Raw genomic sequence first — 67,417 nt, 5'->3', positions numbered from 1 at the left:
GATCATATGAATATAAATTCGCAATGTGACTGAATGAAAGATATGGTTTGAACGAACTTGCATTTTTCTCTCTTAATGTACAGACTTATTAAACGATTTTCTTTTGAAGAAATGTCAATGGTTTTAAATATAACACACTAATTGCAAACGTTTTAGTTAGAACACCCGTATGCAAACCGACAGCTTCCCCAGGAAGCCAAGGGAAAATGTGTCGAGCAGGATTTGTGCAGCTCTTGATCGCAAACGTTTTAGATAGAACACTCGTATGCAAAGTGAGAGCTATGGTCTGCCCCCTTAAGTCAAGGGAAAATTCACAGCGCGGGATTTGTGCATCTCTTCAACGCAAATGGTTCAGATTGAATACGTTATGCAAAGCCAGACTTCAGCGCTAAGCCAAGAGAAAATGTGCTGAGCAGGATTTGTGCATCCCTTCAACGCAAATGGTTGTTTTGGATGACCCGTGTGCAACCACGTACAACCAATTTGGTAAGATTTGCATCTGTCATATTGGGTATGTTGCCATTTGTCAAACTAGAAAGATTGACATTTGTTGATCTAGTAACATTGCCATTTGTCAACTTTGTAACATTGTGATTTTCAAAATATGCAGCTAAAAATCACTAGCACTATCTAAATTTTGCAACTAAAATTCAGTAATTAAGCATATATTTCATTCATAGATTAAGCAGTCATTCTTTATCCTGTTGGAAAAGGCAGTGCCAAGGAGGCGCTTAGGCACGCCTAGGCGCTAGGCAATGGACAAACGCCTCGCCTAGGGCATAAATGGAGGTCTAGGCGGGGCAAGCAAGGAATTGCCTACCCAAGCAATAAATCATGCCACGTACTGCACTGATATGTTAAACGGGTTATATTCCAATGGCAGTAGATGATTATTAACTTATTTATATGCCCTAAACGAATATCAACACCCATATAATAATCGCAAATACACTGCGAGCAGAACTATATTACCGCCGAGGCTGCGCCTACGGCGCTTAGGCACCGCCTATGCACTAGGCGAAGGCCAACCGCCTCGCTTACGCCTACCGCTTTTTCCAACCTATTACAAACAGTTCAACTCAATAGCTGAACTGACCAAACTTTTCCCCAATTGTTGCCAACCACGTACTGAAATAGCTAGTTCAACTATATATACTAGCTAAATTTAAGTACGTTGTATAGTTCCACCACATCTATAGTCAGATGAACTAAACAAAATAGCCCCTAAATACTACTACTACTACGGAGGGGCTATATACTACTTACAGAATCCTCTCCTCTGCCGAGCGCGCTCAGTAAGAGGCAGAGGAGGAGGAGCCTACCGACGAGCTGGACAACTGCAATACAGTGCATGCCCCGCTGCACCTTCAGCGACACTCACCTTGAACGTCCTCTGCCGCTCCAGACGACCCCTCTCAAAGCGATGGTTTGATACGTCTCCAACGTATCTATAATTTATGAAGTATTCATGTTATGTTTACAACAATTCCATATGATTTTGGTATGATTTGATTAGAACTAACCCGGACTAACGTTGTTTTCAGCAGAACTACCGTGATGTTGTTTTTTGTGCAGAAATAAAAGTTCTCGGAACGAGCTGAAAATTTACGGAGAATATTTTTGGAAAATATAAAAAAATACTGGAATGAAAAGATACCGGAGAGGAGTCCCGAGGCAACCACAAGGGTGGGGGGCGCCCCCTAGGGCGCACCCCCTTCCTTGTCATCGCCTTGTGGGCCCCTTGACTTGTCCCCGATGCCAACACCTCCTATAAATCCCAAAACCTCCAGAAATAAACCTGGATTGGGAGTTCAACCGTCGCTAGCCTCTGTAGCCAAACCAATCGGGAGCCGGTTCCGGCACCCTGCCGGAGGGGGAAAACATCACCGGTGGCCATCTTCACCATCTCGGCGGTCTCCATGACGAGGAGGGAGTAGTTCACCCTCGGGGTTGAGGGTATGTACTAGTAGCTATGTGTTTGATCTCTCTCTCTCTCTCTCTCTCTCTTTCTCTCGTGTTCTTGATTTGGCATGATCTTGATGTACCGCAAGCTTTGTTACTATAGTCAAATCATATGGTGTTTCTCCCTCTCTACATTGTGATGAATTGAGTCTTTTCCTTTGAGGTTTTGTTATGTCGGATTGAATCTTTGGATGTGAGAGCACTTGATGTATGTCTTGCGATGGGATATCCATGGTGACAATGGGATTTTCTGTTGATCCACTTGATGTATGTTTTGGTTATCAACTTGCGGATTCCCGTGGTGACATTGGGGTAATCTATGCACAGGGGTTGATGCATGTTTTCATATTCCTTTCTCCGGTAGAAATCTCAGGATGCTCATGAAGTTCTTTGTGTTGGATTGAATATTATGAATCTGAAGTTGTTTGATGCATATCGTATAATTGACCCACGGATACTTGTGGTGACACTAGAGTATCTAGGTGACATTAAGGTTGATTGATGTGTGTCATATGGTGTTATTTTACTACGAACTCCAGGGCTGTTTGTGACACATATAGGAATAGATCAATGGATTGATCGGAAATAATAACTTTGAGGTGGTTTCGTACCCTACAAGCAATTTCATCTTATGTTCTCTGCGACAGGAACTTGGGAGTGACTTTTGTCGCACATTGAGGGATTGCCATATGATTCAATTATGTTATCATTGTTGAGAGAACTTGCACCAGTGAAAGTATGAACCCTAGGCCTTGTTTCCAAGCATTGCAACACCATTTTCTACTCACTTTTGTTACTTGCTACCTTGCTGTTTTTATATTTTCAGATTACAAAACCTATATCTACCATCCATATTACACTTGTATCACCATCTCTTCGCCGAACTAGTGCACCTATACAATTTACCATTGTATTGGGTGTGTTGGGGACACAGGAGACTCTTTGTTATTTAGTTGCAAGGTTGTTTGAGAGAGACCATCTTCATCCTACGCCTCCCACCGATTGATAAACCTTAGGTCATCCACTTGAGGGAAATTTGCTACTGTCCTACAAAACTTTGCACTTGGAGGTCCAATAATGTCTACAATAAGAAAGGTTGCATAGTAGACATCATGGTTCTCCTCGTAGATCTCCCGATTCCTCATCTTTGAGGCGGCGTGTGCCGCGGCCACAACGGCGGTAAGGCTCTTTTCATGCTCGACGAGGCGCTCCTCCTCCTCCTGCAGGAACTCGGTGTAGCGCGCAAGGTCGTTGACGCACGTGCGGGCATCCACCTCCGCCTCCCGCCTTCAGGCGGTGGTGGTGGAGTGGGTGATGACCCCATCGATCAACGGTGGGCTGGCGGCCACGACGGCTGACGATGGGGTGGCGGCCATGACCACCACCTCCTGCCTTCGGACTGCGGTGGCAGAGCGGGTGATGGCCATGGTGGCCAGCAGTTGGGTGGCGGCCACCTCCTGCCTTTAGGACGCGGCGGTGGAGCGGGCGATGGCACTGGCTTTCGACGGTGGTGTGGCGGCAATGGCGGCGAAGCGTGTGGTGGGTGTTCCGCGCACACCCAACAGGGACGCCGTGCACACTACACTACGTCATGGACTGCGCCGCCGCCGCGGTTTAGCCTCCCAGTTGGAGTTGTCCTCTGATGATGGCAGAGTGGTTGAGCGACGATGACGGACCGATGCCATTGGCGATTGTGGGAGAAGCAGATGAGATAAGCTACAAGGAGGGAAGGGAAAATGTGACACAAGACTTGCGGGCTGTGAGGGTTTATATAGCAGGCCAGTAAGCATTGGGATTTTGGGGGGATTTCACCGAGTCAGGCGGGAAGCTTGCGCGGGAACCTGCAAGGTTGCGCGGGAACGGGCTCACCAACGATTCATTGGCGCCACTTCGAGCCACCATTTGTCCAAAAGAATGCCCCCGCGCGCTGCGCAAGCTTTCGTTGTAAGCCGTCCGCGCAGCGGGGTGACAAGACGTGCGAGAGGAGGACGAAAGGCCACGTACACATATGGTTAATAAAAAGCGTTTGCGATTTAATTATCTACTATACCCCGTCCTGGTTTATAAGTTCGATTTAATTAATAAAATAAGAATGTATGTCGCCAAAGATTATATAGTTGGATTTGTATTTGAACATAGTTTCCAATTATATAATTTTTATAACATGCATTAACATTTTGTTGGTTAAATTTAAGGGCAAAGCATGGCACAAAATATAAAGGGGACTATAGACCAAGACGAAGGTAGTAGCACACGTCCGCTCTCTGCGTAGCGACGCAACTGTCAGCCGGCTTGTAGGCGACCATTTCCTACGTGTTCAACTGCTCTATGTGTGTGGTTTCTTGCGGTTGAGGCGGCCGCGGCGTGCTCTGCTCGCGTCCCGCCGCGCGCGCTCTGCTCTCACGTCCCTTTGGGTGCTCTGCCCTTGTCCCTCCATGCGTGATGCCAGTGTTTGGGGCCGGCGCACGATCACGCACGTTCGTGTGCATGCGGTTGCACCGGGCGCGACGCGATGATGCAGACCCGCTGCAAAAACTGCCATGCAGACGCGCCGAGAATCCAGGCCGCCAGGCCCCCATTTATTCCTGCGGCCATTTACCTTCATCTCTCACATCACACGACACAATAAGCACACCCATGGCGGCACATACAGAGAGGACATCCAACGGTTTCAATGGCGTTCCCTGTGGCTCCAATGGCTCTCCCAGCAGCCAACAATGACAACGGCATGCAGTTCACCACGCATCACGTAGTGGACACCCACGTGAGGGGGAAGACCCTCTCGGTGGTGTACATGAATGATCCGGTCTCAGTAGAGAGCTCCATTCAAACTATGGAGCAGTTCCTTGCCGAGGACAAGTACCAAGTGGTCGGCTTCGACCTCGAGTACACCATCGGTCGTGTCGGGCATGATCAGAAGGTTGACGTCGCCCAGTTGTGCGTGCGACATGATGTGCTCATCTACCACTACCACCTGGCCACAAAATCCTTGCAAGCGTTTCTCCAGGTTTATCAACAGCTCTGAATACAGTTTCGCTACGGTGTACACCACCAACGATCTAAAAGCGCTCAAGGTTTCGGGCTTGAAATGCCAGAATCTTGTCAACATCCACGATCACTACAAGGTCTGGGGTAGCGACAACAACAAACTGAACTCCCTGGTTGACCTCGCCTCGTCCATTATCGACCCCTAGTACATGAAGATGAAGGATGAGAGCAAGAAGGACAAAAACGCCTGACACAGTGTTTGGCATGAGAGACTGGATGAACAACACGTCAAGTACGCGGCCAAGGACGCGTACACAAGCTACGAGATGTACAGGTGGATCGTTGACATGAGGAAGTGTCTTCTTCCTGCCCCAGACAAGGGATAGAGCCATCAGAGCAGTGGAGGGAGCATCACAAGAAGTAGATGACTAGACGATCATTTCTCCTAATTTAGAATGCATGCAATTGTTTATTGAGGTGTGTGCGAATGATCTGTATAGTCACCTTTTGTAATTGGATGTTTATTTCAGTTATATATATATATATATATATATATATATATATACACATGTTATTCTTCTGTAGACAGAGCAAATCACATGGCTTATTAGCAGCAATCGTCTGTGTTATTATTGGTCTTCGCACACATTTCTGATTACAGACATGTTTGCCGCTTATCACACACATCTTGTTCAGTTGAACCGTTTCCATAGTGTTGCCTAATCACACACAGTTCATCCTAGTGAACTGTATGTCATATATCACACACACCCTCATCTGGATGCCCATTTCTATTGTTCTTCATCATCACAAACAGTTCTTCTGGATTAACCGTTTGCCACTCATCGCACACGCAAATCTAATATGAACCTTGTTTGATGTCACCGCCATCGCAAATGTTTTGCATCTTTTTGACGATTTTAGTACATAATCGTTTGTGATTGATGTATCGCACACAGTTTCGTCGAAGGGTCTCTGATTCGACTATCGCGTTTGGAGCATCCTGCAATAGTGTGTACTTGGATCGTCACCGAACGTTAAGTGTGTAGACCCTGCGGGTTCAAGAACTATGCAGACATGACCGAGACACCTCTATGGTTAATAACCGATAGCGGGACCTGGATATCCATATTGGTTCCTACATATTCTACGAAGATCTTTATCGGTCGAACCTCGATCTAAGGATTCATCTAATCCCGTATGCAGTTCCCTTTGTCCATCGGTATGTTACTTGCCCGAGATTCGATCATCGGTATCTCCATACCTAGTTCAATCTCGTTACTAGCAAGTCTCTTTACTCGTTTCGTAATACAAGATCCCGTGACTAACTCATTAGTCACATTGCTTTCAAGCTCATTGTGATGATGTATTACCAAGTGGGCCCCAAGATACCTCTCCGTCATACGGAGTGACAAATCCCAGTCTTGATCCATGCGAACTCAACAGGCATCCTCGGAGATACCTGTAGAGCATCTTTATAGTCACCTAGTTATGTTGCAATGTTTGATAAACACAAGGCACTCCTCCAGTGTCAGTGAGTTGCATGATCTCATGGTCATAGGAACATATATTTGACATGCAGAAAACGATAGCAATAAACTTGATACGATCATATGCTACGCTTATAGTTTGGGCTTGTCCATCATATCATTCTCCTAATGATGTGATCCTGTTATCAAATGACAACTCATGTCTATGGCTAGGAAACCATAGCCATCTTTGATCAATGAGCTAGTCCGGTAGAGGCTCACTAGGGACATGTTATTATCTATGTATCCACACATGCATTTGAGTTTCCAGTCAATACAATTATAGCATGGATAATAACAATTATCATGAACAAGGAAGTATAATAATAGCCACTTTATTATTGCCTCTAGGGCATATTTCCAACACTTCCTTGTTGCACCACCAAAACTCTCTGGTCAACAAGTTAATATGTTCAAGAGGTCGTGGGGAAGCTCGCAACATGACATGGAGTAAACAGGAACTGTCCGTGCAATAGATTTAATCAAAACTTCCTTACCACCCGCTGACAGCATCTTCTCCATCCACCCCTTTACCTTGTTCCACACTCTATCCTTCAAGAATTTGAAAGCTCCATTCTTATGGTTTCCCGCATCAGATGGCATTCCTAGATACCTAACTGAAAGCGATTCATTTGTACTGTTCAATGCATTCTTTACCTTGGTTCTGAGAGAAGTTGGACATCCTTTACTGAAGAACACGGAGGATTTTGATAAGTTTATTCTTTGACCAGAAGCATTGCAATAATTATCCATCAGGGAAGACAACTCATTTGCTCCAAAAGAACTGGCTTTGACAAACAAAGAGATATCATCTGCAAAAAGCAAGTGGCTTATCGGCGGTGCCGACGGAGGTACTCGAATTCCACAGAGGTGCGGTGATTCATCTTGGGTTTTTAAGAGACACAAAAGGCCCTCCGCTGCAAGCAAAAATAGGTATGGAGAAATTGGGTCCTTCTGTCGAATCCCCCTGGAAGATGTGAATTCCTCCGAAAACTTCACCGAGGTTACCATCCTCATAATTGAAGCAACTCACGATGGTGCAAAGCCCATCTTAGTTATGATAGCTTTAAGATAATTCCACTCAACTCGACCATACGCTTTCATCATGTCCAATTTGATGGCACAAAATATGTTCCTTTGTGTTTTTTTTCTCTTCATAAAATGCAAGCACTCATAAGCGGTTATAATGTTATCCGTGATTAAGTGCCCAGTAATGAAAGCAGGTTGCTCTTCAGAGATTATAGCAGGCAAAATATGTTTAAGTCTGTTTGACAAAACTTTGGAAACAATCTTATATAGCACATTGCACAGGCTAATAGGCCTGAACTGGGATAAATTAGTGGGGTCCTTCACCTTCGGTATTAAGACAAGAATTGTTTCATTAATTACCTCAGGACTCTCCTCTCTGTGAAGAATGCGCAACACAACTTGAATACTTTTATATGAGTTGGGACATATTTCAATAGGAAAACTTACAATAGATTTGCTTTATGTGGTTAAACAAGTCTTATAAGTTGAATAAACCTTTTATTTGACATGAACTTTTGTTAGAAATGGTGAAAACTATTTCTTATATATTTTATATATAGTTTTTTCTTCAAAATAATCTTATTACTTAATAGGTTATATTTATTTCAAAAGTTATAAATTATTATTTGTTGGTTTCTAAATTTGTTTTTTTTAATACTAACAAACCGGCCCATTTGCCCACACCACCTCGCATGAGGTCGACAGACCGGGGTGAGCTCGTCTAGCAAAACGGTCTCAGAGGCGGCAGGAGCTAGGTAAAGCCCAGCTATATCAGCACAGGTGGGCCTAAAACTAAAGCATCTGGCCCATATGTAGCGCAGGCACGGAAGAGCCCGTGAGAAATCAAAACCAGCAAAAGAGCACACCCAGATCTCGTGCACCTCCTCCTCATCCCCTTCCTTCCACTTGACAGGTCTCTCCACACCCGCGGCTGCAGTCCACACCCAAACCCTAGCCGTCGCGTCGGCAGCTTCCACCGCCATGGACGACCCCGCCGCCGCAGCCACCGCCGCCGCCACGGAGGTTGGTGCGCCCGCATCCCCGCCCCCGCCGGCCGCCGAGGAGGCCGATGCCTCGGCGGAGGCGGAGGCCGTCCCGGAGGCGAAGAGGTGGCCCGGGTGGCCTGGGGACAACGTGTTCCGGATGGTTGTGCCCGTGCTGAAGGTCGGGAGCATCATCGGGCGGAAGGGCGAGCTCATCAAGCGTCTCGTGGAGGAGACCAAGGCCAGGGTCCGCGTCCTCGAGGGCCCTGTCGGCGCCACCGAGCGCATTGTGAGTACCCACAAACTTTAGCTAGCGTTTGCCCTTTCCTGTCAGGAATCCGTTATTGACTAGTTGGGGATTGAAATACCTGATGGTTAGATTGATTGGCACTTTGGAATTACAATTTTTCTCTGTTCTACATGTCCAATTGGTGCTGCAAGCAATGGTTGCTGGAATCCTGGTAAATAGGTTGGTGGTTAATGTGCTTTGACATAGCTCGGAGTGTCTCAGCCTACAGTGCTATTTTGATTCGCTGATACATGAAATAGACATAAGGGTATGTGGGAGGCTGGAGGCATCGAACCAAATTGACATGCACGCAAGGTTTACGAGTCGATGAGTCGACAAGTCGTTCTGAGGTTGAGACTCATAGACTAAGCGTGACTAATCGACACTGAAGTTTCGACTCATAGACTAGTCGACACTGAAGTCTAGTCGACCCTGAAGTTGAGACTCATAGACTAGTCTACAGACTAGTCTTGACTAGTCCTTGGACTCATAATCCATGATTGCACGTCAATTTCATCTAATATACGACTGTGCCATTTATTGTGGTGAACCGTACATGTACTTGCTAGGGTGGTGTGTTATATCTTAGAGAAGGGGAGATGTGAAAAAAAGAAGTATAACCGCTGACATATTTATAGGTGGCCTTCATAACATGTTCCTGAAAAGTCAGTTTGGTTTGCTCAGTGTTGTGCACAGAGAGTTGTTTTGTATACCTATTCCATCTATCTATTACTCCATATTCCCACAAAAGATTCCTAAGTTTTGTCTTAAAAAGTTTGACCAAGTTTATAGAAAAAATATCAAACATCTATAATACCAAATAAATCTGCTATGAATAACATATTTCTTGATGAATATATTGATATTGATTTTGTATTGTAAATGTTAAAATGTTTTCTATAATCTTGGTCAAATTTAAGAAAGCTTGACTTATGACAAAACTTAGGGGATCTATTTTGTGGGAAGGAGGGAGTATTGTGTGAATTGATTGCCATTTCTTTTGGTAGGATAAAGTTAAATAGCGAACTACTCCCTCCGTCCCATATTACTTGTCGCTCAAACTGCTGGATACATCCGTTTGAGCGTCAATTAGTATGGGACGGAGGGAGTATTTATGTACTTGATGGTGTAAATCATTTGTATTATATTCTTCTGTTAGTGGGTATGTTTTATTACTCTTGCATGCCTGATGATCTCCTTTGGATTCACTGAGTAAACCATGGCTCTTGGACATTCCAGGTTTTGGTGTCTGCAAAAGAAGATCCGGGCTTGGAGCTGCCTCCAGCTGTGGACGCTCTGATTAGAGTTTTTAAACGTGTCAATGGAATAACAGATGGAGCTGCTGAAGGTACCCAGACAGCTGCTGCACCTGGTGTATGTGCTGCCCGGTTGGTGGTTCCTGGAGCTCAAGCAATTAACCTCATTGGGAAGCAAGGTGCTTCAATTAAGGCAATTCAGGAGGGCACAGGTGCTACAATAAGGGTTATATCAGTAGGTAATATGTCCTTGGCTGATGTATTTTATATTGATACACAAATACTTCCGTATATCAGTTGATTGTCTTGCCGTTGGATTTCTGCTCTAGCATTTCTATTAGGTGTTCCATGTCCCAGCACAAAAAGAAATGTTTATCATACTCCCTCTAATCCATAATGTAGTGCATATATATTTTTTGAAAAGTCAAACTTTGCAATCTCTGACCAGGTTTCTAGAGAAAACTATTTGTACCTACAGTACCAAATATATATTATATGAAAAATATGTCTTATGATGTATCTAACGAAATGTATTTGGGTTCATGATGTAGATACGTTCATCTAAACACTTGGTCAAAGTTTGCAATGAGGTTAATTTGAACTAAAACCACGACAAGAATTATGGAACAGAGGGAGTACATGTTAAGAATGAACCGTATTATACTCCCTCCGTTCCTAAATATAAGTCTTTGTAGAGATTCCACTATGAACCACATACATATGTCACAAAATGAGTGAATCTACACTCTAAAATGCATCTATATACATCCGTATGTAGTCCATAGTGGAATCTCTACAAAGACTTATATTTAGGAACGGAGGGAGTAGGTCACAGAAGATATGGAAATTGGAATGAATTTAAACTAGGAAAGAAAATCGTTGCATAGAAATGGTGAAGGTTCATATTTCTACACGTGTGAAGTGTGAACACATTATGCACTTTAAAAAGCATATGCTTATTTGTGATATTATTTAATAGCTCAAGTATCCATTATTTTTTCTGTTGTGTTGTGCAATGCTATGCATAATATATATACTATATGACTCACCGTGGGTATAAATTTGTGTAGATGATCGAGATCGGCCTTTCTATGTATCTGACGATGAGAGGATAGTTGAGATACAGGGTGAAACAGAGAAAGTTCTAAAAGCACTGCAAGCAGTTTCTAATCATCTCCGGAAGTTTTTGGTTGACCATAGTGTACTTCCATTGTTTGAAAAGACTGTAAGCACATATATTTTAACGCATGCTATGCTTCGCCATATTGTTTCTAATACATAGTATTTCCTATTCTCTTATCAGAATGCCCCAGTAAGTCAAGATCGCAGTGCTGAAACTTGGAATGATATGCCACATCATTCAATTGTTTCTACACAAGTAAATCAACAACCTGAAGTGCGTGATGAATATGTTCTTCCAATGAAAAGGGACCATTTATATCTTGAACGGGAGCCGCTGGTAGAACATAACATTCATCGCTCAGGTGTGTCATTATATGGGCGAGATCCTGCCTTGTCAGCATTACGACCTTCTGGAATGCATGGTGCTGGCCCTCTACTTACACAGGTATTTCTTTGTCTATGTTTCTGCATGTAGGGTCAGTTCTTTTGGGCGGCTTAAAAAATAAGCTGCCTCTCCCCAGCTTAAAAGTTAAGCCGCCCCTTAAATTTGTTGAGACTTTTAAATTAGTTATCTCATAACTAGTTTAGAAGCCCCAATGAATATGAAAGACGGCTTATGAAAAAAGCTGGGGAAGAGGCGGCTTATTTTTTAAGCTGCTAAAAGAACAGGCCCGTACTCTCTTTTCTTCCTATAAGACATTTGGTTTAATAATAATCCGTGGGCTTTCTTTTTTCCAAGTCACAGTGTCCATTCATGTTTAGTATGCATCCCATCCATCATTTTTTTCTGGGAAACGACATAATTAGTTGTTTGCAAATAGAGCCTAACGTTTGTTTACATTGTACTGTTGCTGATAAGAACAAATGGGTTGCAGATAACACAAACCATGCAAATCCCACTTACCTATGCAGAAGATATCATAGGAGTCAAAGGAGCGAACATTGCATACATACGGGCTAACAGTGGTGCTGTTGTCACAATTCAAGAGAGTTTGGGAAGCCCTGATGATATAACTGTTGAAATAAAGGGGACGTCGTCCCAAGTACAATCTGCCCAACAGCTTATCCAGGTAATAGACATCGTACATCTTTTTCTTGATCAAAATGCCATCTTTTAGCAAGATCAAAACTCTCATATATGTCCTCTTCATTCAGGACTCCCTGGCTGCGCACAGAGAACCTGTGAGGAGCAGTTACGCAGGATTAGATCCGTTATATAGGTCCAGCTACCCGTATGGCAGCTCGGCCTACCCGTCATCATCGCTGCCATCTTATTCTAGCATGGACGGGAGTGGATATTCATCGTCAGGTCTCGGTGGTTACGGTTCCACTTACCGCTACTAAGCTGGTAGCTGTTTGCCATCAAGCTAGCGGCCACCCTGTATCCGCTCCTGGGTCATCGTTGTGTATGTCAGCAATAGTTTGCTCTGCTGGCTTCATGTTCCTCAGGGTGGTACTGTTATAGTCGTATTGAATCAGGGTGCGTGTTTTAGTGTCTACTTGGTTTGTAGATGTTCTTATTTCGAGGAAGTCTGTTCTAGTCTTTCTGTGTGCTGACTGATTTGATGATAATCTGCCTATGCCCAAAGGAATGTAATTCAACGTGTTCATTTGTGGGTGCAATGTTTTTCAATAGCGCCAATTGGTGAAAAAGAGCAGTATAACAGCCTCGTCCTATGGCGACATTGTGGTTTGATACAAAATAATCATTTCTTTTAAATTGCCTCCAGTATTGAAAGAGCAGTATTGAAATTGCACATTGCATGGCCTTAAAGTACATTTAGTTTTGCTTGTTTTTTTTTTTTGTAAATCTGACATAATTTCCATTATGGTTTTGCTAAGACAAGGTTTTAACCAACAATTATTCTATCAAATACGTAATTTATGTGACAAATTTGATGTCACTAAGATTCACATCATATCTTGATGTAGTGTAATATGTTTGGTCAAAGCTTTGTCTCAAGGAACTACTCCCTCCGTCCTCCGTCCCATAATGTAGGACGTTTTTTGACACTAGTGTAGTGTTGAAAAACATCTTACATTATGAGACGGAGGGAGTAAATTATACTAACAACTACTTCCTCCATTTCTAAATATTAAGTCTTTTTATAGACTTTAATACGGACTACATATGTAGTAAAATGAGTGAAGCTACACTCTAAAATACGTTTATATACATTTGTATGTAGTTTATATTAAAATATCTAAAAAGACTTATATTTATGAACAGAGGGAGTAGTATCTATTTTGAAAATGGTGGCAGCACGTATGCTTAGCATGGATATGAGAATCAGCTTTTGTCTCCCACAAGCCTATTTTGCCCGTTAACTCCAAAGATAGAAAAGAGAGCTATCACTGAGAGCCTTATTTGAGAGCAGTTTTTTGCGCTATACAAACATTTTTTTGGACGGCTGCAATTTGTTAGTATATCGAACATTGGCCGCCGGTGCATATCTCGTCATGTCTTCGCTACAAGCAGTGTATTTCTATGGAGGGGAGGAAATCTGAAATTGTAAGATAGACAAATTTATTAACTGAAACACTCAAAGTGCAACCTAAACAACCAACACTCCAATTCATCCAAACACGACCATACAACATGCTCAAACATAACAATTATCAATTAGATGATTAGATCGTATGATTCTCACTTTAAATCATTGGTAGTGACACCTTGCGGTCAATATCGGTGGCAACGACGCAACATCTCACTAGGGCTGCATCTTTGCGCTAAGTTCTCACCAACCTGGCAACCTCCATGCCGAGGATACGTTTGTCCGCCTCGGGCTCCCTGCACCCGCAACCCTAATGCCTACCTTAAGCAACAGCCCCCCTCCATAGTCGCTTGGGCGCCAAGAGAACCATGTCACATGTATCTTCCTATGATGATCTACTAAATACCCCTTTCGAGATTTTGTCTAGCGACAACACTAGATAAAAGATTGATGGATGATCAATCCATTTGCTCCCACAACATCGTCGATGTTGGAAGCTCGGGGATAATGTCGATGTTGGGGAATAGGGGCAACCATTAGAGATGTGAGGGTAACTATTACTATTTTTGTGCATATGGATTGACATGGAGCATGTTAGGGGTTGTTAGAGCAGATGAGTGTGGTACATCGAGAGGTCACTTGTCTGCGCACTCGAGCAAAGGTTGGGCATAACTCTTGAACACGACCACAAACTTTGCTTTAATAGTAAAAATAAGGGAAAAGCCGCCCTTCAGCTGGAGGAAAACTCCAATGCATCATCCGCCTCCCCTAAACAACACGTGTCTCCATGGTCCACCCATATCTCTCTTCCTTGTTGAAAATATGCCCTAGATGCAATAATAAACTGGTTATTATTATATTTCCTTGTTCATGATAATCGTTTATTATCCATGCTTTAATTGTATTGACCGGAAACTCAAATACATGTGTGGATACATAGACAACAACATGTCCCTAGTAAGCCTCTAGCGGACTAGCTCGTTGATCAAAGATGGCTATGGTTTCCTAGCCATGGACATGAGTTGTCATTTGATAACGGGATCACATCATAAGGAGAATGATGTGATGGACAAGACCCAAACTATGAACGTGGCATATGATCATATCAAGTTTATTGCTATCATTTTTCCGCATGTCAAGAATATGTTCCTATGAACATGAGATCATGCAACTCACTGACACCACCGGAGGAGTGCCTTGTGTGTACCAAACATGGCCACGTAACTGGGTGACTATAAAGGTGCTCTACAGGTATCTTCGAGGGTGTCTGTTAAGTTGGCATGGATCAAGACTAGGATTTGTCACTCCGTATGACGGAGAGGTATCTCAGGGCCCACTCGGTAATACAACATCACAATAAGCTCGCAAGCAATGTGACCAATGAGTTAGTCACGGGATCTTGTATTACGGAACGAGTAAAGAGACTTGCCGGTAACGAGATTGAACTAGGTATGAAGATACCGACGATCGAATCTCGGGCAAGTAACATACCGATAGACAAAGGGAACTGCATACGGGATTAACTGAATCCTTGACATCGAGGTTCGACCGATAAGATCTTCGTAGAATATGTAGGAACCAATATGGACATCCAGGTCCCACTATTGGTTATTGACCATAGAGGTGTCTCGGTCATGTTTGCATAGTTCTCGAACCCGCAGGGTCTACACACTTAACGTTTGGTGACGGTATAAGTACAGTTGAGTCATTATGGTGGTTACCAAAGGTTGTTCGGAGTCCGGATGAGATCCCGGACGTGACGAGGAACTCCAAAATGGTCCGGAGGTGAAGATCGATATATTGGACGAAGGGTATTGGAGTCCGGAATTGTTCCGAAGGTACGGGTGATGACCAGCGTCACCGAAAGGGGTTTCGAGGGGCCTCGACAAGTGTTGGGGGGGCATGGGCCAAGGGGAGGGGGCAAACCAGCCCACTAAGGGGCTGAGCGCCCCCTCACCCCATCTCACATAACCAGGAGGGTTGGGGGCGCCCCCCTAGGGCTTCCCATCTCCCGGTTTGGGGGCAAGTCACCATAGGGGAGATCCCATCTGCCCTGCCCCCCCCCCTAGGAGAAACCCTAGGGGCGCCACCCCTCCTTCCTTCCCCTATATATAGAGAGGTAGAGAGAGGGCAGCCGCACCCCAAGAGCACATCTCCACGCCACGACGCTACCTCTCCTCTCCCTCGCATCCCTCTTCCTCTCCATAGCGCTTAGCGAAGCTCTGCTGAGATTCTTCCACCACCACCGCCACCACGCCATCATGCTGCTGGAGGACTCAAGCTACTACTTCACCATCGCTCACTGGATCGAGGAGGTGAAGGCGTCATCAAGCCGTACCTATGTTGAACACGGAGGTGCCGTCCGTTCGACACTTGGATCGGAGTTCGTGGGACGGATCATGATTGGATCGCGAAGATGTTCGACTACATCAACCGTGTTTCTTAACGCTTCCGCTTAGCAATCTACAAGGGTATGTAGATGCAATCTCTCCTCTCGTAGATGTTCATCTCCTAGATTGATCTTGGTGAGTGTAGGATTTTTTTTGTTTCCCATGCAACGTTCCCCAATAGTGGCATCATGAGCTAGGTCTATGCATAGATGACATCACAAGTAGAACACAAAGGAGTTTGTGGACGTTGATATTCAGATTGCTTCCTTGGTCTTTTCTTGATTCGGCGGTGTTGTGGGATGAAGCGGCCCAGACCAACCTTACATGTCCAGGTACATGAGACCGGTTCCATCGACAGACATGTGACTTTTTTATTGCATAAAGATGGTTGGCAGGTGTCTGTCTCTCCCACCTTAGTTGAATCGGATTCGACAAAGGCGGTCCTTGCAGAAGGTTGAATAGCAACTTGCATATCACCATTGTGGCTTTGCGTAGGTAAGAATCGTTCTTGCTAGATACCCATAGCAGCCACGTAAAACATGCAACAACAATTAGAGGACGTCTAACTTGTTTTTGTAGGGTATGTTGTGATATGATATGGCCAAAGACATGATGAGATATATTTGATGTATGAGATGATCATGTTTGTAATAGTTTATATCGACTTGCATGTAGATGCATACGGCAACCGACATGAGCCATAGGGTTGTCTTTAATTATTATATGACCTGCATGTCAATCATTAAGCGCTATGCAATGCTTTACTTTATCGCTAAGCGGTATCAATAGTAGTAGAAGCATGGTTGGCGCGACAACCCCGATGGCGGCACGATGATGGAGATCATGGTGTCATGCTGGTGACGATGGAGATCATGTCGGTGCTTTGGATATGGAGATCCAAAGCACAAGTTGATGGCCATATCATGTCACTTATGATTTGCATGTGATGTTAATCCTTTTATGCACCTTATTTTGATTAGGACAATGGTAGCATTATAAGGTGACCCGTCACTAAAATTTCAAGATAAAATTGTGTCCTCCCCAAGTGTGCACCGTTGCGAAAGTTCGTCGTTTCGAAGCACCACGTGATGATCGGGTGTGATAGACTCTATGTTCACATACAACGGGTGCAAGCCAGTGTTGCACATGCGGAACACTTGGGTTAAACTTGACGAGCCTAGCATCTACAGACATGGCCTCGGAACACAAGAGACCGAAAGGTCAAACACGAGTCATATAGCAGATATGATCAACATGGAGATGTTCACCATTGAAACCGCCTCATCTTACGTGATGATCGGACTTGGGTTGGTGAATTTGGATCGTGTTACACTCGGATAACTGGAGGGATGTTGATTTGAGTGGGAGTTCTTAGGTAATATGATTAATTGAACTCTTATCATGAACAATAGTCTAAAGTTGCCTTTGCAAATTTATGTTGTAGATCAATGGCTCGCGCAGTAGCTCCCCTAAATTTCAATGCATTCCTAGAGAAAGCTAAGCTGAAAGATGATGGAAGTAACTTTGTGGACTGGGCCCGTAATCTGAGGATTATCCTCACGGCTTCCCATAAGTCTTATGTCCTTGATGCACCGCTTGGTGCACCACCCCCTCCAGCGACTGTGGACGTTGTGAACACCTGGCAGTCGCGTGTTGATGACTACTCAATAGTTTAGTGCGCCATGCTGTATGGCTTAGAGCCGGGACTTCAAAGGCGTTTTGAATGTCATGGAGCATATGAGATGTTGCAAGAGTTGAAGTTTATCTTTGAGAAGAATGCCCAGATCGAGAGGTATGAGACCTCCGATAAGTTCTATGCTTGCAAGATGGAGGAGAACGGGTCTGTTAGTGAGCACATTCTCAGAATGTCTGGGTACTACAACCGTTTGGCTGAATTGGGAATTGAGCTCCCGCCAGAGGCTATCACTGACAGAGTTCTTCAATCGCTACCACCTAGCTACAAGAGCTTTGTGTTGAACTATAACATGCAAGGGATGAACAAGTCAGTCTCCGAGCTGTTCGCGATGCTAAAAGTTGCTGAGTCAGACATCCCGAAGGAGCATCAAGTGTTGATGGTGAATAAAACCACTAGTTTCAAGAAGAGCAAGGGAAATAAGGGAAACTTCAAGAAGGGTGGCAAAACAGTTGCTCCTCCCATGAAGAAACCCAAGGCTTGACCCAAGCCAGAAACTGAGTGATTCTATTGCAAGGGAACTGGCCACTCGAAGCGGAATTGCCCCAAGTATCTGGCCGACTAGAAGGGGGCCAACATCAACAAAGGTATATATGATATACATGTTATTGATGTGTACCTTACCAACTCTCGTTGTAGTGCTTGGGTATTTGATACCGGTTCGGTTGCTCACATTTGCAACTGAAAGCAGGAACTACGGAATAGACGGAGGCTGGCAAAGGACGAAGTGACAATGCGCGTGGGAAATGTGAAATGGTTCCAAGGTTGATGTGACACCGTCGGCACGCTCGCTCTTCGATTACCATCGGGATTAGTGATGAACCGGAATAATTGTTATTTAGTGCCTGCGTTGAGCATGAACATTATATCTGGATCTTGTTTAATGCGAGACGGTTACTCATTTAAATCAGAGAATAATGGTTGTTCTATTTATATGGGTAATATCTTTTATGGTCATGCACCCATTGTAAGGGGTTTATACTTATTGAATCTCGATAGTGATGATACACATGTTCATAACATTGATGCCAAAAGATGTAGAGTTAATAATCATGATACCACTTGTTGGGGAACGTAGCAGAAATTCAAAATTTTCCTACGAGTCACCAAGATCTATCTATGGAGAGACTAGCAACGAGGAGAAGGAGAGTGCATCTACATACCCTTGTAGATCGCTAAGCAGAAGCGTTCAAGAGAACAGGGTTGAAGGAGTCGTACTCGTCGTGATCCAAATCACCGGAGATCCTAGTGCCGAACGGACGGCACCTCCGCGTTCAACACATGTGCAGCCCGGTGACGTCTCCTAGGCCTTGATCCAGCAAGGAGAGAGGGAGAGGTTGAGGAAGACTCCATCCAGCAGCAGCACAATGGCGTGGTGGTGATGGAGGAGCGTGGTAATCCAGCAGGGCTTCGCCAAGCACCGTGAGAGACAAGGAGAAAGAGAGGTAGGGCTGCACCAGGGAGAGGTGGAAACTCTTGTGTATGGCAGCCCCAAAACCTCAAGTATATATAGGGGAGAGGGAGGGGGCTGCACCCCCTCTAGGGTTCCCTCCCCAAGGGGTGCGGCAGCCCCTAGATCCCATCTAGGGTGCGGCCAAGGGGGGAAAGAGGGGGAAACTTACCCCCCAAGAAAGGTGGGTGCGCCCCCTTCCCCAAACCCTAGGCGCCTTGGGCCCTTGTGGGGGAGGGGGGGCACACCAGCCCACATGGGGCTGGTCCCCTCCCACACTTGGCCCATGCAGCCCTCTGGGGCCGGTGGCCCCACTTGGTGGACCCCCGGGACCCTCCCGGTGGTCCCGGTACGTTACTGATAACACCCGAAACTTTTCCGGTGACCAAAACAGGACTTCCCATATATAAATCTTTACCTCCGGACCATTCTGGAACTCCTCGTGACGTTCGAGATCTCATCCAGGACTCCGAACAACATTCGGTAACCACGTATATCTATTCCCTATAACCCTAGCATCATCGAACCTTAAGTGTGTAGACCCTACGGGTTCGGGAACCATGCAGACATGACCGAGACGTTCTCCGGTCAATAACCAACAGCGGGATCTGGATACCCATGTTGGCTCCCACATGTTCCACGATGATCTCATCGGATGAACCACGATGTCAAGGACTCAATCAATCCCGTATACAATTCCCTTTGTCTAGCGGTATTGCACTTGCCCGAGATTCGATCGTCGGTATGCCGATACCTTGTTCAATCTCGTTACCGGCAAGTCTCTTTACTCGTTCTGTAACACATCATCCCGTGATCAACCCCTTGGTCACATTGTGCACATTATGATGATGTCCTACCGAGTGGGCCCAGAGATACCTCTCCATTTACACGGAGTGACAAATCCCAGTCTCGATTCGTGCCAACCCAACAGACACTTTCGGAGACACCCGTAGTGCACCTTTATAGCCACCCAGTTACGTTGTGACGTTTGGTGCACCCAGAGCATTCCTACGGTATCCGGGAGTTGCACAATCTCATGGTCTAAGGAAATGATACTTGACATTTAGAAAAGCTTTACCATACGAACTACGATCTTTGTGCTAGGCTTAGGATTGGGTCTTGTCCATCACATCATTCTCCTAATGATATGATCCCGTTATCAACGACATCCAACGTCCATGGTCAGGAAACCGTAACCATCTATTGATCAACGAGCTAGTCAACTAGAGGCTTACTAGGGACATGGTGTTGTCTATGTACTCACACATGTATCTGAGTTTCCTTTCAATACAATTATAGCATGGATAATAAACGATTATCATGAACAAGGAAATATAATAATAACTAATTTATTATTGCCTCTAGGGCATATTTCCAACAGTCTCCCACTTGCACTAGAGTCAACAATTTAGTTCACATCACCATGTGATTAACACTGATAGGTCACATCGCCATGTGACCAACATCCAAAGAGTTTACTAGTGTCACTAAACTAGTTCACATCACCATGTGATTAAGACTCAATGAGTTCTGGGGTTTGATCATGTTTTGCTTGTGAGAGAGGTTTTAGTCAACGGGTCTGCAACATTCAGATCCGTATGTATTTCGCAGATCTCTGTGTCATATTGTAAATACTGCTTCCACACTCCACTTGGAGCTATTCCAAATGGTTGCTCCACTATACGTATCCGGTTTGCTACTCAGAGTCATTCGGATAGGTGTTAAAGCTTGCATCGACGTAACCCTTTACGCCGAACTCTTTATCACCTCCATAATCGAGAAACATTTGCTTATTCCTCTAAGGATAATTTTGACCGTTGTACAATGATCGTTCCTGGATCATTCTTGTACCCCTTGACTGACTCATGGCAAGGCACACTTCCGGTGCAGTACACAACATAGCATACTATAGAGCCTACGTCTGAAGCATAGGGGACGACCTTCGTCCTTTCTCTCTCTTCTGCCGGGGTCGAGCTTTAACTCTTAACTTCATACCTTACTACTCAGGCAAGAACTCCTTCTTTGACTGATCCATCTTGAACACCTTCAAGATCATGTCAAGGTATGTGCTCATTTGAAAGTACCATTGAGCGTTTTTTGATCTATCCTCATAGATCTTGATGCTCAATGTTCAAGCAGCTTAATCCAGGTTTTCTATTGAAAAACACTTTTCAAATAACCCTATATGCTTTCTAGAAATTCTACATCATTTCTGATCAACAATATGTCAACAACATATACTCATCAGAAAATCTATAGTGCTCCCACTCACTTCTTTAGAAATACAAGTTTCTCATAAACTTTGTATAGACCCAAAATCCTTGATCATCTCATCAAAGCGTACATTCCAACTCCGAGATGCTTACTCCAGTCCTTAGAAGGATTGCTGGAGCTTTGCATACTTGTTAGCGTCTTTCAGGATTGTCAAAAACCTTTTGGTTGCATCATATACAACCTTTCCTCAAGAAACCTGTCAAGGAAACAATGTTTTGACATCCTATATGCAAGATTTCATAAATAATGTAGTAACTGCTAATCCAATTCCAACAGACTCTTAGCATCGCTACGAGTGAGAAAGCCTCACCGTAGTCAACTCCTTGAACTTGTCGGAAAACATCTTTAACGACAAGTCGAGCTTTCTTAATGGTGATACTTACCATCATTGTCTGTCTTCCTTTTAAAATCCATCTTTACCCAACAGCCTTACGACCATCAAGTATTTCTTCCAAAGTCATGGATCCTCTCTCGGATTTTATGGCCTCGAGCCATTCGTCGGAATCCGGGCCCACCATCGCTTCTCCATAGCTCGTAGGTTCATTGTTGTCTAGCAACATGACCTCTAAGACAGGATTGCATACCACTCTGAAGTAGTACGCGTCCTTGTCGACCTACGAGGTTCGGTAGTGACTTGATCCGAAGCATCATGATCACTATCATCAGCTTCCGCTTCAATTGGTGTAGGTGCCACATGAACAACTTCCTGTGCCCTGCTGCACACTGGTTGAAGTGATGGTTCAATAACCTCATCAAGTCTCCACCATCCTCCCACTCAATTCTTTCGAGAGAAACTTTTCCTCGAGAAAGGACCCGTTTCTAGAAACAATTATTTTTGCTTCCGGATCTGAGATAGGAGGTATACCCAACTATTTTGGGTGTCCTATGAAGATGCATTTTTATCCGCTTTGGGTTCGAGCTCATCAACCTGAAACTTTTTCACATAAGCATCACAACCCCAAACTTTTAAGAAATGACAACTTAGGTTTCTCCAAACCATAGTTCAAACGGTGTTGTCTTAACGGAATTACGTGGTGCCCTAATAAAGTGAGTGCGATTGTCTCTAATGCTTAACCCATGAACGATAGTGGTAATTCGATAAGAGACATCATGGTACGCACCATATCCAATAGGGTGCAACTATGATGTTCGGACACACCATCACACTATGGTGTTCCAGGCGGTATTAATTGTGAAACAATTTCCACAATGTCTTAATTGTGTGCCAAAGCTCGTAACTCAGATACTCATCTCTATGATCATATCATAGACATTTTATCCTCTTGTCACGATGATCTTTAACTTCACTCTGAAATTACTTGAACCATTCAATAATTCAGACTTGTGTTTCATCAAGTAAATATACTCAGCATCTACTCGAATCATTTGTGAAGTCAGAACATAACGATATTCACTGCATGCCTCAGCACTCATTGGACTGCACACATCAAAATGTGTTACTTCCAACAAGTTGCTATCTTGTTCCATCTTACTGAAATCGAGGCTTTTCAGTCATCTTGCCCATGTGGTATGATTTGCATATCTCAAATGATTCAAAATCAAGTGAGTCCAAACGATCCATCTGCATGGAGTTTCTTCATGCGTATACACCAATAGACATGGTTCGCATGTCTCAACCTTTTCAAAAACGAGTGAGTCCAAAGATCCATCAACATGGAGCTTCTTCATGCGTTTTACACCAATATGACTTACATGGCAGTGCCACAAGTAAGTGGTACTATCATTACTATCTTATATCTTTTGGCATGAAAATGTGTATCACTACGATCGAGATTCAATAAACCATTCCTTTTAGGTGCAATACCATTGAAGGTATTATTCAAATAAATAGAGTAACCATTATTCTCCTTAAATGAATAACCGTATTGTGATAGACATAATCCAATCATGTCTATGCTCAACGCAAACACCAAATAACAATTATTTTAACACCAATCTCGATGGTAGAGGGAGCGTGCGATGCTTGATCACATCAACCTTGGAAACACTTCCAACACATATCGTCGGCTCACCTTTAGCTAGTCTCCGTTTATTCCATAGCTTTTATTTCGAGTTACTAACACTTAGCAACCGAACCGGTATCTAATACCCTGGTGCTACTAGGAGTACTAGTAAAGTACACATTAACATAATGTATATCCAATATACTTCTATCGACCTTGCCAGCCTTCTTATCTACCAAGTATCTAGGGTAATCCTGCTCCAGTGGTTGTTCCCCTTATTACAGAAGCACTTAGTCTCGGGTTTAGGTTCAACCTTGGGTTTCTTCACTGGAGCAGCAGCTGATTTGCCGTTTCATGAAGTATCCCTTCTTGCCCTTGCCCTTCTTGAAACTAGTGGTTTCACCAACCATCAACAATTGATGCTCCTTCTTGATTTCTACTTTCGCGGTGTCAAACATCGTGAATACCTCAAGGATCATCATATCTATCCCTGATATGTTATAGTTCATCACGAAGCTCCAGCAGCTTGGTGGCAATGACTTTGGAGAAACATCACTATCTCATCTGGAAGATCAACTCCCACTCGATTCAAGTGATTGTTGCACTCAGACAATCTGAGCACAAGCTCAACGATTGAGCTTTTCTCCCTTAGTTTGCAGGCTAAGAAAATCGTCGGAGGTCTTATACCTCTTGACGTGGGCACGAGCCTGAAATCCCAATTTCAGCCCTCGAGACATCTCATATGTTCCGGGATGTTTCGAAAACGTCTTTGGTGCCTCAACTCTAAACCGTTTAACTGAACTATCACGTAGTTATCAAAACGTGTATGTTCGATGTTCGCAACATCCACAGACGACGTTTGGGGTTCTGCACACTGAGCGGTGCATTAAGGACATAAGCTTTCTACTGATCGCATAATCGCTACTGTCAACTTTCAACTATATTTTCTCTAGGAACATATCTAAAACAGTAGAACTAAAGCGCGAGCTATGACATAATTTGCAAAGGGCTTTTGACTATGTTCAGGATAATTAAGTTCATCTAATGAACTCCCACTCAGATAGACATCCCTCTAGTCATCTAAGTGATTACATGACCCGAGTCAACTAGGTCGTGTCCGATCATCATGTGAGACGGACTAGTCATCATCGGTGAACATCTTCATGTTGATCGTATCTACTATACAACTCATGCTCGACCTTTTGGTCTCTTGTGTTCCGAGGCCATGTCTGTACATGCTAGGCTCGTCAAGTCAACCTAAGTGTTTCGCGTGTGTAAATCTGGCTTGCACCCGTTGTATGTGAACGTTAGAATCTATCACACCCGATCATCACGTGGTGCTTCGAAACGACGAACTTTCGCAACGGTGCACAGTTAGGGGGAACACTTTCTTGAAATTTTAATGAGGAATCATCTTATTTACTACCGTCGTTCTAAGCAAATAAGATGCATAAACATGATAAACATCACATGCAATCAAAAAGTGACATGATATGGCCAATATCATTTTGCTCCTTTTGATCTCCATCTTCGGGGCTCCACGATCATCATCGTCACCGGCATGACACCATGATCTCCATCATCATGATCTCCATCATCGTGTCTTCATGAAGTTGTCTCCCCAACTATTACTTCTACTACCATGTCTACCGGTTAGCAATAAAGTAAAGTAATTACATGGCATTGTTCAATGACACGCATGTCATACAATAAATTAAGACAACTCCTATGGCTCCTACCGGTTGTCATACTCATCGACATGCAAGTCGTGATTCCTATTACAAGAACATGATCAATCTCATACATCACATATCATTCATCACATTCTTTTTGACCATATCACATCACATAGCATGCCCTGCAAAAACAAGTTAGACGTCCTCTAATTGTTGTTTGCATGTTTTACATGGCTGCTATGGGTTTCTAGCAAGAACGTTTCTTACCTACGCAAAAACCACAACATGATATGTCAATTGCTATTTACCCTTCATAAGGACCCTTTTCATCGAATCCGATCCGACTAAAGTGGGAGAGACTGGCACCCGCTAGCCACCTTATGCAACAAGTGCATGTCAGTTGGTGGAACCTGTCTCACGTAAGTGTACGTGTAAGGTCGGTCCGGTCCGCTTCATCCCACAATACTGTCGAAACAAGATTGGACTAGTAACGGTAAGCATATTGAACAAAATCAACGCCCACAACTACTTTGTGTTCTACTCGTGCAAATAATCTACGCAATAGACCTAGCTCATGATGCCACTATTGGGGAACGTAGCAGAAATTCAAAATTTTCCTACGAGTCACCAAGATCTATCTATGGAGAGACTAGCAACAAGGAGAAGGAGAGTGCATCTACATACCCTTGTAGATCGCTAAGCGGAAGCGTTCAAGAGAACGGGGTTGAAGGAGTCGTACTCGTCGTGATCCAAATCACCGGAGATCCTAGTGCCGAACGGACAACACCTCCGCGTTCAACACACGTGCAGCCCGGTGACGTCTCCCATGCCTTGATCCAGCAAGGAGAGAGGGAGAGGTTGAGGAAGTCTCCATCTAGCAGCAGCACAACGGCGTGGTGGTGATGGAGGAGCGTGGTAATCCAGCAGGGCTTCGCCAAGCACCGCGAGAGACAAGGAGAAAGAGAGGTAGGGCTGCGCCAGGGAGAGGTGGAAACTCTTGTGTATAGCAGCCCCAAAACCTCAAGTATATATAGGGGAGAGGGAGGGGGCTGCGCCCCCTCTAGGGTTCCCTCCCCAAGGGGTGCGGCAGCCCCTAGATCCCATCTAGGGTGCGGCCAAGGGGGGGGAAGAGGGGGAAACTTGCCCCCCAAGAAAGGTGGGTGCGCCCCCTTCCCCAAACCCTAGGCGCCTTGGGCCCTTGTGGGGGGGCGCACCAGCCCACCTGGGGCTGGTCCCCTCCCACACTTGGCCCATGCAGCCCTCTGGGGCCGGTGGCCCCACTTGGTGGACCCCCGGGACCCTCCCGGTGGTCCCGGTACGTTACCGTTAACACCCAAAACTTTTTCGGTGACGAAAACAGGACTTCCCATATATAAATATTTACCTCCGGACCATTCCGGAACCCCTCGTGACGTCCGGGATCTCATCCGGGACTCCGAACAACATTCAGTAACCATGTATATCTATTCCCTATAACCCTAGCGTCATCGAACCTTAAGTGTGTAGACCCTACGGGTTCGGGAACCATGCAGACATGACCGAGACGTTCTCCGGTCAATAACCAACAGCGGGATCTGGATACCCATGTTGGCTCCCACATGTTCCACGATGATCTCATCGGATGAACCATGATGTCAAGGACTCAATCAATCCCGTATACAATTCCCTTTGTCTAGCGGTATTGTACTTGCCCAAGATTCGATCGTCGGTATGCCGATACCTTGTTCAATCTCGTTACCGGCAAGTCTCTTTACTCCTTCCGTAACACATCATCCCGTGATCAACCCCTTGGTCACATTGTGCACATTATGATGATGTCCTACCGAGTGGGCCCAGAGATACCTCTCCGTTTACACGGAGTGACAAATCCCAGTCTCGATTCGTGCCAACCCAACAGACACTTTCGGAGACACCCGTAGTGCACCTTTATAGCCACCCAGTTACGTTGTGACGTTTGGTGCACCCAAAGCATTCCTACGATATTCGGGAGTTGCACAATCTCATGGTCTAAGGAAATGATACTTGACATTTAGAAAAGCTTTAGCATACGAACTACGATCTTTGTGCTAGGCTTAGGATTGGGTCTTGTCCATCACATCATTCTCCTAATGATGTGATCCCGTTATCAACGACATCCAATGTCCATGTTCAGGAAACCGTAACCATCTATTGATCAACGAGCTAGTCAACTAGAGGCTTACTAGGGACATGGTGTTGTCTATGTACCCACACATGTATCTGAGTTTCCTTTCAATACAATTATAGTATGGATAATAAATGATTATCATGAACAAGGAAATATAATAATAACTAATTTATTATTGCCTCTAGGGCATATTTCCAACACCACTTTCTTGTGGCACTGCTGCTTAGGTCATATTGGTGTAAAGCGCATGAAGAAACTCCATGCTGATGGACTTTTGGAGTCACTTGATTTTGAATCACTTGACACATGCAAACCATGCCTCATGGGCAATATGACTAAGACCCCGTTTTCCAAAACAATGGAACGGGTAAGCCCGTTGTTGGAAATCATACATACTGATGTGTGTGGTCCGATGAGTGTTGACGCACGAGGTGGATATCGTTACTTTCTCACCTTCACTGATGACTTGAGTAGATACGTGTATATTTACTTGATGAAGCATAAGTCTGAAACGTTTGAAAAGTTCAAGCAATTTCAGAGTGAAGTTGAGAATCATCGTAATAAGAAGATTAAATTCCTACAATCTGATTGAGGGGGAGAATATCTGAGTTATGAGTTTGGCAATCACTTAAGACAATGTGGAATTGTTTCACAGTTGATGCCACCTGGAACACCACAGTGTAATGGTGTGTCTGAACATCATAATAGTACCTTATTGGATATGGTGCGTTCTATGATGTCTCTTGCCAATCTACCACTATCATTTTGGGGTTGTAAATTAGAGATAGCTGCATTCACTTTAAATAGGGCACCATCTAAGTCCGTAGAGATGACACCGTATGAACTGTGGTTTGGCAAGAAACCTAAGTTGTCGTTCCTTTAGGTTTGGGGTTGCAATGCTTATGTCAAAAGGCTTCAGCCAGAAAAGCTCGAACCCAAAGCGGACAAATGCGTCTTCATAGTATACCCAAAGGAGATGATTGGTCATACCTTCTATCTCAGATCCGAGGGCAAAGTGTTTGTCGCTGAGAACGAATCCTTTCTTGAGAAAGAGTTTCTCTCGAAAGAACTGAGTGGGAGGAAAATATAACTTGATGAGGTTGTTGAACCTTTACTTCAACTAGTGAATAGTGCAGTGCAGAAAGATGTTTCTATGACACCTACGTCAGTTGAAGAGGAAGCTAATGATGGTGATCATGAGGTTTCAGATCAAGTTACTATTGAACCTCGTAAGTCGACAAGGATACATACTGCTCCTGAGTGGTATGGTGATCCTGTCTTGGAAGTCATGTTGTTGGACAACAACGGTAATGAACCTACGAGCTACAGAGAAGTGATGGTGGGCCCGGATTCTGACAAATGGTTAGAGGCCATGAAATCCGAGATGAGATCCATGTATGAAAACAAAGTATGGACTTTGGAAGTACTACCTGAAGGGCGAAAGGCCATTCAGAATAAATGGATCATTAAGAAGAAGACGGACGCGGACGGTAATGTCACCGTCTATAAAGCTCGACTTGTGGCAAAGGGGTTTTCACAAGTTCAAGGAGTTGACTACGAAGAGACTTTCTCACCCGTAGTGATGCTTAAGTCCGTCAGAATCATGTTGGCAATAGCTGCATTTTTCGATTATGAAATCTGGCAGATGGATGTCAAAACAGCGTTCCTTAATGGTTTCCTTAAGGAAAAATTGTATATGATGCAACAGGAAGGTTTTGTCGATCCAGAGAATGCTGACAAAGTGTGCAAGCTCCAGCGATCCATTTATGGACTGGTGCAAGCAAATCAGAGTTGTAATATTTGCTTTGATGAGGTGATCAGAGCGTTTAGGTTTATACAAGTTTATGGAGAAGCTTGTATTTACAAGAAAGTGAGTGGGAGCTCTGTAGGGTTTCTTGTGTTATATGTGGATGACATATTGCTGATTGGAAACAATATAGAACTTTTGGAAAACGTGAAGGAATATTTAAACAAGAGTTTTTCAATGAAGGACCTAAGAGAAGCTGCTTTCATATTAGGCATCAAGATTTAAAGAGATAGATCAAGATGCTTGTTAGGACTTTCACAAAGCACATACCTTGATAAGATTTTGAAGAAGTTCAAAATGGATCAGTCCAAGAAGGGGTTCTTGCCTGTTTTGCAAGGTGTGAAGTTGAGTCAGACTCAATGCCCGACGACTACATAGGATAGAGAAAAGATGAGTGTCATCCCCTTTGCCTCTGCCATAGGCTCTGATACGGGCGTGACACCGTCGATTGTTGATGCTACTAAAGCTGAGCCAGTTAAGGAGTTAGATCATGAAAAGGTTATGAAAAATAATGCCATGCATGCGGCTCAATTTCATCGAGGAAATGATGGCTAGGTGCGTCAATTATGCGGACCAAGAATCAGTTCTTTAATGGGCCGATCAAAGACCAGTTGTACGACATGCTTATTGAATTCAGGAGGTATATTTGGAAGGTCAGTGTATGGTCGTGGACACATGGAGTCTAAAACTGTACGAGCATGTTTGATAACAGAAAGGAGCAAAAGGAAAGTCGGGTACAAAGAAGATGGTAAGAAACTTTGTTCAGCCACATTGCAAGAGAATACAGGAGACTAAGATGGAACCGGTGCTAGCTTCCGTGGAGCCTAATTTTCGTACACCTCCACGTCAAGTTGTTGTGATAGGTAGAAAATCCTAATGCAAATTGGTTAGGATTCTTATTTTTTGGTTTGTGTCAGCCGGCTAGCTGGCTAGCATTGTACGTGAGTTTATTTTCTTGTTAGACTTTGTTTTTTTCTACTCATTAGTTGGAGACGTGAGAGTCTTGGAGTCCAAGTTGGTAGATTAGGGAAGTTGCACACGTTGGCATATAAAAGCCAGGCTACGGCCGATGTAAGGTAGATCAGTTTTGAGTTTTATTCCGGGTATGAGATATACAGAAAAACGACTGAGTTACCGGCGACCATATCTTGTGTATTATCTGTGATTTTTCCATCGTGAAAATTTACTTGCAGCGGAGGGTTGATCATCACATCGACGCCTACGTGCTGATCTGAGGGGGTCATTATTTTCGTTTGTGTATTTTTGTACACAGGTGAAAATTGTTCTTAGAGGTTACGAGGAGGAATAGGGAGACGAGGTGTTGATTGAGTATCACCGTGAAAGATCGGGCCATCTACACGCACGAATTAGCATCTTCGTAGTCCGTGCCTCATCAAGTGGTATTCAGAGCTAAGGTTAGTCACGGGGATTCAGTTTGCTATATCATCTACGGAGGCAAGCATCAACATGTTGAGCAGGAACATATTGATGGAGGAGGAAGGCATCGGCGAGGTTGTTCTTTTTCACACTCGTTGCGTGGTGAAGGAGCGGCGTGTCAATTTAATGATTGATGAAGGTTCTACGGTCAACATGGCGAGCATCGACGTAGTGGAAAAATTGGGGCTGAATATGGTGCCTCTTGAAAGACCGTATACACTGAAGTAGTTCAAAGGTGAAATCAAAATTATGTATACGCACCGGATTTTAGTAATTTTTGATTTGGGAAAATATTGTTGTGCGGAATTTTTTCACGTTTGTCCAGTGCCCATGGTGTCGTGTCATCTGGTACTCGGGAACCCATGGTGCACGTGCGTCGGGGCTGTTTGGAATTCAAAGGAAAATAGTTACACTATATCATGGAAGGGCCAACAAATCTGTTTTATTCCCATGCCAACAGATGTGTTCAGCGCAGACTGGAAAAACCGTTTGCTAAAAATAAGAGAGCAACAAGAAGAAAGAAAGGAAGAAGTCGATGCACCGACAGAGGGGCTGAATCTTTTGGTACAGAAGGTACAAGACGGTGATGCAAAAGGCCAACGTTGGAGTGTTTTTAAAACACAATGCATGATCAACGATCATGCATGCAAGATGATAATTGATGGCGGCAACTTTGCAAACGCCATTAGTAAAGATGTTGTGCATGCATTGGGTTTGTCCATGCGGCGGCATCCGCAACCGGACCACGTGGAGTGGCTATACAATTCCGGAAAATTAAAGATCACGCATAAGGTGCATGTGAAGTTCGTAGTTGGAGATTATATTGATATAGTGGACTGTGATGTTGTGCCCATGGATGCGTGTCAGTTGTTATTGAGAAGACCATGGCAATTTGATCATGATGCAGTTCATGCTGGAAGATCCAACACATACACGTTCCTGCATGATGGAAGGAAGCACGTACTGAAGCCAATGCCAGATTCTATAGTAAAAACAGAACTGCAAGCACTGGACGAATTGATGGCACCGAAAATAGACTCGAAACCGAGGATGGTTTCGTTTGAAGGGAGGAAGGATGATACGGGCGTGACACCGTCGATTGTTGATGCTACTAAAGCTGAGCCAGTTAAGGAGTTAGATCATGAAAAGGTTGTGAAAAATAATGCCATGCATGCGGTTCGATTTTATCGAGGAAATGATGGTCACGTGCGTCAATTATGCGGACCAAGAATCAGTTCTTTAATGGGCCGATCAAAGACCAGTTGTACGACATGCTTATTGAATTCAGGAGGTATATTTGGAAGGTCAGTGTATGGTCGTGGACACATGGAGTCTAAAACTGTACGAGCATGTTTGATAACAGAAAGGAGCAAAGGAAAGTCGGATACAGAGAAGATGGTAAGAAACTTTGTTTAGCCACATTGCAAGAGAATACAGGAGACTAAGATGGAACCGGTGCTAGCTTCCGTGGAGCCTAATTTTCGTACACCTCCACGTCAAGTTGTTGTGATAGGTAGAAAATCCTAATGCAAATTGGTTAGGATTCTTATTTTTGGTTTGTGTCAGTCGGCTAGCTGGCTAGCATTGTACGTGAGTTTATTTTCTTGTTAGACTTTGTTTTTTTTACTCATTACTTGGAGACGTGAGAGTCTTGAAGTCCAAGTTGGTAGATTAGGGAAGTTGCACACGTTGACATATAGAAGCCAGGCTACGGCCGATGTAAGGCAGATCAGTTTTGAGTTTTATTCCGGGTATGAGATATACATAAAAATGTCTGAGTTACGGGCGACCATATCTTGTGTATTATCTGTGATTTTTTCATCGTGAAAATTTACTAGCAACGGAGGGTTGATCATCACATCGACGCCTACGTGCTGATCCGAGGGGGTCATTATTTTCATTTGTGTATTTTTGTACACATGTGAAAATTGTTCTTGGAGGTTACGAGGAGGAACAGGGAGACAAGGTGTTGATCGAGTATCGCCGTGAAAGATCGGGCCATCTACACGCACGAATTAGCATCTTGGTAGTCCGTGCCTCATCAGGCTCTATCATGTATGCAATGTTGTGCACAAGACCGGATGTTAGCCTTGCCATAAGTATAGCCGGAAGGTTTCAAAGTAATCCAGGAGTGGATCACTGGACAGTGGTGAAGAATATCCTTAAGTACTTGAAAAGGACTAAGGAAATGTTTCTTGTTTATGGAGGTGATCAAGAGCTCGTCGTAGAGGGTTACGTCGATGCAAGCTTTGACATTGATCCGGATGACTCTAAGTCTCAAACAGGATACATATATATTCTAAATGGGGGAGCAGTAAGCTGGTGCAGTTCCAAACAAAGCGTGGTAGTTGATTCTACATGCGAAGCGGAGTACATAGCTGCCTCGGAGGCAACAAAGGAAGGTGTCTGGATGAAGCAGTTCATGACAGATCTTGGAGTTGTGCCCGGTGCACTGGACTTGATGACTCTATTCTGTGACAACACTGGTGCCATTGCTCTAGACAAGGAACCAAGGTTTCACAAGAAGACCAGACACATACAGCGACACTTCAATTCCATCCGCGATTACATCAAGGAGGAAGACATAAACATTTGCAAAGTGCATATGGACCTGAATGTTGCAGATAGTTGACTAAACCTCTTCCACGGGCAAAGTACAATCAACACCAGAACTCTATGGGTGTTAGATTCATTACCATGTAATGCTAGATTATTGACTCTAGTGCAAGTGGGAGACTGTTGGAAATATGCCCTAGAGGCAATAATAAAGTGGTTATTATTATATTTCCTTGTTCATGATAATTGTTTATTATCCATGTTTTAATTGTATTGACCGGAAACTCAAATACACGTGTGGATACATAGACAACAACATGTCTCTGGTAAGCCTCTACCGGACTAGCTCGTTGATCAAAGATGGCTATGGTTTCCTAGCCATGGACATGAGTTGTCATTTTATAACGAGATCACATCATTAGGAGAATGATGTGATGGACAAGACCCAAACTATGAATGTAGCATATGATCGTATCAAGTTTATTGCTATCGTTTTTCTGCATGTCAAGTATATGTTCCTATGACCATGAGATCATGCAACTCACTGACACCGGAGGAGTGCCTTGTGTGTACCAAACATGGCAACGTAACTGGGTGACTATAAATGTGCTCTATAAGTATCTCTGAGGGTGTCTGTTGAGTTGGCATGGATCAAGACTGGGATTTGTCACTCCGTATGACGGAGAAGTATCCCAAGGCCCACTCAGTAATACAACATCACAATAAGCTTGCAAGCAATATGACCAATGAGTTAGTCACGGGATCTTGTATTACGGAACGAGTAAAGAGACTAGCTGGTAACGAGATTAAACTAGGTATGGAGGTACCTACGATCGAATCTCGGGCAAGTAACATACCGATAGACAAAGGGAACTGCATACAAGATTAGCTGAATCCTTGACATCGAGGTTCGACCGATAAGATCTTCGTAGAATATGTAGGAACCAATATGGACATCCAGGTCCCGCTATTGGTTATTGACCGTAGAGGTGTCTCAGTCATGTCTGCATAGTTCTCGAACCCGCAGGGTCTACACACTTAATGTTTGGTGACAGGTTAAGTATAGTTGAGTCATTATGGTGGTTACCGAAGGTTTTTTGGAGTCCCGGATGGGATCCCGGACATGACGAGGAACTCTGGAATGGTCCGGAGGTGAAGATCGATATATTGGACGAAGGGTATTGGAGTCCGGAATTGTTCCGGAGGTACCGGGTGATGACCAGCGTCATCAAAAGGGGTTTCGAGGGGCCCCGACAAGTGTTGGAGGGGCCCATGGGCCAAGGGGAGGGGGAAAACCAACCTAGTAAGGGGCTGAGCACCCCCTCACCCCATCTCACGTAACCAGGAGGGTTGGGGGCGCCCCCCTAGGGCTTCCCACCTCCCGGCTTGGGGGGCAAGTCACCCTAGGGGAGATCCCATCGCCACCCCCTCCTCCCTTCCCCTATATATAGAGAGGTAGAGAGAGGGCAGCCGCACCCCAAGAGCACATCTCCACGCCATGACGCTGCCTCTCCTCTCCCTCGCGTCCTTCTTCCTCTCCGTAGCGCTTAGCGAAGCTCTATTGAGATTCTTCCACCACCACCGCCACCACGCCATCGTGCTTCCGGAGGACTCGAGCTACTACTTCACCATCGCTCCCTGGATCGAGGAGGTGAAGGCGTCATCAAGCCGTACGTGTGTTTACGCGGAGGTGCCGTCCGTTGGGCACTTGGCGGAGTTCGCGGGACGGATCGTCATTGGGTTGCGAAGACGTTCGACTACATCAACTGCGTTTCTTAATACTTCCGATTAGCGATCTACAAGGGTATGTAGATGCAATCTCTCCTCTCATAGATGTTCATCTCCTAGATTGATCTTGGTGAGCGTAGGAAATTTTTTGTTTCCCATGCAACGTTCCCCAACATTCCTAACCTTATCTCTTCTCCAATCTCTTCCCTCCACTCATTTCTTCCCTTTATTCTGCAACCGCTTGCATCAGTCATCTTCTACAAACCACGAACGTTGTTTGCTAGTAAGGGTGGACAACATTGAAGCTGCGAGCGGCACCACCATGCGCACCACAACTATGACTGGCGAGGAGCCTGGAACACAGGTGGCTGCCATCTGACGCGAACGGCCAGCTCGGCCATGGCGTCACCACCTTAAGCTCCTCCTGCTGCCAAAACCTTCTCCATCATGTCATGGTCTTTGTTTGCCAAATTTTTTTGCAACGTTACCCTAGTTGCAGAAACTTTTTGGAACACGAGTCATGTTGCAAAAGGATTCTATCGATCTTTACATTTTCCGCAACAAGAGCTTCGTTGCAAGAAAAAGTGCAACAAGACCTCTGTTACAAAAAAAATACATAGCAAAGGTTTCTACAACAAGACCTTTGTTACGGAAGTTTCTACAACAAGATCTTTGTTGCGAAAATTCCTGCAACAAGACCTATGTTGCAAAAAATAAAAACGTATAGGCTCGGGTGATTGCAACAAGCTTGCTGTTGCAGAGGGTCTTCTGTAACACCAATCTTATTGCAAAGAAGCGGATGCTTACGCGGATATGTCGAACGGCCATTAATGTGTCGATCGAATGGTTAGCGAGACGGCGGATATTTTCTTTTTATCCGCCGGCCGACGTGTAGCGTCGTAACGCCCGTGGGCTGGATAGCATCCCCCATATCGAAGTATCTTTGTTATTTTCCTACTTATCATCATGCTTTAATTATCCATTCTTCGTCATGCTTTAATTATCTACCACTCCCTCCGTCGCATAATATAATACGTTTTTGCAAGCTATATTATGGGACGGAGGGAGTATTTCATTTCTTGTTTGCACGAGGTGGCAGAGACTGGAGACTGTGTGAATAATGTTTCCATTTTAGAAAAGACAAAAGTCCAATTTCAAAGTTTCAGAAAATCCTTAAAAGTTTCAGGCGTGAACATATATATGGTAGTAAAGTGAATTCGCCATTGTCAGACTCCGGATCATTGGGGCCATGAAAATATAGATTGAAACAAAAATGCAGCAAGGGAGGCCGCCTAATACTGGCGCTGCCGCTGACCGGGAACCGTACAGGCATGAGAAATGCAATGCAAGCCCTCCCATCACCAGGCACAAACTGTGCAGCAAAATAATATGAACGAGCAATGGAGCGTTTCATGGAGCTCCTTATGCAAATGTTGCGGCTCCATCTAAGAATATGTGATAAGTGTTCGCTTTTACGGCTGCCACTGTTGGCACAAAGTTTCAGCAAGTAAAGATTCCATTCAACTACAACAAATGCCAGCATAAGATAAATGATAAAGTCAACCAAGGGCCAAGTGCGCATGCCACGTTGAGAACTCCAGCTGCTCCAAAGCAGGAGCTGCTTCGAACTTGTCTGCTACTTCAAAGGTCTACCAACAGGCAACAGGGAGGTGAGTTTCCACTTCTCTGGGATGCCATCAGCCGTTAAGTTGATCAATATGTTTCACTAGCCCATCCTGCAGCCAAGATACACAGTACAATCAGTCATTGTAAACCATTTTATTGAACATAATGCAACATACTCGCATGCTCAAACTATACATCACAAGAGGAAAAAGAAATAACCTGTCAAAACTCAAACTACCATGCACACATTTAAAACTGACTAACAAGCACACAGGCATAACAACACTACTGTGAAACTTGCATTTTTCATAAAATCTCGGATGATTCATGAGATGGACCAAGAAAAAAGGAACAAATAGAACAGATTCCTCCACAACTTCATTGCATGACTAATTCAGTTCTCCTAAGAAGCATCTTGAGAGCATCAATAATCTTTACTGAATCAGTGAAGAGGTACTTCATAATCTAGATTGGCAGAATGTCCATAACCCCATTCAAGTTGGATCACCCTCGAATATAACACCTATTAACTATGGCACACAGGAACTTTAAGAAAAAAAACTGTATTTACAACTAATAACTTCATAATGACACTGTATGGAGAACTAATATTAACTGCATAAGAGATGCTATTGATTGATTGCAAGATAGGGAGGTACATACTTTCTCTTTCTACCACCCATAACATTTCTCATCTCATTCTTTGGGTTGTTGGTGCCAGGAGTTCCTATAAACTGCATGGGGGGCATTGCAGAAGCACCAACAGCTGACATAGTTGGCAAAGACGATGGTGGTGCAGGAACAGGAGGAGGTGTCGGCACTGGTGCTGGTGCTGGGGCAGGTGCAGGAGTTAGTTCGGGAGGAGGACGCGGCAGGATGTGCTTCAGTCTATTGTTCCTGTAGTTTTTCCAGAAGAAATATTGCTGCCTATGAGCAACTTCCTGTCAAGAAATTTGCAGGTAAGAGTTAGTTGCATACAAATGATTCAATGTCCTAAATAAATAAACATTTCTTTTTCAAATACTAAGAAAAAATATTATGTGGATAAAACAGTGAACACTTAGAAGTGTGCATGAAGCTTAATATGCTTTCATAACATTTCACTGCTTTAACCAATTCCTCAGGAAATAAACATATTGTCGGTGTACAGAAGTAGGGGCTCTACTTCGCATCCCTTTACCTGTGCACGGGCCGTCAGAGCCGCACCTGCGGCCACACTTAGCAGGGAAGAGGAGGGAGGCCAAAGCCACAAGACGATCAAGCAACGCCAAGACAGAAACGCGAAGAGCGAGAGGGCGAGGTGGGCTCCCCTGGCAAGACCCTTGCCGGGGCGGCCTCCGCAGCCCCGGCAAGAGCCTTGCCGGGGCGGCCTCCGCAGCCCCGGCAAGAGCCTTGCCGGGGCAACCTGCCCAACACCAACGGAGCACGCCACCCTTGAGCCCGAGGTTTCCAACACCATCAACCACATTGGAACCAAGGCTCGGGAGGCACCTCCATGGTGGCATACAGATCTTTGTGAAGATCATTAACACACGCGATATCAGATGAGGACCGGAAGACGAGACCTCCGGCAACATCCTTGCCGGGGACGACCGCGGTGCCACGGCAAGACCCTTGCCGAAGACAACAGCAGAGCCGCGGCCAGGCCCGCACGCACCGAGACCCCACCGCCGTTCCCATACAGCTGCTAGCCCAGCCAGCCAGGCGAGCACCTGCATGGCGACGCGCGGTCCCAAGGCCAACTCAGGAAGCACCTGCGTGGTGGCATGCAGATCTTCGTGAAGACGCAGCCACCACGCCACCTCAGTAGCCTGTCAGCCTACATGGCGCCGCTCGCCTCGCTAGCCTGGACGCGTGTCGAAGCAAGGCAAGGTGGCAATAAAGCAAGGGGACACCTCAGGGGTGCATTTAATGCGTCTTGTCCCGTAATGACAAGTGATAAGCTTGTACACTGTACCCTTTCCACCTCCTGTGTGCCACTGTGGCGCCTCCTTCGACTATAAAAGGAGGCCCGAGGCGTACTGGAGGGGATTCGGCTCTTTGAGCAAGCCACGCTCGATAGCTAGCTCAAGAACATTCATATACACACTAAAGCAGGACTAGGGTATTACGCGATCTCCGCGGCCCGAACCTGGGTAAACGACCTTTGTGCTGGCTCTTAGACTTGCTCTTCTCACAACCCCGCGCCCGCCGACCACAGTAGGGATCCCGTTGATCCCATAGGTATCGTTTCCACCGACATCTTTGGCACGCCAGGTAGGGGGCGCAGCTGTGAAAATCTGGTCTAGCAGCCAGTTTAGCAGCTCTTTATCGCCATGGCTCCCAAGAGGAAGACGACCACGGCGATCGGTTCATCTGGGGCCGGACTACCCGTACCGGTGCGGGCGAGTAGCGGGCCGGTCACGAACAGAACCCGGGGCGCAACCCGCGAACACCCACATCGCCCTGGCAGCCCAGGCCTGGCGAGCGGCGTCGTTCGTGCGCAGGACGACGGGCCGCACGTTGCAAATTCCAAAGACGGAGCTGGGGCCCCCGCAGGCGGCGCGGGGCCCTCCCAGGGCGTCGCCATGCCGCCTAACGGTGGCGCGACGGCCTTCAAGACACCTACGCCGGCGCCCGCGGCGCACTCTTTCCAAGTTGTGCGCGATGAGCAGCGTCACCACGCTGGTGACCCTGGGCGCCGCCGTGGGAAGAGTCCCGCGCGTCCTTCGCGGGACGAGGGAGGCCAGCATGCACGCCAAGGTGCTGGCAAAAATGGCAGACAGCCGCAAGGCCGTGATAGAGCTCCTTCTAACATAGAAGTCGGAGCGCATCACGATCCACGCAACTTTCGCCGCCGCCCACACCAGCAGAAGCTCTGGCGCGCGCGCAACTGCTCCTCGACTTTTCTCCTGCTGCGGAGAGGCTCGACGAGTGGAGAGCCACCGTCCGGAGCCTCGTTGGCATCGCCAACAAAGATGAGCCGCGACCAGCGGGGCCCGTAGGCCACCGCTCCGTCGAGCTACCGCATGCCAACGGTGGAAGGGCCGGGGGTGATGCAGCCACGGTGCACTCTCCTCCCCCACGCCAGCTACCGCGGGTGTCGATCCGTCGTGACGACGTTTGTGATAATATTTCCATAGCATCGTCCGATCCATGGACCCACCGCGATCAGCGTCAAGTTCTTCGGGAGCGAGCCCTTGAAGACGCTCGAACCACCATCGAGCGCCGGCGTGATGCGCGCCACCAGTCAGATAGGCGGGCAGGGCCCACTATGGACCACCCAGCACCGGGAGGCTACGGTGGCCTACCTTACGAGGTGGGTTGCCCAGCCTTTACCCGTGAGCTGCGGCAGTTCCAGTGGCCCTCCCACCGCACATTCAAGCCCGACGTTGGCGAGAAGTACAACGGCAAGACTCACCCGTCGGAGTTCCTCAGCATCTACACCATCGCGATGCAAGCTGCTGGAGCCCGCGACGACAAGGTGCTTGCCAATTACTTCCCGTTGGCGCTTAAGCCCAATGTCATGTCATGGTTGATGCACTTGCCGGTGGATTCCATTTCTTCGTGGTCGGATTTGTGTCTTGAGTTTGTTGGCGCCTTCACGGGAGGCCATCAAGCTCATGGCCAGGCAAGCGATCTACATATCATCCCCCAGAAGGAAGGTGAAAACCTGCGCAAGTACATCCAGAGGTTCAGCCGGGTGCAGTACAACATCCCAGACATTCATCTCGCCGCTGTGATCAGCGCATTCCATCAGAATGTGCGTAACCGCAAGATGCGTGAAGAACTGGCGATGAACAAGGTCAAAGATGTGGCCGAACTTTATGTTCTGGCCGATAGGTGCGCTCTGGCTGAAGAGGGAAGGAAGTACCCCGGCGAAGATGCCGGTGCGGAAACCGACTCCACAGATGACGACACCGCCGCCCCGACGAAGAAGGGTCGGCGCCGCAACAGAAAGCGCAAGGGCAAGGTTGTGCTTGCCGTCGAGGGATCCGACGACACCGGCGCTGCCAAGAAGGTCAAGGCGAGCGACCCCGGCAAGGAAGTTGCCGGGTGTGCCACTTGCCGGGCCTTGGCGGCTGCCGACAAGCCAGGAAGCTCCGACAAGCAGTATTGCAAGATCCACCGCACCAAGGGCCACAACCTCCAAAACTGCCGACAAGTTGAGCTGCTTCCCGAGAAGCAAAAGGCTGAGTATGAGAGGCGGGACAAGGAGAAAGGCCAGGACGGTGCTGAAGGATCCGGCAAGAAGCGTGGCGGCCAAGGAGGCCGCCGCGGCAAGGATAACCAGCAAGAGAGGCCCGCCCGGGGCCGCGACAAGAAGCAAGAAGACGATGATCATGACGAGGACGACGAGTCCGGCGACCACGAGTTCCAGAAGGCTACATAGGCCATGTGCGTCGACGGTGGCGCCTCGCTGCACACCTCTCACCGCCAGCTCAAGCAGTGGGCGCGTGAGATCACAACGGTGGAGCCATCGCTCGACGTGCGGAAGCCAATGAAGTGGTCCAGCACGCCCATCATCTTTGACACCGAGGACCACCCTGATCGCACTACTGCGGTCGGGTGCTTGCCGTTGTTGGTCTCACCAACGATCCGCAACCTCAAGGTGACAAAGATGTTGGTTGATGGCGGGGCCGGTCTGAACTTGATCTCGTCTGTTGTGGTCAAAAGGCTGCAGATTCCTGATGGAGACCTTGAAGAGACGGGCACGTTTCAAGGAGTCAACCCGGGAAGGAGTGAGCCGAAGGGCAAGGTCACGCTGCCCGTAACGTTTGGAGGCGAGTTGAACTACAGGACAGAGAGGATTGTCTTCAATGTGGCCGAGATCCCCTTGCCCTACAACGGGATCCTCGGCCACCCGACACTGGCCAAGTTCATGGCGGCGTCGCATTACGCCTACAACACGCTGAAGATGCCCGGGCCGATGAACATCATCACCGTCCCCTCCGACAAGAAGGATGCGTTGATCTGCTGACCAACTCTACCGGGAAGCAGTTGCAGCAGCTGCCACCAAGGCACTTGCTCCTGCCGCTGAAGCCCTGGGAGGGAAGAAGACCGGCGACGAGACCTCTCACACCCACTCCGGCAAGCGCACCTCTCCGGAGTGTTGTGCTCCCGTCGAGGACATGCCAGAGAGCTCCACCGGCAAGAGCAAGAAATCCAGAGCTGCACCACCAGAGACCAAGGTGTCCGTCAAGGAGGACGGCACGGGAGGGGCTTTCACCATAAGCTCCACCCTCGATAGCAAATAGGAAGGCGAGCTCGTCACTTTCCTGCGGGCTAATGTCGATGTGTTTGCATGGCAGGCATCCGACATTCCCGGCGTTCCCAGGGAGGTGATTGAGCACCATCTTGATGTCTGTCCTCGTGCGCGGCCCGTCAAGCAGAAGGTTAGGAAGCAAGCTCTGGAGAGGCAGGAGTTCATCACGGAAGAAATCAGAAAGCTAGAAGCAGCAGGCTTGGTGAGAGGGGTACTCCATCCGACGTGGTTGGCCAATCCGGTGGTAGTGCGCAAGGCAAACGGGAAGTGGAGGCTGTGTATTGATTACACAGATATCAACAAGGCTTGTCCAAAAGGCCCTTTCCCGTTGCCGCACATCGACCAGATTGTTGACTCTACGACCGTGTGTGACCTGTTATCATTCCTCGACGCCTAGTCAGGATACCATCAGATTTTCATGACGAGAGAAGATGAAGAGAAGACAACATTCATCACCCCACGTGGTACGTACTGCTTTTTACGGATGCCTTTCGGGTTGAAGAGTGCTGGCTCGACCTTTGCAAGAGCAGTCCAAATTGGTTTTGAACCTCAGCTACATAGAAATATGGAAGCTTATATGGATGACATAGTTGTCAAAACCAAGGACAAGGCAACACTTGTGCAAGATCTGGAAGAAACGTTTGCAAACCTGCACAAGATCAACCTCAAGTTGAACCCTGAGAAGTGTGTCTTTGGTGTCCCGTCCGGCAAGCTTCTCGGGTTCTTTGTGTCGCAGCGTGGGATTGAGGCGAACCCGAACAAGATTAAGGCCATTGAGCAGATTGAGGCACCTAAGCGGATCAAGGATGTGCGTCAGCTCACTGGCTGCGTCGCCGCCATGAGCAGATTCATCTTCAAGTCCGCTGAGCGTGCCCTTCCCTTTTTCAAAATCTTGAAAAAGGCGGGCCCAATGGAGTGGACCCCGGAGGCCGAGGCAGCGCTGCAGGATTTAAAGAGGTACCTCTCCTCCACACCAATACTGGTTGCGCCTAAGCCACAAGAGCCGCTGCTGCTGTATCTAGCGGCGACGAATCAAGTGGTTAGCGCCGCACTGGTGGCGCAGAGGGAGGTCGACGAAGGGGCAACGACAACGGCAGAGTTGACGGATGGCGAGCCAGAACTCCCCCCGGCGGGGCCTGGTCTCGGCAAGGCTAGGGCCCCCGGCAAGGTCTAACACTAGCGCGACGGGGCCCACGCAACCAGGTGAAGTGGTGCAGAAGAAGAAGATGATGCAGCACCCAGTTTACTTCGTCAGCTCCCTCTTGCAGGGGGCTAGGTCAAGGTACTCCGGTGTGCAGAAATTGCTCTTCGGCCTCCTTATGGCCTCGAGGAAGCTGCGTCATTACTTGCAATCGCACGAGATCACCGTCGTCACCCGCCTCCTGTTGCAACAGATACTGCATAACCCAAATGCAACGGGGAGGATTGTGGAATGGGCCTTGGAGCTGTTGAGTTTTGGTTTAAAGTTCGAGAGCACCTCGACGATCCAAAGTAGAGTCTTGGCGGAAATCATTGCAGAATGGACCTCGATGCCCGACGAAGAGATCCAGGAGACCACTCTCCCCGACAAGGAAACAAGTCGCAACTGGGTTATGTACTTTGACGGGGCTTTTCCGCTACAAGGCGCCGGTGCTGGTGTGCTGCTCGTCGCACCCACCGGAGAGCACCTCAAGTACGTGATCCAGATGCACTTTCCCAGGGAGATGTCGACGAACAACACTGCTGAATACGAGGGATTGCTTGCCGGTCTCAGGATCGCGGCAGACCTCGGGGTCAAGAAGCTCATCGTCAGGGGTGATTCGCAGCTTGTCGTCAGGCAGGTCAACAAGGATTGTCAAAGCCCGTTGATGGAAGCCTACGTGGATGAGATGAGGAAACTGGACGAGCGCTTTGACAGTATACAGGCGGAGCATGTCCCCCGAGTGGAGAACGATGTCGCCGACTACCTGTCGAAGCACGCTGCCCTCAAGCTACCTGTGGAACCAGGTACTTTTGTGCTTCGGCTAACTCAACCATCCGTTGAACCATCAACAGTGCAGAACAAGCGGAGGAAATCAGGCCCCGGCAAGTACTTCCCCACCAAGCTCCCTGGGGCCGCTGGCGAAGATGTTGCCGTGGACGCCGAGCCTGCCATGGGGCAATCGACTCCGGCAGGGCACCAAGCCCTAGCCGTAGAGGCAACCGTTCCCACGGCGGAGGAGATGCCTTTGGTCCTTGCCGTCGAGCCTCAGGCTCCAGCATGGGCACAACATACCGTCTGATTCCTCCAAACAGGGGAGCTTCCTGAGGAGCAGGAAGAAGCGGAGAAAGTAGCCCGTCGATCTGCCCTGTACCAGTTCGTTGACAACGTTCTATACAAAAAAAGACCAAACGGAGTGAAATTAAAGTGCATTCCCCGGGAGGAAGGACTGGAGCTGTTGGCGGAGATACATGGAGGCATATGTGGCTCCCACATAGGGTCGAGGACCCTTGCCGGCAAGGCTTTCCGGCAAGGTTTCTTCTGGCCCACTGCCCTCCAGGATGCGACAGCACTAGTAACCAAGTGTGAAGCGTGCCAGTTCCATTCAAAGAAGTTTCAGCAGCCAGCTCAAGCCCTTCAAACAATCCCTCTTTCCTGGCCATTCTCGGTCTGGGGGCTCGACATACTGGGCCCCTTCCCCCGCGCCGTCGGGGGCTTTGAGTACTTGTACGTTGTGATCGACAAGTTCACAAAGTGGCCGGAGGTGGAAGTAGTGAAGAAGGTGACAGCGCAGTCAGCCGTCAAATTCTTCAAGGGGCTAGTTTGCCGCTTTGGTGTGCCAAACAAAGTCATCACCGACAATGACACGCAGTTCTTAAGCCACACCTTCATGCAATACATTGGGGACCTCGGCACTGTTTCGCTTCCGTGGCACACCCACGGAGCAACGGCCAAGCGGAGAGGGCGAATGATGAAGTACTGCAAGGCCTGAGGACAAAGACTTTTGACAGGCTGCACAAGAGCGGAAGGCGCTGGATTGATAAGTTGCCGGCGGTTCTTTGGTCGATCAAAACGACGCCAAATCGAGCCACCGGCCAGACGCCCTTTGCCCTGGTATACGGGGCAGAAGCAGTTTTCCCCACGGAACTCATATACGGGTCACCTCGAGTGCTCGCTTATGATGAGCTTGAGCAAGAGCGATTGCGGCAAGATGACGTGACGCTCCTCGAGGAAGATCGTCTTCGGGCGGCTGAGAGAGCAGCACGCTACCAGCAAGCCTTGCGCCGCTAACATAGCCGCAAGGTTCATGCCAGAAGTTTTGAGGAAGGCGACCTTGTTCTTCGACGCGTTCAATCGGCCAAGAATTCCAACAAGTTGACGCCGAAGTGGGAAGGCCCTTATTGGGTAATACGAGTCACCAGGCCCGACGCAGTCCGCCTGGAGACCGAAGATGCCATTCCGGTGAGCAACTCCTGGAACATCGAGCATCTTCGCAAGTTTTACCCATAAGGCGCGGTTGTCGGGCCCCCCGGCAAGCCACCTTTTGTACAAGCCTTGCCGGCAAGGCATGTAACCCTCTGTACAAAGCCAGACGCAGACCCTGAGCATAAATAAACGAAGCGATGGCGCCCTAAGTCATAGCATGCATGCTAGATTGAGTCTCTCCCTCGGTTAGGGTTGATAGTGCTTAGCGGTGACTAACCCCTAGCATAGATGTCGAGTCTGCGTCTCTCTGTTCCTTTCCGTCCTCTTTGGTTCGCAGGGCACATGGGCATTTCTGCTGAGAGCTATATGGAAGAAAGAGAACGAGCCGGCGCCCCGGCCCCGGCAAGCCAAGGTAGCCGGGGGCTGAACACAAGGGTCCACCCACGGCAAGCCAAGGTTGCCAGGGGCTGCAGATTCAGATAAGTTTCCTATCCCCTGTTATGCATTACCGTATAGAATTGGGACGTATGAAACCTCGTTTTATTCCAAGGCTGCCGTGCTCCCTTCTTCCTGCTGCCCGAGAGCTTTTTCTTGGTCCGGAATTTGGTTGTAGCCGCGGCGGCAAGGAAGCATGCGTAGGGCCTAACTCTACTTTGCCCCCGCCTCCGCCAAGAGCGTGAGTGCGGTCGAATAAAGTAAGGGAGCGGCAAGGCCTGTTGCCGGGCGACAATGTTTATGTTAAAAATAACAAGGATTCGTTCCTTGGTATGGGTTTCGCTCACACACAAAGGACCCGACAAGCACCCTTTTTCATTAATACGCCCCATACAGGTACAGTTCGTACGGAATGTAAACATGAGCAAGGGAATTACAAGTTTTAAATTTAACTAAGGCCCGTAGGCTTACAAACTAAAAAGAGATAAGGTGCCCGTAATACCTTTCTTGTCCCTCTCCTCAGGAAACGGAACAAGGCAAGAGGGCAGAAGGAGCGCCTAGGCGAGGTACGAGCAGCAGAAGGCGCCAAGAGAACATGTCGGCGGCCGCCTAGGGGAGGGCTGGTGATGATGGTGCCGGGAGAAGAGCTGGAAGATGAGGCAACGGTCCGTCAATACGCTACGAAGGCGTCGGTGCCATCGTACTTCGACTGACGGCCCGCCACCCGCCTTCTTCGCCTTCTCCGGCCTTCCCAAGCCAGTCGCCCAAGGAGGCGATCCCGAGAAGTTCAAGGAGCCGGTCCCACTGGGAGAAGGGGCCCGATGCAGATGCTGCTGCTGCCGGCACCGCCCGGGAGGGCGGGTCCGACGCCTAGTCAGACCCGTCATCCTCCCGCCTGCTACCCTCGTCGTCGCTGCCGCTGTCCTCCTCGTCACTCTCGCTCGAGGAAGAGTCTTCGTCATCAGAGGAGCTCTCCACGCAGCACTTTAGGCGAGTCCTGAAGTCTCTAAAGACCTTGACGGAGAGGAGGCTGTTTTCCATTAGTTTGAAATAGAGAACGAGCCCCGCCGTCAGACTGTGGATGCGAGCGGAAGTCTTCCATCCGCGACGAAGATGCATGACATGAGGGGTTGGGAAGTCAACGTCGGCCCATGTGCCGCTATTCCCGTAGCCCCTCATATGCAGTCTCAGAGCCTGTGGCGGATCGAGCTCCATCTCCCGAGCAAATGGAGTAGGGAGACGAAGACGATGACGCACCGCGGCGCAGCCTGATGAAGAATTCGCGAGGCTGGTCCCCGACGTGGCCCTCCATTGGGGAAGTGACTGCTGGCGAAGGCGAAGCCGATGCGCCGCCCCGTCCTCCTCTTCCCCGAGCGCCACGGCAACCTCGGCCTTGCCCCCTCCCCCTTCCCTTCGTGGCCGGCTCTGTCGCCACGAGCTCTTGGGGAGGAGGGGCGCGTTGTCGAGCGGAGACCCTCGCCGCCACCGTTGAAGCATCAGCACGCCCTCTCGCCATAACATAAGGGAGGAAGAAGCAAAGATGGGAGGAAGCGGATGGCGAAAGATTGAGGGGTGTCGTCCCTCCCATTCCCCTCCTTATAAAGGGGCGGGGTCAGGGCTCAGCCGCCTCTCTCAGCCAATCCAGCTCATTAAGGTGGCAGCAGGCGAGGCCGTCGACCGCCCTTCTCGCCCAATCAAAGGCGCGTGGGTATCGACCCACGCGCGCGCGCCTTCCCATATCCCGTGCGCCTGTCACCTGCCCCGCGCCGTGCATGCGGCGTACGTGGCGCAAGGGGCGGGCGTAGTGGGAAACATGGAACGACGGTTCCAAGGCGGAGAAAGTAAATGAGCAGCGGCCCTGCGGTCTTAAAGGGACACGCAAGCCGCCTCTTCACTATTCACCGCAGGATGACGCAAGCACGCTTCGGTCACCCCACGCACGACCCCCACGTCACGCATTCAACGCGAGTCATAGGGAAGCACAGCGGACGAAAGAGTCACCGCGGTAAAGATCGGCCCCGCCTGCCCGCGCACCGTTCTGGGCCTAGCCCAACAACGCGTTGCACTTATGTGTGGCCCAGGCCTGGGGGCTCCTGTCGGTGTACAGAATTAGGGGCTCTACTTCGCACCCCTTTACCTGTGCACGGGCCGTCAGAGCCGCACATGCGGCCACACTTAGTAGGGCAGAGGAGGGAGGCCAAAGCCACAAGACGATCAAGCAACGCTAAGACAGAAACGCGAAGAGCGAGAGGGCGAGGTGGGCTCCCCCGGCAAGACCCTTGCCGGGGCGGCCTCCGCAGCCCCGGCAAGAGCCTTGCTGGGGCAACCTGCCCAACACCAACGGAGCGCGCCACCCTTGAGCCCGAGGTTTCCAACACCATCAACCACATTGGAACCAAGGGTCGGGAGGCGCCTCCATGGTGGCATACAGATCTTTGTGAAGATCATTAACACACACGATATCAGATGAGGACCGGAAGACGAGACCTCCGGCAACATCCTTGCCGGGGACGACCGCGGTGCCACGGCAAGACCCTTGCCGAAGACAAGAGACGCGGCCAGGCCCGCACGCACCGAGACCCCACCGCCGTTCCCATACAGCTGCCAGCCCAGCCAGCCAGACGAGCACCTGCGTGGCGACGCGCGGTCCCGAGGCCAACTCAACAAGCACCTGCGTGGTGGCATGCAGATCTTCATGAAGACGCAGCCACCGCGCCACCTCAGCAGCCTGTCAGCCTACATGGCGCCGCCCGCCTCGCTGGCCTGAACACGTGTTAAAGCAAGGGGACACCTCAGGGGCGCATTTAATGCGTCTTGTCCCGTAATGACAAGCGATAAGCTTGTACACTGTACCCTTTCCACCTCCTGTGTGCCACTCTGGCGCCTCCTTCGACTATAAAAGGAGGCCCGAGGCGTACTGGAGGGGGATTGGCTCTTTGAGCAAGTCATGCTCGATAGCTAGCTCAAGAACATTCATATACACACTAAAGCAGGACTAGGGTATTACGCGATCTACGCGGCCCAAACCTGGGTAAACGACCTTTGTGCTGGCTCTTAGACCTGCTCTTCTCACAACCCCGCGCCCGCCGACCACAGTAGGGATCCCGTTGATCCCATAAGTGTCGTTCCCACCGACACATATCCACTCAATATATTTGTAAGCGCATTCATAGCAACATTTTATCATTTCCAAGATCCTTTATGTCCACAACCAATCAACCGTAAAAGTAATAATCTCCAAATAGACAATTCCAAAGAAACGGTTTGAAAAGAAAGAAGAAGCTTGTAAACAGTTAAGGGTGAGAATGGTGCTTGAGTGCAATTCTAGCCAAATGGGGACAAAGGTCACCTTGTTTGCTGGATGTGCCATTGCGTTTCGGAAATTTGCATTTTGGAGAAGCTCAAGAAAGAAAAGGCAGTGCGGATACCTTTACCATAACAGTACAACCATATTAGTTTGTCTGTGAGCAAACTATTTGCGCAATCAAAAGTATAAGGTGACTCACATTATGTATTTGATGTACTCCGGACGCTGCCAATACTTGAGGTACTTGAGATACCCGATGAACGCCTCATCCTCAAAGTACCGATTCTGCGCTAGATCTGCTTGAACAAAACAAATACTATAAACGCCATCTCCCAAGCAGAATCATGTTTAATACTCGCACAAAATATTGACCCCGAATACATCGGTAGCACAGGAAGCAACAAAGCATAAGCAATACATAATTCAATCTCTCTTGCCTTATCACACTATGCGGTCTTACCAAATCATATCATGTGAATTTGTTACTCCAGAGGCCAGTCACTGACTAACACAATCATCAACAAGAAAAATTCTCTTTGATTAGCTAGCTACTCGCTCTCGCAGCAGGACTCAACCCACAAATAGGCCATGATGAAACTCAATTGCGCTGTGGTACCCAATAAGCTAATCTCTAACCAACCAGTTTGAAACAGAGGCTGTGAGGAGAGTTACTGTACAGTTGATGTAGATGGGGTTGGCGAGGCACTGGATGAACTCCAGCTCCAGTAGGAACCGCTGCCTCCCGTCGTCAGGATCCTTGTACGGCGGCTGCTTCGCGCCCCTGCAACCGACACGACGCCCCGATCAGGGAGGTATGTGAGCGCTTCCACGTGACCTAAACACGGAGATGAGAGCAGGGCAAACAGGGGAGGCGCCCACTGACGTTGTAGGCGGTGGCGGTGGCGGTGGCGCTGGAGGCGTATCCTCCTCCATGGCATCCATGCTCCCCGCGGGCCCCCGACGGCGCCGGCGAGATGGGTAGGGCGACGGCGAGGACGACTGACCGATGAGGAGACTGTTTTCCCTAGTTTTTTTTAGGGAGGCGGTATTCTTCTGAGGGAGCGAGGGAGCGTACCTGTGACTTGTATATGGGCTTTTGGGGGCCTGTGCCGGTTACCTCTTCGCCGGTCCGTGCAGGGTCTTATTGGGCTGGACGTCTGACATTGATTTTGTATGCAAAAATGCTAGACTTACGCAAGTCTGTTACGTATCCTATGTAATCTTCCTTTTCCGGGTGGGCCTCAGCCTCTACTAATGTCTAATTAAAAGCTGTCAACTCATTTCATTCATAAGATACGTAAAAAACTCTTCGTAGATGTAGCATTGCTCTTTTGTATGGCCGCTTTCGGCGTCAAATCCTTCTATTTGGCGGCTGAGGACAAATGGTACAGGGTGCAGCGTTTTTTGGGCCCAGGTTTTCTGTTGCTTTTTGCTTCACCAGTTTGTTCGGTTTAAATAGTTTCTTATGTATATTTTTAAAAAAAATTCACTTTTCTTTTACATTTTTCCTATTTTTGAGTTTTCCTTTTTATTGTTTCATTTTATTTTATTTTTCCCTTGTTTACTCTTTTCTTTTCCCTTCTTTTTTTTGTTTATTTATTCTTTTATTTTAAATGACAAAACTTTTTTATTTTTCATGAAATTTTTTGAATTCATGAAGTTTTATTGAAATTTGCAAACAATTTTTAAAATCTGAACATTTTTAATGCTTGATTTTTTTTTCCAAATTTGCAAACTTATTTCAAATTGACAAACTATTTTTCCCAAATCTATGAACATTTTTTATCCGGGAATTTGTGAACTTTTTTTGAATAGTTTCGTGAACTTTTTTCAAGTTCGCAGTCTTTTTTCAAATCTAGGAACTTTTCTTCGAATCCGTGAAATCTCCAAAGATTTTTCAAGTTCGTGAATACTTTTGAAATCCACAAGTTTTTTCAAGTTCATGTTTCTTTTCAAATCCGCAAACATTTTTCAAATTTATGAATACTTTTCAAATCTATTTTTAAACCATATTTTTAATAAATTTGTGGATTTTGAACTTTTCTCAAATATCAAACTTTTTTAAATTCACGATCTTTTTAAATTTATAACTTTTATTATTTTTTAATATATTTTTTAATCTATAAAACCCGGATTTTGTTTCTCTTAAGCCTTAGTTTTCTTTCTTTTCAGAACTATGTTGTTGGAGCGAGCGGTCGCTAGCGAGCGAAGCTAATGGATCGTGGTCCATTTTGCAGTCCCGTGAGCGCCAGCATGCGATCCCGACACTAAAGGTGTTGTAGAGGCGCCCTCCTTTCCATCCCCCAACCCCCCTAAAAAAGGATTATGTATGGGCTTCAAAATTTCTCCTAACTCAAAGTACTAGAATCAAATGTGCTAAAAAACTAGAATCAAAGTCTTCTGAGTCCAGTCTCCACACATGATTCTATCATCCGTTACATTGCGAGCTAGAGGACCCCAAGAATTTGGCACCACCAAGACCGATTGTGGCTCCTCTTCCACACAATGCCCAATTCTGGAATCTTCCCCTTCCGGTTTGGTGAAAATCAACATGGATGTGTTGTATCACAGTATAGGGACCAGTGGAGTCGTCGCCACCTTTTGTTGCGATGAGCAAGGTTTGTACTTAGGGGCTTCATCCCCTGTCTTGTTAGGAGTGGCCGACCCTGCGACTTTGGAGGCGTTAGCTTGTCGGGAGGATCTTGCGCTGGCTAGAGACTTACACATCCAACGCCTTCACATCGCTCCGGATTGCTAAAAATTGGTCAATGACATTGCTACAAAGAACGGAGGGAGATATGAAGCAAGCACCAGAGAGATAGAAATTCATTGATCCTCTTTTATCACATGTAATTTCATCTATGAATTTAGGAGCTCAAATTGCGAAGCTCGCAATCAAGCTAGGTAAGCACTACATTGGATCAAGGGAGACACTCTTGGCTCATCCAACCCTATTATTCGATTTGTATCACCAAATGGTTATTCACCAATAAAGCCTAGTCGATTGTGCTAAAAAAACTAGAATCATATATTCAAGAAAAAAGTTTTAGAATCAATCAGAGTGACTGAAGTACGGGATGTAGGCCCGGAATTCGGATCCTCTTGAAGATTTTGGGTCTTTGTTGTTGGAGAAGCGTGGAAACAAGGTTTTTTTAGTTGGCATGGGTTGTCCCCACAAAGACATTGTCTTCCTACCTTGAGCCTCGATGACAAAGTTGGGGTTCAATCACTAGTAGATCATCTTGAAGCGATCTCCAATGCCTCCACAAACTTTCAGAAGCAATTCTAGAGAGTGAATGTCGCAAGTAACTTTAACCTCGAGGAGTCACAAATCTCTAAAGGTACCTAGCTCAATGAAAACGCATATACGAGATTATGGCTTTGCTTGGTTGGATCGTGGATCTAACTCAAACATGTGTTCTCCTTCACTTAGATGGATGCTTAGGACTTTGGTGGAGAAGTGGAGAACTCTAGCAACACAAACATTTGGGATCCAGGGTTCGAATGCTTGAAGCCAAAAGGAGGGTTAGTAGTCCCTTCCAAAAAACTAGTAAGTTGTACGTTCTTTTGCACGTGAGAGCTCACATGATCAAAGCACGAACAAAGAACGATATTGATAGGTTCACGAAAATTCCAAGGCAGATGCATAAAGATGATATGCATATTTAGTTCCCTTATTTCATTCAAAAAATAAGTAAATTATAGCGACGAAATAATCTAAGATTGCATGGTATATACTACATAAAACTCAAATGAAATATATGTGACCATCATATTTTGTGTAGGAGGTGTCTTTTGTAAGTACCTCTTATTGATTTTTTTAGTAAGAAATAACATGAATACCTAATGTTGCATCAGAAAAATAGATGAAATTTATGAGGTACATTTATAGCCTTAAACACAAATAGCAGAGTATAAGGGCATCTCCAACACCTACCCCCAAACCTCGGGAACGTTCGGACTGAGTTGTTCGGATGCCGCAAGACATCCAACGGTGTCCCGCATTTGTCCGCGGACTAGTTCGGGTGTCTATTTTCCCACAATCTGGAAGCAAACCAATGGGCTTTGCGGTAGTCCAACCGCCACATAGGACTCAAACACTCCCAGCCCACCCAAAACTGAGATGGAGCACAAACATTTGGAGTTGGTCGCACTGTTTCCGCGGCAAAACCCCCTCTTTCTCAACCCTCTCCGCTATCATCATGTCTCTCTTCGCTATTTTGCATCATGATTTTCTACTGTTATTTACAATGTTTTGAGTTAATATTTCACTTCATAATGCAATTCTAATGCCTTTTTCTCTCTTACCATGCAAGATTTATATGAAGAGGGAAATTGTGAGCAGTTGGAATTCTAGACCTGAAAAGAGCTACAACAAAGATAGCTATTCTCCGCAGCTCCAAATGATCTGAAAATTTACGGGGATTTATTTTTGGAATTAATAAAAATACTAGGCGCGCCCGTGAGCTTGTGGGCCCACTAGCAGTCCTTTGTGGCCCTCCTTCTCCTATATGGTGTCATTTTCCCTACAAAAAATCAAAAGAACTTTTTCGGGACAAAGTGTCGCCATCTCGAGGTGGAACTGGGCAGTAGCACTTTTCCTCTCCAGCGAAGCGATTCCGCCGGGGATACTTCCCTCCGGGAGAGGGAAATCCAAGCCATCGACATCACTAAAGTTCCTCTCATCGTGGGAGGACTGATCTTCAACATCTTCACCATCATGAACTCATCTCAAACCCTAGTTCATCTCTTGTATTCAATCTTTGTCTCAAAACCTCAGATTGGTACCTGTGGCTCACTAATAGTGCTGATTACATCTTATAGTTGATGTTTATTTGGTTGAAGATTATATGTTCAGATCCTTAATCATATACTATACTCCTCTGATCTTAAACATGAATATTATTCGTGAGTAGTTTCGTTTGTTCTTGAGGACATGAGAGAAGTCTTGTTATAAGTAATCATGTGAAGTTGGTATTCGTTCAATATTTTGATGATGTGTATGTCGTTCTTCCTCTAGTGGTGTTGTGTGAACGTCGACGACATGAAACTTCACCATGTTTGGGCCTAGGGGAAGGCATTGGGAGTAATAAGTAGATGATGGTTTGCGAGAGTGATAGAAGCTTAAACCTTACTTTATGCATTATTTCGTAAGGGGTTGATTTGGATCCATATATTTCATGCTATGGTTAGATTTATCTTAATTCTTCTTTCGTAGTTGCGGATGCTTGTGAGAGTGGGTAATCATAAGAGGGTTTCTTGTTCAAGTAAGAACAACAACCTAGCACCAGTCCACCCACATATCAAATTATCAAAGTAGTGTACACGAATAAACTAAAACATGATGAAAGTTAACTAGACAATATTCCCATGTGTCCTCGAGAATGCTTTGCTCATTATAAGAAGTAATTTCGGCTTGTACTTTGCTACAAAAAGGATTGGAACACCTTGCCGGACTCTTGTTACTATTCTTACTTGTTACTTGTTACGAATTACCCTGCTACAAAACTAACTGTTACTACTACCTACAGCACTTGCAGATAAAATCTTGCTGAAAACCACTTGTCATTTGCTTCTGCTCCTCGTTGGGTTCGACACTCTTACTTATCAAAAGGACTACGATTGATACCCTATACTTGTGGGTCATCAAGACTCTTTTTTGGTGCCATTGCCGGGGAGTGAAGCGCTTTTGGTAAGTGCAATTTGGTATGGAAACATTTTTTTATGTGCTGAATTTTATCTTCACTTGTCATTATGGAAGATAATCCTTCGAGGGGCTTGTTCGGGGTCTTCGACCGGAAGTGGTAAGAGGTGCTCCTCAACCTACTGAACCTAATGAAAATATTTACTATAAAATTCCTTTGGGTATTATGGAGAATATGCTTGCTAATCCCTATATAGAGGTGGAACAACACATCTCGATATGACTTAATCTATATAGTTGAAATTTGTGGATTGTTTAAGCTTGCAGATTTATCAGGGGACGGAGTTAAGAAGAAAGTATTCCCTTTATCTTTGAGGGTAAAGGCATTATCTTGTTACAGGCTACTGGATGGCACCGGAACATGGGATTGGAACCGATTGAAGCTAGAATTCTATCAGAAATTTTATCATATGCACTTGGTTCATCATGATCAGAAAATTATATATAATTTTTATCCTCGTGAAGGAGAAAGCATCACTCAAGCTTGGGGGAGGATTAATACATGATTCACACATGCCCCAACCATGAGATATTGAGAGAAATGATTATGCAAAACTTTTATGGTCGGCTTTCTCGTGAAGACAAAACAAGATTTGATACCTCTTTTGTTGGTTCCTTCATGAATAGGACTATTGAATTCAAATGGGATCTTATTGAAAGAATTAAACTCATCTCTGAATATTGGGAAATAAAAAAAGGTAATGAGTCAGGTATAAATCTTGAATTCGATTGTGTTAAATCTTTTATAGAAACACATGTTTTTTATGGGCTTAGTGAAAAATATGGACTTGACTCTAAGATAGTAGCTACATTCTGTGAATCATTTGCTACTCATGTTGATCTCCCTAAGTAGAAGTGGTTTAAATTTCACCCTCCTATTGAAGAGATTTGTGAGTAACCGGTCATAGCTAAAATTGAAACAGTTACTTATACTGGAAATCCTGTTGTACCTTCTACTTATATTGAGAGCCCCCTTTTCCTGTTAGGATTAAGGAACATGCTAAGGCTACAATTGTGATTCATAAGTAATATTAGGAGACCTAAACAATCTTAACAAATTAAAGTGGACCCTAATATTGCAATGGTCAAGGATCTCTTAGTCGACAATATTGATGGTCATGTCATTTATTTCTATATAAGTAAGCAACCAGGAGTGCCAATCAAGTTAATACTGAACAAGATAAAATAGATAAGAGTAAACCAGTTGTTGGCATGCTTATTGTTTCTGTTAAGATTGGAGATCATTGCTATCATGGCTTATGTGATATGGGTGCTAGTATAAGTGCTATTCCATTTTCTTTATATTAACAAGTTATGAATGATATTGCACCTACTGAAATGGAGATATTGATGTTACTATTGAACTTGCAAATAGAGATACTATTTCACCGCTTGGGATTGTTAGAGATGTTAAAGTCTTTTGTGGTAAGATTAAATACCCTATAGATTTTATAGTGCTTCTTGGACCACCACAAGATGATTTCTGTCCCATCATATTTGGTAGACCTTTCTTAAGTACCATTAATGATGAAATTGATTGTGTCAAGGAAAAAGTCAATATCATTTTTGGTGATATGCCCCATGAATTTAATTGCTCCAAGTTTAATAAACAACCTCATGATAAAGAATTGCCCAGTAAATATGATATCATTGGTCTTGCTTCTACTGTTGTGGCTCATAGTGATCCATTAGAACAATATCTGCTAGACCATGAAAATGGTATGGATATGAATGATAGAAATGAAAAACATGAAATACTCTTTAGAAAAGCACCTATCCTTAAACATAATTTTCTTGTTGGAACTTTGGGATATCCTCTTCCACCTAAGAGCGATCCTGTATTTGAAATAAAGAAACTCCTAGATACATTGAAATATACTTATTTAGATGAAAATAAAATATATCATGTCATTATCAATGCTAACCTTTCAGTGCATGAAGAAAAGAGGTTATTGAAAACTCTAAGGAAGCATCGTGTTGCAATTGGATATACTCATGATGATCTCAAGGGAATTAGCCCTACCTTATGTCTACACAAGATCAATATGGAACCTGATGCTTGATGGGGAACGAAGCATGAAAATAATAAAAAAATCCTATGAACCCCCAAGATCAATCAAGGAGATGCATAGCTACGAGAGGGGAGTGTGTCTACATACCCCTACAGACCAAAAGTGTTAGCATCGTAATGCGGTTGATCTAGTTGTACTCTTCATGATCCAATCATGATCCAATCTGATCTAGTGCTGAACGGACGACACCTCCGAGTTTAGCACACCTTCGGCTCGGTGGCTGATACGTCTCTAATGTATCTATATTTTTTTATTGTTCCATGCTATTATAGTGCCAATCTTGGATGTTTTATATGTAATTATATATCATTTTTGGGACTAACCTATTAACCTAGTGCCAGTTGCTGTTTTTTGCCTGTTTTTGGTTTTCCAGGAAATCATTACCAAACGAAGTCCAAACGCTATGAAACTTTTTGACGATTTTTTTCTGGACAAGAGATACCCTAAAAGCTTCGGGACGATACCAGAAGGCAAACGAGGAGACTACAAGGCAACAGGGCGCGCCCAGGGGGGTAGGCATGCCCTGATGCCTTTTGGGCCCCTCGTGGCTCCGTCTGACCTAATTCCACCTCTATAAATTCTCTAAAATCGGGAAATCAACAGAGAACCTGAAATACTTTTTGCGCCGCCATAAGTTTCTGTTCTTCCATGATCCCATCTGGAGGCCTTTTTCCGGAACTCTGTGGGAGGGGGAATCAATCATAGAGGGCTTCTACATCAACTTTGCTGCCCTTTCGATGATGTGTGAATAGTTTACCACGGACCTACTGTAGCGACCCGACCCGAAAATGGTCAAGTGTTTGCGTGTGGGAATTGGGGCTCCGCGGACCCGAGAAAGGTTTGAACTCTTAGGTGTGCTCGAAGAACCACGCCAAACTCTAGTTCCCTGCTCCCTGCCTCATGGTGATGCTCCGGCCTGCTCGAGGGGAAGGGAGGACGAACAACAAACACGACAATTTACCTAGGTTCGGGCCACCTTGTGGTGTAAGACCCTACTCCTGATTTGTGGTGGATTGCCTCGCGAGGGAGGATGAATATGAGTGTGTACAGAGATGATGAGCTGCTTCGGGAGGCTCGGCTATCTCAAGGGATCTCAAGGATTCGGCCAAGTTCCCGACCCTTCTCTATGGTGGAGACTAGCCTATACTTATACTGGCCTCGGTCCTCTTCCCCCGAAAACTCTAGGCGGGAAGGGTTGCCACAACAACCAATTTCAAAGGGGGATAGGAGTACATCCTATCTTGACTAAAGGTGGTCTTCGCCTGCCAAAGCTTCTGCCGTGATGCGGTGGTGGGCTCGGTGATGACCTCCGTCCTGGCGAGCCCGTTGTCCTGGTCTTCTTGCATGAAAGCGGCAACCTTTGGGGATTGCCTCGGGAACCCGCATGCTGCCTTTGCTGCACAACGTGATTTAGAAAGGTTTCTGCACAACATGAGGTTGTCAACTTAGCTTTTAGGGCGTGGCATAGATCGATCGCGGCTCGTGTGAAGCCCTTGCGACGCGTGGGCGCATTTCCTGGAAGTTTGGTTCTCAGTCCACCTTCTATCTGTGATAAATCAGCATAGGCCCCGTGAGGGGTGCATGAAAAATCGATGCCCTTCGTATTTTATCCAACGCCCCTGCGACTATATTGCGAACTCCCTGTCAGTGTCAAAACCGGTGGATCTCGGGTAGGGGGTCCTGATCTGTGCGTCTAAGGCTAATGGTAACAGGAGGCAAGGGACACAATGTTTACCCAGGTTTGGGCCCTCTCGATGGAGGTAAAACCCTACTTCCTTCTTGATTGATATTGATGATATGAGTGTTACAAGAGTTGATCTACCATGAGATCGTAGAGGCTAAACCCTAGAAGCTAGCCTATGATGATTATGAATGTTGTGATCGTCCTCATACGGACTGAACCCTCTGGTTTATATAGACACCGGAGGGGGCTAGGGTTTACATGGAGTCGGTTACAAAGAAGGAAATATAATATCCGAATCGCCAAGCTTGTCTTCCACGCAAAGGAGAGTCCCATCCGGACACGGGATGAAGTCTTGAGTCTTGTATCTTCATGGCCCAACAGTCCGGCCAAAGTATATAGTCCGGCTGTCCGGATACCCCCTAATCCAGGACTCCCTCAGTAGCCCCTGAACTAGGCTTCAATGACGATGAGTCCGGCGCGTAGTTTGTCTTCGGCATTGCAAGGTGGGTTCCATCTCCGAATATTCCAAAGTAATTATCGAACACTTAAACCATGTCCGGATCTGCAAGATGATCTTCACATACCACCATAGAGAGAATGATATTTCACAAATGCAATCTGCTGACAATTTTTGTATGGCGTGACATGACACCATGGTCGAGTCATTATTCGAATTGTTTTCCCACAACCAGCCACATCGCATATAGCGAGGCGGTTTCCTCTACACGTCTTGCCAAACCAGAGATCGTGTCCCCTTATTACGGGATTCTCATCAATACGGGTATGGGTAGCCCAACCGCACCGTCAATTGCGGCGAGTGGGGAACGAGCGGGTTCCACCAGGCAAGTGGGGAGGCACAAAAGCTTTTTACTGCCTCTATGAAGAGATAAGGTCTCTTCCTTTTTTGCCCACGCCTTTTCCTTTCGCTAGTCCATTCCCTTTTGCTTGAGCCCTAGCGCCCTAGCACTCTTCTTCTCCACCGAAGAGAGATTCCGAAGATGTCCGGATCCGGAGCAGGAGGCAAATGGATGGCCTCTATCATCCAGGAGAGGGATATCAAAAAGCTCTGAGAGGCCGGGTACTTAGCCAAGAAAATCGGCCACCGCCTTCCACCGGCGGGACAGATCGTCCCCACTCCGGAGCCCCACGAGAGGGTCGTGTTCCTTCCTCATTTTGTCCGCGGGCTCGGGTTTCCCCTTCACCCATTTGTTCGCGGCATCATGTATTATTACATGATTGATTTCCATGACCTTTCCCCCAATTCTTTCCTTAACATCTCGACGTTCGTCGTCATGTGTGAGGCTTTTCTCCGTATTTCGCCCAACTTTGGCTTATGGCTGAAAATCTTCAACGTGAAGCCCAAGGTGGTGAATGGTGAGCACGCCGAATGCAGCGGTGCCATGGTGAGCAAGATGCCCAAGGTCATATGGCCAACCGACGCCTTTAATGATTCCGTCAAGGAGTGGCAGCAGCAGTGGTTCTATATCACCGAACCGCGCGGTAAAACATGGGATGCTGCTCCCGAATTTAGATCCGGAGCCCCACTGCGGCTCACGTCCTGGCCCGAGAAGGGCCTGAACTGGTCCTCATCTGACGAGCTGTCGATGCTCCAAATGCGCATCCAGAGCATGGTCGACAAGGGTGTCAAACTCGTCAACGTAGTCCAGGTGATGTTAGTTCGCCTGGTTCTCCCCTGCCAGCGTCGAGCCTGCATTTTGTGGGAATACGACCCGGACGAACACCAGACGCTATGGGAGCTCTATGGCTCTTCCCACAAGGACATTTGGAAGGTGCTCTTCAAGTCCGGCAAACCGTGGTTGGGCACCGCCGAGGACCGCGGGTATCAACTATCCCGTTCTGCGAGTCCGGTAAGTCATCACTCTGCTATGTCCATTCTTGTTTTAGCTGATGAGTCCTGAGGGAGACCCTTTTATCATGTTTTCTATAATAATCCCAGGAATGGATGAGAAAGGTGGAGCGGATAAACTGTCCAGCCCCACTGCCGGAGGAACCGGCCGGACCTCTTCTGACGAAGATGATGGTCCCAGCGCCTTACAAGGCACCGAAGAAAGAGGTCTCTGAGTGTTGGGGAACATAGTAATTTCAAAAAATTTCCTACGTACACGCAAGATCATGGTGATGGCATAGCAATGAGAGGGGAGAGTGTTGTCCACGTACCCTCGTAGACCGTAAGAGGAAGCGTTAGCACAACGTGGTTGATGTAGTCGTACGTCTTCACAATCCGACCGATCCAAGTACCGAACGTACGACACCTCCGAGTTTAGCACACGTTCAGCTCGATGACGATCCCCGGGCTCTGATCCAGCAAAGCTTCGGGGATGAGTTCCATCAGCACGATGGCGTGGTGACGATGATGATGCTCTACCGACGCAGGGCTTCGCCTAAACACCGCGACGATATGACCGAGGTGGAATATGGTGGAGGGGGGCACCGCACACGGCTAAGGAACGATCCGTAGATCAACTTGTGTGTCATGGGGTGCCCCCTACCCCCATATATAAAGGAGCAAGGGGGGAGGAGGCCGGCCCTAGGAGGGGGCGTGCCAAGTGTGGAGTCCTACTAGGACTCCCTAGTCCTAGTAGGATTCCACCTCCCTTGTTGGAGTAGGAGAAGGGGAAAGAGGGGGAGAGGAAGAAGGGAAGGGGGGCTGCGCCCCTTGTCCAATTCGGACCAGAGGGGGGGCACGGGCCTCCTTCCTTTTGGCCTCTCTCCTCTATTCCCGTATGGCCCAATAAGGCCCATATACTCCCCGGCGAATTCCCGTAACTCTCCGGTACTGAAAATACCCAAATCACTCGGAACCTTTCCGAACTCCGAATATAGTCATCCAATATATCGATCTTTACGTCTCGACCATTTCGAGACTCCTCGTCATGTCCCCGATCTCATCCGGGACTCCGAACTCCTTCGATACATCAAAACTCATAAACTCATAATATAACTGTCATCGAAACCTTAAGCGTGCGGACCCTACGGGTTCGAGAACTATGTAGACATGACATAGAACTATTCTCGGTCAATAACCAATAGTGGAACCTGGATGCTCATATTGGCTCCTACATATTCTACGAAGATCTTTATCGGTCAAACCGCATAACAACATACGTTGTTCCCTTTGTCATCGGTATGTTACTTGCCCGAGATTTAATTGTCGGTATCCAATACCTAGTTCAATCTCGTTACCGGCAAGTCTCTTTTCTCGTTACGTAATGCATCATTCCGTAACTAACTCATTAGCTACATTGCTTGCAAGGCTTATAGTGATGTGCATTACCGAGAGGGCCCAGAGATACCTCTCCGATAATCGGAGTGACAAAACCTAATCTCGAAATACGCCAACCCAACATGTACCTTTGGAGACACCTGTAGTACTCCTTTATAATCACCCAGTTACGTTGTGACGTTTGGTAGCACCCAAAGTGTTCCTCCGGTAAACGGGAGTTGCATAATCTCATAGTTACAGGAACATGTATAAGTCATGAAGAAAGCAATAGCAACATACTAAACGATCAAGTGCTAGGCTAACAGAATGGGTCATGTCAATCACATCATTCTCCTAATGATGTGATCCCATTAATCAAATGACAACACATGTCTATGGTTAGGAAACATAACCATCTTTGATTAATGAGCTAGTCAAGTAGAGGCATACTAGTGACTATATGTTTGTCTATGTATTCACACATGTATCATGTTTCCGGTTAATACAATTCTAGCATGAATAATAAACATTTATCATGAAATAAGGAAATAAATAATAACTTTATTATTGCCTCTAGGGCATATTTCCTTCAATCTCCCACTTGCACTAGAGTCAATAATCTAGTTCACATCGCTATGTGATTTAACACCAATATTCACATCTGCATGTGATTAATACCCATAGTTCACATCATCATGTGATCAACACCCAAAGGGTTTAGTAGAGTCAATAATCTAGTTCACATTGCTATGTCATTAACACCCAAAAGAGTACTAAGGTATGATCATGTTTTGCTCGTGAGAGAAGCTTAGTCAACGGGTCTGTCATATTCAGAGCCGTATGTATTTCGCAAATATTCTATGTCCACAATGCTCTGCACGGAGCTACTCTAGCTAATTGCTCCCACTTTCAATATGTATCCAGATTGAGACTTAGAGTCATCTGGATTGGTGTAAAAGCTTGCATCGTTGTAACTTTTACGAGGGCTCTTTTATCACCTCCATAATCGAGAAACATCTCCTTAGTCCTCACTAAGGATATTCTTGACCCATGTCTAGTGATCTACTTATTAGATCAAAATTGTATTCCTTTGCCCAACACAGAGCAAGGTATACAATAGGTCTGGTTCACAGCATAGCATACTTTATAGAACCTATGACTGAGGCACAAGGAATGACTTTTCATTCTCTTTCTATTTTCTGCAATGGTCGGGTCTTGAGTCTTACTCAACTTCACACCTTGTAACACAGGCAAGAACTCCTTCTTTGACTGTTCCATTTTGAACTATTTCAAAAATTTATCAAGGTATGTACTCATTCAAAAATCTTATCAAGCGTCTTGATCTATCTATATAGATCTTGATGTTCAATGTGTAAGCAGCTTCACCGAGGTCTTTCTTTGAAAGAAATCCTTTCAAACACTCCTTTATGCTTTGCAGAATAATTCTACATTATTTCCGATCAACAATATGTCATTCACATATACTTATCAGAAATGCTGTAGTGCTCCCACTCACTTTCTTGTAAATACAGGCTTCACCGTAAGTCTGTACAAAACTATATGCTTTGATCAACTTATCAAAGCGTATATTCCAACTCTGAGATGCTTGCACCAGTCCATTGATGAATCGCTGGAGCTTGCACATTTTGTTAGCACCTTTAGGATTGACAAAACCTTCTGGTTGCATCATATGCAACTCTTCTTTAATAAATCCATTAAGGAATGCAATTTTGACATCCATTTGCCAGATTTCATAAAATGTGGCAATTGCTAACATGATTCGAACAGACTTAAGCATCGCTACAGTTGAGAAAATCTCATTGTAGTCAACATTTCGAACTTTGTCGAAAACCTTTTTGTGACAAGTCGAGCTTTGTAGATAGTAACACTACTATCAACGTCCGTCTTCCTCTTGAAGATCCATTTATACAATATGGCTTGCCGATCATCGGGCAACTCCACCAAAGTCCACACTTTGTTCTCATACATGGATCCTGTCTCAGATTTCATGGCCTCAAGCCATTTCGCGGAATCTGGGCTCATCATCGCTTCCTCATAGTTCGTAGGTTCATCATGATCTAGTAACATGACTTCCAGAACAGGATTACCGTACCACTCTGGTGCGGACTGTACTTTGGAAGACCTACGAGGTTTTTGTAGTAACTTGATCTGAAGTTTCATGATCATCATCATTAGCTTCCTCACTAATTGGTGTAGGAATCACAGGAACTGATTTCTGTGATGAACTACTTTCCAATTTGGAAGAAGGTACAATTACCTTATCAAGCTCTACTTTCCTCCCACTCACTTCTTTCGAGAGAAACTTCTTCTCTAGAAAGGATCCATTTTAGCAACGAGTAACTTGCCTTCGGATCTGTGATAGAAGGTGTACCCAATAGTTACCTTTGGGTATTCTATGAAGACGCACTTCTCCGATTTGGGTTCGAGCTTATCAGGTTGAAACTTTTTCACATAAGCATCGCAGCCCCAAAATTTAAGAAACGACAACTTTGGTTTCTTGCCAAACCACAGATCATAAGGCGTCGTCTCAACGGACTTCGATGGTGCCCTATTTAAAGTGAATGAAACTGTCTCTAATGCATAACCCCAAAACGATAGTGGTAAACTGATAAGAGACATCATAGATCGCACCATATCTAGTAAAGTACGATTACGACGTTCGGACACACCATAACGTTGTGGTGTTCCAGGTGGCGTGAGCTGTGAAACTATTCCACGTTGTTTTAATTGAAGTCCAAACTCGTAACTCAAATATTCGTCTCCATGATCAGATCGTAGAAACTTTATTTTTTGTGTTATGATGATTTTTCCACTTTACTCTGAAATTCTTTGAACTTTTCAACTATTTCAGACTTATGTTTCATCAAGTAGATATACCCATATCTGCTCAAATCATCTGTAAAGGTTAGAAAATAACGATACTTGCCACGAGCATCAACACTCATTGGACCGCATACATCGGTATGTATTATTTCCAATAAGTCAGTAGCTTGTTCCATTGTTCCGGAGAACGGAGTTTTAGTCATGTTGCCCAAAAGGCACGGTTCGCAAGCATCAAATGATTCATAACCAAGTGATTCCAAAAATCCATCTTTATGGAGTTTCTTCATGCGCTTTACACCGATATGACCCAAACGGCAGTGCCACAAATAAGTTGCACTATCATTATTAACTTTGCATCTTTTGGCATCAATATTATGAATATGTGTATCACTATGATCGAGATCCAACAAACTATTTTTCATTGGGTGTATAACCATTGAAGGTCTTATTCATGTAAACAGAATAACAATTATTCTTTAACTTCAAATGAATAACTGTATCACAATAAACATGATCAAATTATATTCATGCTCAACGCAAACGCTAAATAATATTTATTTAGGTTTAACACTAATCTCGAAAATATAGGGAGTGTGTGATGATGACCATATCAATATTGGAACTATTTCCAACACTCATCGCCACTTCCCCTCAACTAGTCTCTTTTTATTCTGTAATTCCTATTTCGAGTTACTAATCTTAGTAACCGAACAAGTATCAAATACTCAGGGGCTACTATAAACACTAGTAAGGCACACATCAATAACCTGTATATCTAATATACCCTTGTTCACTTTGCCATCCTTCTTATCCACCAAATATTCAAGGCATTTCCGCTTCTAGTGACCATTTCCTTTGCAGTATAATCACTCAGTTTCAGGCTTTGGTCCAGCTTTGGGCTTCTTCGCGGGACTGACAACTTGCTTGTCATTCTACCTGAAGTTCCCTTTCTTTCCCTTTGCCCTTTTCTTGAAAATAGTGATCTTGTCAACCATCAACACTTGATGCTCTTTCTTGATTTCTACCTTCATCGATTTCAACATCACGAAGATCTCGAGAATCATTTTCGTCATCCCTTGCATACTATAGTTCATCGCGAAGTTCTAGTAACTTAGTGATGGTGACTAGAGAATTCTGTCAATCACTATCTTATCTGGAAGATTAACTCCCACTTGATTCAAGTGATTGAAGTACCCAGACAATCTGAGCACATGCTCACTAGTTGAGCGATTCTCCTCCATCTTTTAGCTATAGAACTTGTTGGAGACTTTATATCTCTCAACTCGGGTATTTGCTGGAAATATTAACTTCAACTCCTGGAACATCTCATATGGTCCATGACGTTCAAAACGTCTTTGAAGTCCCGATTCTAAGCCGTTAAGCATGGTGCACTAAACTATCAAGTAGTCATCATATTGAGCTAGCCAAACGTTCATAACGTCTGCATCTGCTCCTGCAATAGGTCTGTCACCTAGCGGTGCATTAAGGACATAATTCTTCTGTGCAGCAATGAGGATAAACCTCAGATCACGGATCCAATCCGCATCATTGCTACTAACATCTTTCAACACAATTTTCTCTAGGAACATATCAAAATAAACATATGAAAGCAACAACGCGAGCTATTGATCTACAACATAATTTGCAAAATACTACCAGGACTAAGTTCATGATAAATTTAAGTTCAATTAATCATATTACTTAAGAACTCCCACTTAGATAGACATCCCTCTAGTCCTCTAAGTGATTACGTGATCCATATCAACTAAACCATGTCCGATCATCACGTGAGATGGAGTAGTTTCAATGGTGAACATCACTATGTTGATCATATCTACTATATGATTCACGTTCAACCTTTCGGTCTCCGTGTTCTGAGGCCATATCTGTATATGCTAGGCTCGTCAAGTATGACCTGAGTATTCCGCGTGTGCAACTGTTTTGCACCCGTTGTATTTGAACGTAGAGCCTATCACACCCGATCATCACGTGGTGTCTCAGCACGAAGAACTTTCGCAATGGTGCATACTCAGGGAGAACACTTCTTGATTATTAGTGAGAGATCATCTTAAAATGCTACCATCAATCAAAGCAAGATAAGATGCATAAAGGATAATCATCACATGCAATCAATATAAGTGATATGATATGGCCATCATCATCTTGTGCTTGTGATCTCCATCTTCGAAGCACCGTCGTGATCACCATCGTCACCGGCGCGACACCTTGATCTCCATTGTAGCATCGTTGTCGTTACGCCATCTATTGCTTCTACGACTACCGCTACCGCTTAGAGATAAAGTAAAGCAATTACAGGGCATTTGCATTTCATACAATAAAGCGACAACCATATGGCTCCAGCCAGTTGCCGATAACTTCGGTTACAAAACATGATCATCTCATACAATAAAATATAGCATCACGTCTTGACCATATCACATCACAACATGCCCTGCAAAAACAAGTTAGACGTCCTCTACTTTGTTGTTGCAAATTTTACGTGGCTGCTACGGGCTTAGCAAGAACCGTTCTTACCTACGCATCAAAACCACAGCGATAGTTCGTCAAGTTAGTGTTGTTTTAACCTTCGCAAGGACTGGGCGTAGCCACACTCGATTCAGCTAAAGTGAGAGAGACAGACACCCGCCAGCCACCTTTAAGCACAAGTGCTCGTAATGGTGAAACCAGTCTCGCGTAAGCGTACGCGTAATGTCGGTCCGAGCCGCTTCATCTCACAATACCGCCGAACCAAAGTATGATATGCTGGTAAGCAGTATGACTTGTATCGCCCACAACTCACTTGTGTTCTACTCGTGCATATAACATCAACGCATAAAACCTAGGCTCGGATGCCACTGTTGGGGAACGTAGTAATTTCAAAAAATTTCCTACGTACACGCAAGATCATGGTGATGGCATAGCAACGAGAGGGGAGAGTGTTGTCCACGTACCCTCGTAGACCGTAAGCGGAAGCGTTAGCACAACGCGGTTGATGTAGTCGTACGTCTTCACGATCCGACCGATCCAAGTACCGAACGTACGGCACCTCCGAGTTTAGCACACGTTCAGCTCGATGACGATCCCCGGGCTCCGATCCAGCAAAGCTTCGGGGATGAGT

General features: G+C 46.1%; 2 protein-coding genes across 2 annotated transcripts; one reads left to right on the top strand and one right to left on the bottom strand.

The window, feature by feature from the left end:
- The first annotated feature begins 8,369 nt into the window (after positions 1–8,369).
- Positions 8,370–12,768, top strand: LOC123128241 (RNA-binding KH domain-containing protein PEPPER). The gene is made up of 6 exons (XM_044548199.1): positions 8,370–8,780; positions 10,020–10,275; positions 11,107–11,261; positions 11,340–11,603; positions 12,034–12,228; positions 12,314–12,768. The coding sequence occupies exons 1-6, from the start codon at positions 8,490–8,492 to the stop codon at positions 12,500–12,502; spliced, it is 1,350 nt and encodes a 449-aa protein (XP_044404134.1). The 5' UTR covers positions 8,370–8,489; the 3' UTR covers positions 12,503–12,768.
- A 23,364-nt stretch (positions 12,769–36,132) lies between these two features.
- On the bottom strand, positions 36,133–49,873 carry LOC123128236 (mediator of RNA polymerase II transcription subunit 31). Its single transcript, XM_044548188.1, has 6 exons — positions 49,656–49,873; positions 49,450–49,553; positions 48,972–49,068; positions 48,815–48,893; positions 37,064–37,341; positions 36,133–36,510 (listed from the first exon to the last, which is right to left on the bottom strand). The coding sequence occupies exons 1-6, from the start codon at positions 49,712–49,714 to the stop codon at positions 36,501–36,503; spliced, it is 627 nt and encodes a 208-aa protein (XP_044404123.1). The 5' UTR covers positions 49,715–49,873; the 3' UTR covers positions 36,133–36,500.
- Between the last annotated feature and the right edge of the window lie 17,544 nt (positions 49,874–67,417).

This window comes from Triticum aestivum, chromosome 1B, assembly GCF_018294505.1.
Source record: "Triticum aestivum cultivar Chinese Spring chromosome 1B, IWGSC CS RefSeq v2.1, whole genome shotgun sequence".
Taxonomy (NCBI): domain Eukaryota; kingdom Viridiplantae; phylum Streptophyta; class Magnoliopsida; order Poales; family Poaceae; genus Triticum; species Triticum aestivum.
Note: the sequence above shows the minus strand (reverse complement) of the source record. Positions and strands in the feature narration are given on the sequence as shown.

Excerpts from the sequence above, each read along its gene's own strand:
- LOC123128236 (XM_044548188.1), bottom strand. The coding sequence starts at position 49,714 with ATGGATGCCATGGAGGAGGATACGCCTCCAGCGCCACCGCCACCGCCA. Across the intron at positions 48,894-48,971 it reads GAGTACATCAAATACATAAT|GTATCCGCACTGCCTTTTCT; the intron begins GTGAGTCACCTT and ends GTTATGGTAAAG. Across the intron at positions 37,342-48,814 it reads TGGCACATCCAGCAAACAAG|GAAGTTGCTCATAGGCAGCA; the intron begins GTGACCTTTGTC and ends ATTTCTTGACAG.
- LOC123128241 (XM_044548199.1), top strand. The coding sequence starts at position 8,490 with ATGGACGACCCCGCCGCCGCAGCCACCGCCGCCGCCACGGAGGTTGGT. Across the intron at positions 8,781-10,019 it reads TCGGCGCCACCGAGCGCATT|GTTTTGGTGTCTGCAAAAGA; the intron begins GTGAGTACCCAC and ends TGGACATTCCAG. Across the intron at positions 12,229-12,313 it reads CTGCCCAACAGCTTATCCAG|GACTCCCTGGCTGCGCACAG; the intron begins GTAATAGACATC and ends CTCTTCATTCAG.